This window comes from Manihot esculenta, chromosome 12, assembly GCF_001659605.2.
Source record: "Manihot esculenta cultivar AM560-2 chromosome 12, M.esculenta_v8, whole genome shotgun sequence".
Classification (NCBI taxonomy): domain Eukaryota; kingdom Viridiplantae; phylum Streptophyta; class Magnoliopsida; order Malpighiales; family Euphorbiaceae; genus Manihot; species Manihot esculenta.
The window spans coordinates 13,494,299-13,566,387 of record NC_035172.2 but is presented as its reverse complement, the minus strand read 5'-3'; the positions used below and the strand labels follow the sequence as shown (position 1 = coordinate 13,566,387).

Below are 72,089 nucleotides of genomic sequence, written 5' to 3'. Positions count from 1 at the left end.
GAAAAGGCTGGACAGGGCACTTTCGGCGGCACTTTCGGCGGCCGAAAGTCCCAGACAGAGACGAAAGTCAGGCAGGTTCGGCGGCACCTTCGGCGGCCGAAATCTCTCTCCAGAGACGAAAGTCAGGCACTTTCGGCGGCCGAACATTTACCTTCGGCGGCCGAAAGTCTGCTTTCAAGCCAAAACTCAACTTTCGGGGGCAAGGTTAGGCGGCCAATCCCTGCATCCTCAGGCAGGTTCGGCGGCCGAAACCACCTTCGGCGGCCGAACCTGAGTTCATCCAGAACTCAGCCCTTGTGCATTTCAAGCCTTCCAAACCTTCCATACACCCCAAAACAAGCACCCAACTTCTCAAACACATGCATACATCCTCAACTATGCACAAAGGAGCTTAATAGCTTGATTAAACTCCAAAAACAACATCAAAACATACCTAGATAGTTTATGACCCACATAGGCCAAAACCATCAAAGCAAACCAAACCTCACATACTCTCTCCCAATCATGCATACTCTCTCCCACATGTCCAAGGGGCTTGGAAACTAACTTAACCCCAACACAAACATCACAAGAACAAACATTATCATACATTGGGCATAAAACCCACATAAACCCTAACATGCATATCTACCCATAAAACTCCCATAAACTCACTTAAAACTTCATTAAAACAGTAGAGAAACAAGGATCCACACTTACCTCTTGAAGATCGAGGGTTGGTGTGACCCAAAGCTTGAGATATGGAGGACCCAAGCTCTACAAGTCTCCAAGCTCTCAAAACCTTGATCAAAACTTCAAAACTTCAAAACAAATGGTAGATCTCATGAAAACTTGAAGGATGGGTAGAGAAAAACATGAAAACGACCAAAGGAGGACTAAAACTCACCTGAGCTCGAGAATGGGGAGAAAACTCACCCATTTTCGGTCTGAGGGGCTTTTATAGGTGGCCAGCCAAACCTCCTTCGGCGGCCTAACGTGCATGCAAAACACCCCCATGTTCGGCGGCCGAACTTGAGGTTCGGCGGCCGAACCTGGTTTGTTCTAACATAGCTTTCGGAGGCCAAAAGCACTCCCGAAACCAACTCATGTTCGGCGGCCGAACTTCACTTTCGGCGGCCGAACCTGGTAAAAACCTCCTTGGTCTTTTCTTTTCAAAACTCACTTCTTTTTTTTTTTTTTCCATTTAAAACCATGAAATCAGTAAAAATCATTTTAGAAATCACATTTTACCCCTCTAGAAGACTCTGGCATCCTCAAAATTCCATATCCCAACGGAGATTCCGCCGGAAGGTTGGGATTCCGATGCCGGAATCTAGCCGGGTATTACATTCTTCCCCCCTTTAAGAACATTCGTCCCCGAATGTTCAAACAAACAGGCACAAGCATAGACATAACATAAGCACAATCATAACAACACATAAACTCTAGTCTATAAAGAAACACGGTATTACTGGAGTAGGAACCCTCGGTCTCCCTGGTGCACTTTTTCCATCTTAAGGTGATTCTAAGGGACTTTCACTATCGGGATTTACTTGTTTCCACACTTTCTAACTTGTGTGTCTGCGGTCCGTACTAGCTGCTCAACATAGGTGAGATCCTCTACGATCTCCATCTCTGGTTCTTTCCAGAACCTCACTCGGACCCGACACGAACTCATATACCGTGGAAACATGGAAAAACGGATGGAACTCTTCCTTTGAAGTAGGTAAATCTAACTCGTGGGATACATTCCCAATCCTTTGCAGGATTTCAAAGGGTCCAATGTATATGAGAGCTAATTTACCTTTTTGCCCATAACGAATCACCCTCTCTCTAGGAGACACCTCCAGCAAACCTCTACTTCCTCGAGAACCTCAACATGCTTCCGCTGCACACTCTGACAAAACTCTTCTCTCTTCTGATACTCTACATGGCTCTTGCGGACAACTTCATAACTCTCCTGCTGACTCACAGCAGTTCTGATTCTTCTCATTCTTAGCCACTGACCTTCTTCTTACTGCACTAAGGGATGGGGTAAGCTGCTAAGTGGATTTCCGGTTGAGGGCATCTATCGAAATATCTGCCTCAGCTGAATATACCGAACCTTGAAGTCGCGAATACCACGCAGTTTTTACCCATCTCCTATACCTCATGTCCTTCTCCCTTGACTCAAGATGTATTGCGAGCTCTTTCGATCTGTAAGGATCTGTCCACATACCTTATATAGGTATCGCCTCCACATCTTGAGTGCAAGTATTACCATTGTCATCTCTGGATCGTGTGTAAGATGATTCAACTCATGCTTCTTCAGCTACCTAGAAGCATAAGCAATCATCCTGCCACTTTGCCTTAACACACAATCTAGTCCCACCCGGGATGCATCACAGGACACTGTGACACCTTCATTACTGGCGGACAGAGCCACCACCGGTACTGACATCAACCTTTCCTCCGGCTCTTCAAAGCCTTCTTCACACTGAGTAGACTACACAACTCTCTGGTTTTTCTCGATCCGTCTGGCCACAGGAGCAGCAACTCTAGAGAAGTTCTAGATGAACCTCCATTAGGTAACCTGCCCAACCCAAAAGTCCTTAATCTTTGTCATTACCATGGGCCTGGCTAGTTAGCTACAACTTCAACTTTCTCAGGTCTACTTCACTTTTCTTTTCTCCGACACACCTGACCCAAGAAGGATATGCTCCTCGACCAGAACTCACAGTGGAGAACTAGGCATCCAAGCCATGTTCTCTCGGGATCTGTAATCCTGATTTCAGATGATGGGCATACTCTTCTGCATTTCTGGAATTCGCCGAGATACCGTCAATGAAGACAATAACGGAGTGATCCAGAAACCGACTAAAACTCTGCTTATGAGGTCCATGAATGATGTAGGGGCGTTCATTAGCTCGAACGACATTCCTAGAAACTCATAGTGCCCATATCTGGTCCTAAACACTGCTCTCTGAACATCTTCCTCCTTGATCTTAACTGGTGGTACCTGGACTTCAGATCTATCTTGGAAAAGCAACTAGCTCCTGCTAGCTGATTTCAAATAGATCGTCGATCCAAGGTAACAAACACTCATTCTGGGTAGTGACTTTGTTCAACGACTTGTAGCCGATACAAAGTCCTAGGGATCCATCCTTCATCCTCATAACAACACTGGAACACCCCAAGGCGGAGTGCTCAGTCAGATGGGAACCCTTAACTACCAACTCTTACAACTGATCCTAATAACTCTTTTAACTCTGTTGATACCATCCTGTGGGGAGGGATAGAGATTGGTCCAATTCCATGCATTACTTATATTTTGAACTCTATCTCCCTGACAGGTGATAGTCCTAGGAACTCATCTGGGAAAACATCTAAAAACTTTTCTAACAACTGGCACTGAGGCTGGCTCCCTGACCCGACCATCGAACTCTCTCTAAAAAGCTAGAACCCTTGATAACCTTTCCGGAACATCCTACGAGCCCATAGGGCTGATAACAAACCTCTAGGTATCCCTACTCTGTCCTCTCTAAGGACTACCTCTGATCCATCCTGACCTTTGAACCTGACTACCTTGTCTCTGCAGACTCAGGTAGCACCACTAGTAGAAAAAGCCAATCCAACCCTAGAATGACGTCAAACAGTCAAATCTAGAACCACTAGGCCAGCTGGAAGGCATCTACTCATCACATATTCTGAACTGTATCGGCAGACTGACTCTGCCACTGATGGATCACACTCGGGTCCACCGACCCAAAGGGAATACTCTAACCTATACGCTATCAAGCCCAATCCCTCAAAGGCTCACAAAGCCAACAAAGAAAGAGAAACATCAGGGTTCATAAAACATACACATCAGAACATACTAGAGTGAGATTACCTGATCCCACCGGGTTCGATGTGTTAGCCTCCTGCTGGGTCATAGTGAAGATCCGTGCTGGAGCTGATGGACCTTCACTTGGGAAACCTGCTGAAGAAGGAGCTATCCCTCTTCCTCTGCCTCTGCCCTGCACCATGGATGGAGCTGCTGGGTGAGCTACACTGTCTAAAACTGTCTGCTGGGACTGTGCCAACAAGGTCGCAGTGGGACACTCGCGTGCCATGTGCCCCTCCTGTCCGCACCTGAAGCATGCTGTTGTCCCCACCAAACAGACTCCCTTGTGCGGCCTACCGCACCTCGTACATCTAGAGTTGCCCGAACCAGAGCTCGAACCATCACCAAAACCCAGACCAGACTTTATCTGATCCCAGAACTTGCTCTTCTTCGATCTTCTGAGGCCTCTGCCTCCCTTCTTACTCTTTGTGACAGCCTCGCTTAGAGGGGAGAGATTAACATCACTTGTCCCCGGGGCTTTGGAACCCGAAGACTGTGCCACGTACTGCTTGACTGTAACAGCCCGGAAACCGGTACCCTCTTTGTAACGGCCCGAACCGCTCGGCACTAGGATCCAGATTGGCTTAAGGCCGCCTAGACCCGTAGTAAGCCTAACCTGAACTCCAAATATCCCATACATGATCCAACCACTGGAAAACTTTTCTGACAGACTACCAGACTTAACTTAAAAACCACTCAGATATACTACTCTGAAATAGCCCTTAGGGCTATCTGTAATACACCAGTGACACGTTACCAAGTAACCTCCATGCACTATGCGCTGTGCCATAGAACCCACCCTGAAGGGTCAGCATATCATAAGTTAACTTGGCTACCATAGAGTCACAGGAATCAAACCTGGTCTTCTCTATTGGCCTCTCTATAGATCACAGGAATCAAACCTGGTCTTTCCTCTGAACTGGTCTTGGGTCAAAGGAATTAATCTCTGTCTTCCCTCACAGTTATAATTCACTGGGTTTTCAAAACACAACATTTATTAAGCCTGGTTGGACTCATTTCTCATCAAGAAACTGAAAACAGGATACATAACACATAATCATGCATAAACCATTAAAGCATCACAACTAAACCTATAAACATAACGCTACCCTTAACCTCTTAAACAGCTATTAGAAATCATTAAAACAAGACTTCCCTTACCTCCTGAAATCAGAAGAGGAACAACCAAACTCAGCAACTCCTCCTCCAAAGCTTCAAACCCTCACAACTCTTCTTTTCTCTCAAAACGGTTCAAACCTTTTTGCAAATGATCAACCCTCTGCATAAGCTGATTAAAAGCTTGCAGATGAGTCAGGAGAAACATGGCCTAACCTCTGGTCATGATCTGGAGGTGAACACCTGGCCAAATCACGGACTGAGGAGTGTGCACAGCTTAACCGACCATCCCAGTTTCGGCTGCCGAAACTGCATGCAAAACCATGCAACTTTCGGGGGCCGAACTTAAACTTCGGGGGCCGAACATTGGGCACTTTCGGCGGCCGAACTTAACATTCGGGGGCCGAACATGACAGAAACTCCTTTGGCCATTTCTCCCTAAACTCAACTATTTCCTAATCAAACCGTTAAAATACTTTAAAACATTTTAGAAAACTTTCACTCTACCCTCAGGAAACCTCTGACATCCTTGAATCCCACCGGACGGTAAGAATTCCGATGCCGGGTTTAGCCGGGTATTACAATCTACCCCCCTTACAAAAACATTCATCCTCGAATGTTAAAAACAACAAAGAAACCATCAAGACCTCAACCTATTCCTGAAGTCCACAGCTTTCGCTGCGCTACTCTGATCCTTACTCCTCTTTCTCTTTATCTTTTTCTAACTTTCACTTTCTAACTCTCAATAGGTGATACTCAAATCTCTGATCACATCAAAATAATAATCAACTCTTTTATCAAATCAGCTAGTAGATCATCATTCTTACCTAAACTAATCTCTTGGTGAAACTCTCAGTCTTTAATTCTCTCAACAGATACCAATCTGTACTCTGATCATACCAATCTGTAAATCCACTCAACTTTAATTAGAACAGCTAGTAGATCATTCAATCCTATCTAGGAACACCTGTAACTGCTTAGTAGTGATCTTGTTAACTGTAAACAGTTATAACACAATCTCAAGAGTCTATCCTTCGTTTTCCACAACAACACTGGAATATTCCAGGGTGAGGTACTAAGTCAGATACACCCTTTATCTACTAAGCTCTCTATACTTTTCTGACTCTTCTGAACTCTCTCTTTCTCTGCAGGTGCCATCCTGTAGGGTAGAAGGAAAGAAATGATTCTGCGGCCAGATATCATTCTCATTCCAAACTCTAATTCCCTAACAGATGGTAAACCTGACAGCTATTCTGGGAAACATCTAGAACTCTCTTCTAGTAAAGGGCACTGAGGCTGATTCCCTGTCCTGACAAACTTGCTCACAACCCTCTGATAACCTTTCCTGAATAACCATGAGCCTGATGGACTGACATCAACTTCTAGGCACCACTAGACACTGTCCCACTAAAGGCCTGCCTAATCCATCCAATTCCCCTACCTTGTCTCTATGGACACAGGTAGTACCATGAGTAATGCATCAATCCGCCCTAGAATGACATCATACAGTCACTTCTAGAACCATAAGGTCAGCTGGATTGCATCTACTCACCATAACCTCTGAACTGAACTGACTGACTCTACCTCAGATGGATCACACTCCGGTCCACTGACCCAGAGAAAACACGCTAAGCCCAGAAGTCATCAAACCCATCCTATCAACAGCTCACAACAACAGGAAAAGCGAAACACTAGGGTCCAACACAAACAGCATACACATCCAAATACTCACAAGCAAACGTACCTAACGTCGCCGTATTCGATATGTTAGCCTCCTATTACGTCAGGGTAAAGATCCAGGCTAAAGCTAATGGAACTTCTCTCGGGAATCTGCTGAAGAAAAGGCTCACCCTTTTCCTTGCCTCACTACCACCCAATCCCAGACTAATTCTAATCTCTTTCTAAGATCACTGTTACTTTTTCTTTTCCTCTTTTTCTTTTTCTGATCTATCTCTCTCAATCCCACTAGGGTCCACAAAAGAACCATACACATCAAAACTCTCAAAATGAGCATACCTGGCACCACTGAATCTGATGGGACTATCCCCTGCTGAACAACTCTACCAGAAAATGTCCGCTGGGACTGAACTATCCAAGGCGCAACAGGACACTCACGTATCATATGCCCTTCCTGACCACACCTATAACATCCTGTTATCCCTACACGACAGACTCCCTTATGCAACCTTCCACACCTCAAACATTTTGGTCCACCTATACCAGCACTCGGACCAGCATCACTATATAAACGAGGGTTTATCCTATTCCAGAACTCCTTTTTCTTTGACCCTTTAAGGCCTCTAACTTTTTTCTTTCTCCCCCACTTCACTCCTTTCCAAGTAGCTGTACTCCAAGAGGAGGGTTCATTTTCTCCTATACCTGACATCTTAGAATCTTTGGTCTGGGCAGTTTCTGAAGACCTTTCATCCAACGTCACCTGTACACCTATCTCCCTTCTTTGCATATCCCCTTCCATCTCTTTCCTAACTCCAGGTACTCTCCCTCGATCCATTCCTTCCCTGCTTTCATCACAAGACCCTTCAGACGGATCTGAATCAATCTGTGGTCTCACATCACTCATCTTAGCTCTTCTGAAAACACAAAACACAAGGACAATCATTAGCACACATAGAGTTCATATGCAAACACATGAACCTACAAATTATACATGCATACATAGCACATGCCTATAGTCATGGCATTTCACATCAGCATGCAAAACAAACTTAACATCTTAGCCTAATGGACATGAGTTTACTTATTGTGCTTGCCTTCCTAGAACATCTAAACCAACCTCTTTCCGATGTGGGATATCTCTCATCCTTGAACAAAAATGCTCAACACACCGTACTTAGGAGGCCCTATGCTCTGATACCATCTGTAACAGCCCGGAAACCGGTATCCTCTTTGTAACGGCCCGAACCGCTCGGCACTAGGATCCAGATCGGCTTAAGGCCGCCTAGACCCGTAGTAAGCCTAACCTGAACTCCAAATATCCCATACATGATCCAACCACTGGAAAACTTTTCTGACAGACTACCAGACTTAACTTAAAAACCACTCAGATATACTACTCTGAAATAGCCCTTAGGGCTATCTGTAATACACCAGTGACACGTTACCAAGTAACCTCCATGCACTATGCGCTGTGCCATAGAACCCACCCTGAAGGGTCAGCATATCATAAGTTAACTTGGCTACCATAGAGTCACAGGAATCAAACCTGGTCTTCTCTATTGGCCTCTCTATAGATCACAGGAATCAAACCTGGTCTTTCCTCTGCACTGGTCTTGGGTCAAAGGAATTAATCCCTGTCTTCCCTCACAGTTATAATTCACTGGGTTTTCAAAACACAACATTTATTAAGCCTGGTTGGACTCATTTCTCATCAAGAAACTGAAAACAGGATACATGCATATACAAGGGATGAAATACTATAGGCAAAGCACATACTAAACCACAAGCACACTATCTGACTGTTTATTACATCTGTACGACATATCTCTTTAATTTACATCATGTCCACACTAACTATACACAAGCATACTGAAGCCAACACTCTGATGCTTCTGACTTTCCCAGCTAACCCTGTACCTGCAAAACTGGGATTAAGGGAAAGGGATGAGCTATAAAGCCCAGTGAGTAGAAACACTGAAAACAGTTCATTCATACGCATTTTATATGAAAATGCATCACAACTCAAACATTCCACATCTTGGATTAGACATGACCTCAAAACTCCCTCGACGGGCTATTGATGTCGCCTTGGTCCAATCCTCATAAACATTGAAAATGCAATGCACCATATTCGTGATTCTAATGCAATCACCCTAAGATATAGCATGGCATCCATGATGCATGAACTATGCTACCAAGCATTCTGTTACTTTAATATAAAATATTAAGTTTAGTTCTACTCACCTCTGCTCCTCTGGCAGAAACTGTACTGACTCTGCAACTGCTAATCCTGACGACCTCCCTGAACTGTCGGGTCCAATCCTACACAAATGGACTCGGATGAGGTGTCAAACATACTCTTATCAACTCTTAAACAATCCCCCATAATCCCTTCTGACCCTCTAAAAGCAATCACACAAAGCATGCAAAAGAAGACTGGACAGAACACATTCGGCGGCAGGTTCGGCGGCCGAATGTCCTGAACAGAGCCGAAACTCAAGTACCTTCGGCGGCCGAATATCCTCTTTCGGCGGCCGAACCCTTTCGGGGGCTACTTTCGGAGGCCGAAACCCCTAAACAGAGCCGAACCTCAAGGCACTCAGGGGCAAGCTGTGGCAGTCTAAGCCACCATGCAAGGGGTTCGGCGGCCGAATCCTTCTTCGGCTGCCGAACCTGAGTTCTTCAAGAACTCAGCTTCTCCCGCAACCTAGCTCCTCCATCTTTTCCTCCTCTCTAAACATGCATAACTCCAAACCTCAACTTACATATACTCACGTATATGCTCCAAAGGGGTCCAAAACTACCTATCAACCCCAACAAACAACACTCATAACACATAATCATGCATAAACCATTAAAGAATCCTTCTTCGGCTGCCGAACCTGAGTTCTTCAAGAACTCAGCTTCTCCCGCAACCTAGCTCCTCCATCTTTTCCTCCTCTCTAAACATGCATAACTCCAAACCTCAACTTACATATACTCACGTATATGCTCCAAAGGGGTCCAAAACTACCTATCAACCCCAACAAACAACACTCATAACACATAATCATGCATAAACCATTAAAGCATCACAACTAAACCTATAAACATAACGCTACCCTTAACCTCTTAAACAGCTATTAGAAATCATTAAAACAAGACTTCCCTTACCTCCTGAAATCAGAAGAGGAACAACCAAACTCAGCAACTCCTCCTCCAAAGCTTCAAACCCTCACAACTCTTCTTTTCTCTCAAAACGGTTCAAAACCTTTTTGCAAATGATCAACCCTCTGCATAAGCTGATTAAAAGCTTGCAGATGAGTCAGGAGAAACGTGGCCTAACCTCTGGTCATGATCTGGAGGTGAACACCTGGCCAAATCACGGACTGAGGAGTGTGCACAGCTTAACCGACCATCCCAGTTTCGGCTGCCGAAACTGCATGCAAAACCATGCAACTTTCGGGGGCCGAACTTAAACTTCGGGGGCCGAACATTGGGCACTTTCGGCGGCCGAACTTAACATTCGGGGGCCGAACATGACAGAAACTCCTTTGGCCATTTCTCCCTAAACTCAACTATTTCCTAATCAAACCGTTAAAATACTTTAAAACATTTTAGAAAACTTTCACTCTACCCTCAGGAAACCTCTGACATCCTTGAATCCCACCGGACGGTAAGAATTTCGATGCCGGGTTTAGCCGGGTATTACATTGACTGTCCCTTGAATGATGGCACCAGCCTCCATTTTCCGTGCCATATCCACTATAGCATGGAAACTCTCCCTTTCTGCTGATTGAACCAACGAGGAATACCTGGAGTGAAGCTTCATAACATATCTCCTAGACTTCTTCAGGTCTGTGTCAAGACCTTGTCCTGCAAACGGCAACAGCTCCAGGAACCTGTCTGTAAATTCCTCTACACTCATCTCTTCCGTCTGCCTTAACTGTTCAAATTCGATCATCTTCAGTTCTCTGGAACTATCCGGAAAAGCCCATCCTGCAAACTCATTGGCAAACTGCTCCCAGGATAAGCTCTCCAATCTTGGGTCCACATAGTTTTTGAACCACTCCCTTGCTTTCTTGCATTTCAATGTGAACCCTGCCATCTGAATGGCTCTACTGTCACTTGCTCCTAACTCATCTGTTATCATTTTTACCGTTCTGAGGTACTCAAAAGGGTCATCTCCTGATTCAAACTTGGGGGTATCCAACTTTAGGTAGTCTGTCATCTTTACTTTACCCCCAACCAATGAGCTAGGTTTGGGTATCTGGACATCAGGGACTATTGGTTCTGCTGGTGGTGGAGGAGGTGCAGCATCCCCTGGGTTAGGGTTTGCTGGACCTGGGAAAAAGGGTGAGGATGGAAACATGGGGTACTGTGGGTAAAAGGGAGGATAGGGCATAAAGGTGGGATATGGGTTAAAGCTAAAGAAATCCGACGTACCTCCCATCGGATACCCTGGTCCTTGCGGGTAGGGTGGATACTGTGGTGGAACAAAGCCCGAGGCCTGAGTGCCTCCTTGGGACTCTCCCATATCCTCTACTGACATATTCACGCCCAAACTACTATCTCTTCTCTGGTTATCCTCCTCTGTTTCCATCACATCCGCTAACATACCTTCATGAACTGATCTCCTCCGACCTGCATCAAAAGACCTTCTAGGGTCCCTTGCTGTACTTTCCCTGATCGTCCTACAAGATCTTGTCCTCTGCAGAGCAGGGGAATGGGCATCCATGCCCTCATTCTCTGGCGGAGCTCCAGTCAATCTAGCAGATCGACGAGTTCCTCTCATCTAGACTTCTGAAAGCATAACATAGCACATAAACATTAGCATCAAATGGTTCATGTGAAAACACATGAACCCGCATCACATACATAGCATCTCATTAATGCACATGCATAAAATCATGGCATTTCACATCATCATACAAGACAGGACTCCACATCCTATCCTAGTGGACATGATCTCTCCTATTGTGCTTGCCCTTCTATAACCTCTATGAGCCCGACACACTATAGGTCCGACCATGTGAACCTAGGGCTCTGATACCATTCTGTAACGACCCGGAAATCCGGACCGCTACCGGCGCTAGGATCCAGATCGGCATATGGCCGCCGGGACCCGTAGCAAGCCTACTATGCATCCTGTACAGTCAGTATAATCCCCAAACATGATCCAACATTTTCATCAAACATTTAAAACTTTACCTTTAACCAGTTCGACCTGTGTATGCACTATGATGGAACTCATAGAACCCCTAGGGTCAGCATACCCCTATGTCAAACTGGTTCATCACATGAAACAACATAACATAAAACTCATGTACAAAGGGATCATCCAACTCGGGCCAAGCGCAATACTATAACTATGAACATATAACATAAAGTCATATTACAACATACTCTATTACATCCCTACATATCTTTACATTACATCATGTCCACTACTATTCTATTACATAAACATGACCATGGACGTAACCTGCTGATCTTCTGACTATCTCTGACCCTGCATACCTGGGGTTAGGGGAGAGGGGTGAGCTATAAAGCCCAGTGAGCGGAAAACATACAAGAAAACAGTTCATTTTAAAGTATGCTATCATGGAGTGCATCACAACACAAACATATCACATCAAGGATGAATTTGTCACCCCTAGCCCTCTACGTATCGTAATACGTCCAACTATACCAGGGGCGATGAGGCCACACCTAGTATTCACTTACTTAAATCATATCATAACATGTCCAACTACACCAGGGGCGATTAGGCCTCACCTAGTGTTCGCTTTCATAACATAGTACCAGGGGCTGTAACAGCCCGCTTACCGGACCATCACCGGCACTAGGATCCAGATCGGCTTAAGGCCGCCGGGACCCGTAGTAAGCCTACTGTCGGGCAAGCTCCGACATCCTCGAATCCCGACTTCCAACGGAAAATCCACCGGAACGTAGGAATTCCGATACCGGGGTCTAGCTGGGTATTACAGGGGCGACCTGGTCTTTCTATCTCATATCATACCATGGCATATCATATCATATTATCTCATCTCATACTGAGGGCTAAAGGATCATTCAAGATTCATCCACATCAACAACATATATTATGCAATGCATCATATTCGTGAATACTAGTGCAATACAACCTATTACATATCATGGCATTTTATGATGCATGAACATGCTTAACATTTGATTTATTTTAAAACGTAAGGTTTAGTTCCACTCACCTTTGACTAGCTCTAGGCCGACTCTGAAACGGCTGACACTGCTAAACACCTCGGATCCTCGGGTCCGATCCTACACAGGTGGACTCCAGTGAGGTGCCAAACATACTCTAAACAACTCATAAACAACTCCCCAAAAACCCCCTAAAACATCATAGAAACATGCACATAAAACACCCAAGAAAAGGCTGGACAGGGCACTTTCGGCGGCACTTTCGGCGGCACTTTCGGCGGCCGAAAGTCCCAGACAGAGACGAAAGTCAGGCAGGTTCGGCGGCACCTTCGGCGGCCGAAATCTCTCTCCAGAGACGAAAGTCAGGCACTTTCGGCGGTCGAACATTTACCTTCGGCGGCCGAAAGTCTGCTTTCAAGCCAAAACTCAACTTTCGGGGGCAAGGTTAGGCGGCCAATCCCTGCATCCTCAGGCAGGTTCGGCGGCCGAAACCACCTTCGGCGGCCGAACCTGAGTTCATCCAGAACTCAGCCCTTGTGCATTTCAAGCCTTCCAAACCTTCCATACACCCCAAAACAAGCACCCAACTTCTCAAACACATGCATACATCCTCAACTATGCACAAAGGAGCTTAATAGCTTGATTAAACTCCAAAAATAACATCAAAACATACCTAGATAGTTTATGACCCACATAGGCCAAAACCATCAAAGCAAACCAAACCTCACATACTCTCTCCCAATCATGCATACTCTCTACCACATGTCCAAGGGGCTTGGAAACTAACTTAACCCCAACACAAACATCACAAGAACAAACATTATCATACATTGGGCATAAAACCCACATAAACCCTAACATGCATATCTACCCATAAAACTCCCATAAACTCACTTAAAACTTCATTAAAACAGTAGAGAAACAAGGATCCACACTTACCTCTTGAAGATCGAGGGTTGGTGTGACCCAAAGCTTGAGATATGGAGGACCCAAGCTCTACAAGTCTCCAAGCTCTCAAAACCTTGATCAAAACTTCAAAACTTCAAAACAAATGGTAGATCTCATGAAAACTTGAAGGATGGGTAGAGAAAAACATGAAAACGACCAAAGGAGGACTAAAACTCACCTGAGCTCGAGAATGGGGAGAAAACTCGCCCATTTTCGGTCTGTGGGGCTTTTATAGGTGGCCAGCCAAACCTCCTTCGGCGGCCTAACGTGCATGCAAAACACCCCCATGTTCGGCGGCCGAACTTGAGGTTCGGCGGCCGAACCTGGTTTGTTCTAACATAGCTTTCGGAGGCCAAAAGCACTCCCGAAACCAACTCATGTTCGGCGGCCGAACTTCACTTTCGGCGGCCGAACCTGGTAAAAACCTCCTTGGTCTTTTCTTTTCAAAACTCACTTCTTTTTTTTTTTTTTTCGATTTAAAACCATGAAATCAGTAAAAATCATTTTAGAAATCACATTTTACCCCTCTAGAAGACTCTGGCATCCTCAAAATTCCATATCCCAACGGAGATTCCGCCGGAAGGTAGGGATTCCGATGCCGGAATCTAGCCGGGTATTACAGCCAAGGTGAGCTCTCCGCCGTCCCTCACCGATCTTGAGTTCTTTCCTTCCAATCCTACTCGATTTTCATGAGTTTTTACTTTGTTTTGAAGATTTTCAAGCTTTGAGCAAAGTTTTGGAGCTTTGAGGTTCAAGAGAACTCAACCCCTCCCATCTCCGATTTAGGTCGTCTCTCTCTCGATCTCCACGAGGTAAGAGCCGATCTTAAGCTCATTGCATGTTTTAAGTAAGTTTTAAGTGGATCTATGGGGTAGAATGCATGTTTAGCTCATAGTTAGGTTTATGGGTTTTATATGTGTTTATGAACAATGTGTGTTGCTTGAGGTGTTGTAGTTGGGGTTTTTGATGGTTTGATGCCCCTAGGAACTTGTATGCTTGTTTGTGTATGTTTGGGAATGTTGTAGAATAGGTTTATGCTTGATTGGGTAGTTTTGGAGGCAATGTGCATAGAAGAGCTGAGTTTCTGCCACTAAGGGAGAAACCAGGTTCGGTAGCCGAAGGAACTTTCGGCCGCCGAACATGCTTGTGGAGGCAGCCTTCGGCTGCCGAAGCTTTCCCCCGAAAGAGGACTTTCGTCTCTGTCTGGGAGTTTCGGCCGCCGAAAGTGCCGCCGAACATGCATGAGTTTCGCCTCTGTCTGGGAGTTTCGGCCGCCGAAGGTGCCGCCGAACCTGCCTGACTTTCGGCTCTGGAGGGACTTTCGGCCGCCGAACCTGCCGCCGAAAGTGCCCTGTTCAGCCCTCTCTTGAATGTTTTTCTATGATTGTTTCATGATGTTTTAGGGGGTTTTTGGGGAGTAGTTTAGAGTTATGTTCATGTTTGTTTGGTCCCTCATTTGAGTCCACCTGTGTAGGTTCGGACCCGAGGAACCGAGGACCCCAGCATTGAGTCAGCTGCTCCAGTGTCTGGTCAGAGCTACCCAGAGGTGAGTGGAATAACTCATTATGTTTTAAAGCAAATAATGGACTTTTTAGCATGATTCACGCATCATGAATGCCATGAGATGTATTAGGTTGTTTGCATTAGAATTCACGAATATGTTGCATTGCATACTTTATTGTTGATTGATGTGGATGAACGTTGGATGATCCAAAGCCCTCGATCTATGATATGACGATGTGATATGTACGGTACGGAATGTAAGACCAGTGGGACCCATTCTACGTTCACTAGCACCATGTAAGGGAAAGACCAGGACCCATTCTACGTTCTGGCACAGTTGGACTATGTAGAGGACTATTGGTGACAAGTTCATCCTTGATGTGATTAGCTGTGATGTGATGCATTCCATGATGCCATATGATTTAAATGTTTTTATTATTCTGCTCACTGGGCTCTAGTAGCTCACCCCTCTCCCATTTTCCCCAGGATTTGCAGGTACAGGGTAGACCAGGAGATCCGTAAGAGTAATGAAGTCAAGTGTTTGTAATAGATAGTGTGGACATGATAAATGTATTAATGTTATGAAAAAGTACATTTTTAGTCATGTAATGACTTTGAGGATTAGAGGTTGTGCTTGACTATATGTATAAGCTATCCCTTTTAATACATGATCTTAGATATTTTATGATGACTATGCAAACCAACTCAACTTATGATGTATCGCCCCATTGGGGCATTGATGAGATCCCACAGAGGGGTCATGCTTATGATTATGTTTATGTACAGTGCATGCACAAGTTGAGTTTGATGTTTGAATGAAAGGAAAGTTTTAATTTTTATGTGTGTTGTTGATCATGTATGGGATTAAACAGGTTCTCAGGAGGTATGTTAGGCTTGCAACGGGTCCCAGCGGCCTTAAGTCGACCTGGATCCTAGCGCCAGTAGCGGTCCGATTTTCGGGTCGTTACAGAGGGACACATGGCTCGGGAGTGTCCTAGGGCAGCTTTTGGAACGCAGTCCCAGCAGACAGCTTCGGGTAGTGTGGCGCAGCCAGCAGCTCCAGCCACGACTCAGGCCAGTGGCAGAGGTAGAGGGAGAGGAGCAGCCTCTTCTTCAGCTGGTTTCAGAGGTGAAGGTCCATCAGCTCCAGTACGGATCTTCACCATGACTCAACAGGAGGCAGATGCATCTAACACCGTGGTGGCAGGTAACTTAGTCATTGGTTGTTCAGATGTGTATGCCTTGATGGACCCTGGTGCATCTCATTCTTTTATTGGTCCGAGAGCCGTCGAGAGGTTGGGTTTGATGATCTCTGGGTTAGAGTGTCCTCTCTGGGTCAGTGGACCCAAGTGTGATCCATCAGTGGCAGAGTCAGTCTGCCAGTGCAGTCCAGTCTTTGTTGAGGGAAGATGCCTTTCTGCCGACCTTGTGGTTCTAGACTTGACAGATTTTGACGTCATTCTAGGGATGGACTGGTTATCTACCCATGGTTCTACCTTGGACTACAGGGACAAGGTAGTCAGGTTCAGAGGTCAGGATGGGTCAGAGGTGGTCTTCAGGGGAGACAGGAGGGGTACACCTAGAGGTCTAATATTAGCTCTTCAGGCTCGTAGGTTGCTTAGGAAGGGATGTCAGGGGTATTTGGCTCATGTGAGAGAGCTTAGCAGTCAGGTTAGAGAGCCCGCCTCGGTGCCAGTGGTTAGAGAGTTTCTAGACGTCTTCTCAGACGAGCTGCCAGGTTTACCACCTGCTAGGGAGATAGAGTTCGAGATAGAACTGATGCCTGGAAGCCGACCGATCTCTATCCCTCCCTACAGGATGGCTCCAGCTGAGTTGAAGGAATTGAAGGAACAGTTGCAAGAGCTGGTAGAAAAGGGCTTCATCCGACCGAGCACCTCACCTTGGGGTGCACCAGTCTTGTTTGTCAGAAAGAAGGATGGATCCCTTAGACTTTGTATCGACTACAGGCAGTTGAACAAAGTCACTACCAAGAATAGGTACCCATTACCAAGGATCGACGATCTATTCGATCAGCTAGCAGGAGCGGGCTGTTTCTCCAAAATAGATCTGAGATCTGGGTATCATCAGCTGAGGATTAGAGAAGAAGATGTGCCAAAGACAGCTTTCAGGACCAGATATGGGCATTTTGAGTTCCTTGTAATGCCGTTCGGGTTAACCAATGCCCCTGCAGCATTCATGGATCTCATGAATAGAGTGTTTAGCCAATACCTGGATCACTTTGTTATTGTCTTCTGTAATACCCGGCTAGTTCAGGCATCGGAAACTCTTACCGTCCGGTGGAGTTTCGAATGTCGGAGTGTTCTAGAAGGGTATAACATGGGTAAAACAATGTTTAACAAAGGTTTTCTAAGTGTATTTTAATGTATGTTATGGTTTTAATGCAAAAGAAACTGAGTTTTGGAAGAAAAGACCAAGGAGGCAATTGCCAGGTTCGGCCGCCGAAAGTGAAGTTCGGCCGCCGAACATGGGAAGGCTTCGGGAGCGCCTTTGGCCTCCGAAAGTCTTATTTGAACGAGCCAAGGTTCGGCCGCCGAAAGTCAAGTTCGGCCGCCGAACTTGCATGAGTTTAGGGGGCACGTTAGGCCGCCGAAGGTCTTCGACCAGGCCACCTATAAAAGGCCCTCAGATCGGAGATGGGAGAGTTTTCTCCCCATTCTCGAGCTCAGGTGAGTTTTGTCCTCCCTTGGCCGTTTTCATGTTCTTTCTTCATCTCCTTCATGTTTTCATGAGTTCCATGGTTATTTTGAAGAGTTTTAAAGCTTAAACGGAGTTTTGGGAGCTTGGAGCTTTTGGAGCTTGGATTCTCCACATCTCCAAGGTTCGGATCACACCAACCCTCGATCTCCAAGAGGTTAGTGTAGATCTCTGCTTTTCTTTATGTTTTAATGAGTTTTAAGTAAGTTTTAAGGAGATTTGATGTATGTGTTTGGGTAGATATGCATGATAGGGTTTATGTGAGTTTTGTGCCCAATGTATGATTACATGATGTTTTGTTGGGGTTTTAAGTTAGTTTATGCCCCTTTTTGCATGTGGGAGTGAGTATGCATGTTTAGGAGAGTGTATGTAAGGATTTGGGCATGTTGAGTTTGGTTTTTGGCTTGGCAGAATCGGACCTGTCGTCCAGAGGGGACCAGGTTCGGCCGCCGAAAGGAGTTTCGGCCGCCGAACCTGCATGGGAGGCAGTCTTTAGGCTGCCGAACGTGCCCCCGAAGGAGGGACTTTCGTTTCTGTCCCAGGGTTTCGGCCGCCGAACCTGCCGCCGAACCTACCCGAGTTTCGTCTCTGGAAGGGACTTTCGGCCGCCGAAGGTGCCGCCGAAAGTGCCCTGTCCAGCCGTTTCTTGGGTGTTTTCCATGCATGTTTAAGTGATGTTTAGAGGGGTTTTTGGGGAGTTGTTTATGAGTTGTTAGAATGTGTTTGGCACCTCATTCGAGTCCACCTGTGTAGGATCGGACCCGAGGGATCGAGGAGGCCAGTAGTGCTAGCAGTTGCAGAGTCAGTCAGCGTCTGCCAGGAGGTGAGTAGAACTAAACCTAATCTTTTATGTACGAAATCGAATGCCTAAAGCATACTCATGCATCATGATTATATGTAATAGGATGATTGCACTAGTTTCACGAATGTGACGCATTGCATTATTTGATGTTGATTCAGGAGGTTCGGACCAAGGCGACTTCAATAGCCCATATCTGTCATTGAGTCTTGGGTGAGTCTTTTGAGAGCCGGACAAGTACATATAGGAAAGTCCTTGTGAGCTCTCTGTGGACTAGGCACCTTGTCATGTATGTGAAAGTCCTGTGTGAGCTCCTTTGGGGGAGCCGGGCACCGACAGAGGGATTTTTGAGGTCATGTCTGATCCTTGAGAGTAAAGGATGCTAGCAAAGAAAGGAACTCTCAGAAACACTCCGTGGGGAATATTTAGTTGCATGAGCCCCGAGACGGACCAGAGACAGTTATGTGATTTCTTTGTGATATGACGCATTTCATGAGAGCATGTAATTAATGAACTGTTTTCTATGTTTCTACTCACTGGGCTTTTTAGCTCACCCCTCTCCCCTAACCCCAGTGTTGCAGGTTTAAGTCAGAGCTCAGAAGTCAGCAGGGTAAAGATTAAGAGACGTGTGTTTTATGTAATAGTTTATGTTTATGTATCAGTTTAGTAGTTTTAGAAGTGGACATGTAATATAAGTTGATGTAATGTAAATTGAGATAATGTATGTAACTGATAGTAGAGTTTATGTTTATGGATTAGAGTGTGCTTGGCCCTATAGACTGGTTAATCCCTGTTGATGCATGGTTATGTAATGTTTTTATGTTGAGTTGAGAACCAGGCTTGTTGTATGTAATGTTGACCCAGCTAGAGCATTTGATGAGGGCTCTAGCATGGGGAAGTGTATGTTCACAGTTATGTTGTAGCATACGGATCAAGCTTGGTGTATGTTCAGTTTTACAGGTTTTATGTTAAAGTTTTTGATCATGTGTGGGATTTGACCAGGTGATAGTATGTATGTTTGGCTTGCTACGGGTCCCGGCGGCCTTAAGCCGATCTGGATCCTAGCGCCGGTGGCGGTTCGGGCCGTTACAGAGGGGTATCGGTTTCCGGGTCGTTACAGAGTGGTATCAGAGCTTTGGGCCTCGAGAGTACGGTGTGTTGCACATCGGAAAGAGGTTAGCTTAGAGGTCATAGAAGGGCAAGCACAATAAGAAAGATTCAGAGTAAGAGCATGTCCACTAGGATAGGATGAGGAGTCCTGTCTTGCATGTTGATGTGTAATGCCATGATTTTATGCATGTGCATTAATGTTATGTATGATATGCTATGTATGCATGTATGACATGTATGTAGGTTCATGTGTTTTCATATGAACCGTATGATACTAACGATTGATTGATTGCTTGTGTGTTGTTCTTCAGAGGAGCCAGAATGCGAGGTGCTCGTCGATCTGTGGAATCGACTGGAGTTCCATCTGAGAGGGAAGGTATGGACACCTTTCCCCCTGCTCTGCCAAGAGCGCAGTCTTGGGGAGTTAGCAGATGGGAAACATCAAGGGACCCTGGAAGGTCTTTTGATGCAAGCAGAGAAGCGATGGCTCCAAGAAGGATGTCAGCTAGTATGAGGGAAGTAGAGTCAGATGTTCAGAGAAGGGATGTCAGTATGGGAGTCAGAGTACCTGAAGAAGGTATGGGAGATTCTCAGGAGGATGCTCAGACTCAGGATTCCAGGATCTCAGGTTCAGGAGGGATTGATCCCTCCACTCTGAGTACAGCCGCCACTAGAAGAGCGAAGTGGGGCAGAACCCTTAGGGGTAAGAAGAAGAAGTTTTGGCAAAATTTGAAGGCTAGTTTGGGTTTTGGTGGCTCAAGCTCTGGCTCAGGCAGTTCAAGGTGCTTGAGGTGCGGAAGGCCGCACAAAGGAGCCTGTCGAGTTGGAACGACAGCTTGTTTTCGGTGTGGACAGGAAGGACACCTAGCACGTGAGTGTCCTACTGTGCCCAGGTTAGTACAGTCTCAGCCAGTAGCTCCAGCCGTGTTTCAGGTTAGTGGCCGAGGCAGAGGAAGAGGGTCAGTCCCTCATTCTTCAGGTTCCCGTGGAGAAGGTCCGTCAGCTTCAGCTCGGATCTTCACCCAAGCTCAGCAGGAGGCAGACACATCGAACACAGTGGTGCCAGGTACGCTCACTTTGAATGATCTGATGTGCATGTTTTTGTGAACCCTAGTGTTTTTCTCTTTCTTTAGTTACTCTAGGAGCCGTCGAGAGGTTGAGTTGATAGCTTCTGGGCTAGAGTGTTCTCTTTGGGTCAGCGGACTCACGTGTGATCCATCTGTGGCAGAGTCAGTCTGCTAGTTCAGTTCTGTGTCAGTTGAGGGTAGATGCCTTCCACCCGACTTTGAGGTCCTAGACTTGACTGTCTGGACGTCAGTTTAAGGTTGGACTGGGTTTTTCTGCTCGCGGTGCTATCTTGGTCTGCAGAGACAAGGTAGTCAAGTTCGGAGGACAGGATGGGTCAGCGGTAGTCTTCTGAGGACAGAGTAGGGATGCCTAGAGGTTTGATGTCAGCCTGTCAGGTTCGTAGGGTGCATAGGAGGGATTGTCAGAGGGTTCTAACCCTTGTTTGGCAGTTTAGTAGTCAGGTCAGGGAACCCGCCTCCATGCTTGTTGAAGAGAGAGAGAGAGAGAGAGAGTTCTTAGATGTCTTCCCAGATGAGTTGTCAGGTTTACCATCTGTCAGGGAGACAGAGTTTGGAATAGGAATGGTGTCTGGACGCAGAACCATTTCTTTCCATCCCTACAGGATGGCACCTGCAGAGTAGAAAGCAGTTGTGGGACTTGGTAGACAAGGGTCTTATCCGACCTAGTACCTCACCCTGGAACACTCCAGTGTTGTGCGGGAAAAGTAGGATGGATCCTTGAGTCTTTGTAGACACTGTAGACAACAGTTGGACAAGGACACTACCAGGAGTAGGTAACCTCTACTTTGGATTGATGGTCTATTGGGTCAGCTGGCAAAAGTCGGTTGTTTCCTAAGATAAATCTGAGATTCGGGTTTTGGGTTGCTGAAGGCTAGAGCAGAGGAGAGGTTAGGAACAGAAGAAAGAGAAGAACCGAGAATAGTGATAGTAGAGAGAGAAAAGGTATAGCAGAAAGAAAAGTAAGAGCAGAGAAGGAGGAAGAAGGAAAGTATCAGAGTAGCGCAGCAGGAGCCTGTAGAGTTCAGGAGCTTGGAAGTTCTTACTCCAGCGTATCGGTATCTCTCTTGGAGAGAAGTTAGGCATCGCTTGCTTGTTGTATGTTATGTGTTGTTTTAACATTCGAGGACGAATGTTTTTGTAAGGGGGGTAGAATGTAATACCCGGCTAGTTCAGGCATCGGAAACTCTTACCGTCCGGTGGAGTTTCGAATGTCGGAGTGTTCTAGAAGGGTATAACATGGGTAAAACAATGTTTAACAAAGGTTTTCTAAGTGTATTTTAATGTATGTTATGGTTTTAATGCAAAAGAAACTGAGTTTTGGAAGAAAAGACCAAGGAGGCAATTGCCAGGTTCGGCCGCCGAAAGTGAAGTTCGGCCGCCGAACATGGGAAGGCTTCGGGAGCGCCTTTGGCCTCCGAAAGTCTTGTTTGAACGAGCCAAGGTTCGGCCGCCGAAAGTCAAGTTCGGCCGCCGAACTTGCATGAGTTTAGGGGGCACGTTAGGCCGCCGAAGGTCTTCGACCAGGCCACCTATAAAAGGCCCTCAGATCGGAGATGGGAGAGTTTTCTCCCCATTCTAGAGCTCAGGTGAGTTTTGTCCTCCCTTGGCCGTTTTCATGTTCTTTCTTCATCTCCTTCATGTTTTCATGAGTTCCATGGTTATTTTGAAGAGTTTTAAAGCTTAAACGGAGTTTTGGGAGCTTGGAGCTTTTGGAGCTTGGATTCTCCACATCTCCAAGGTTCGGATCACACCAACCCTCGATCTCCAAGAGGTTAGTGTAGATCTCTGCTTTTCTTTATGTTTTAATGAGTTTTAAGTAAGTTTTAAGGAGATTTGATGTATGTGTTTGGGTAGATATGCATGATAGGGTTTATGTGAGTTTTGTGCCCAATGTATGATTACATGATGTTTTGTTGGGGTTTTAAGTTAGTTTATGCCCCTTTTTGCATGTGGGAGTGAGTATGCATGTTTAGGAGAGTGTATGTAAGGATTTGGGCATGTTGAGTTTGGTTTTTGGCTTGGCAGAATCGGACCTGTCGTCCAGAGGGGACCAGGTTCGGCCGCCGAAAGGAGTTTCGGCCGCCGAACCTGCATGGGAGGCAGTCTTTAGGCTGCCGAACGTGCCCCCGAAGGAGGGACTTTCGTTTCTGTCCCAGGGTTTCGGCCGCCGAACCTGCCGCCGAACCTACCCGAGTTTCGTCTCTGGAAGGGACTTTCGGCCGCCGAAGGTGCCGCCGAAAGTGCCCTGTCCAGCCGTTTCTTGGGTGTTTTCCATGCATGTTTAAGTGATGTTTAGAGGGGTTTTTGGGGAGTTGTTTATGAGTTGTTAGAATGTGTTTGGCACCTCATTCGAGTCCACCTGTGTAGGATCGGACCCGAGGGATCGAGGAGGCCAGTAGTGCTAGCAGTTGCAGAGTCAGTCAGCGTCTGCCAGGAGGTGAGTAGAACTAAACCTAATCTTTTATGTACGAAATCGAATGCCTAAAGCATACTCATGCATCATGATTATATGTAATAGGATGATTGCACTAGTTTCACGAATGTGACGCATTGCATTATTTGATGTTGATTCAGGAGGTTCGGACCAAGGCGACTTCAATAGCCCATATCTGTCATTGAGTCTTGGGTGAGTCTTTTGAGAGCCGGACAAGTACATATAGGAAAGTCCTTGTGAGCTCTCTGTGGACTAGGCACCTTGTCATGTATGTGAAAGTCCTGTGTGAGCTCCTTTGGGGGAGCCGGGCACCGACAGAGGGATTTTTGAGGTCATGTCTGATCCTTGAGAGTAAAGGATGCTAGCAAAGAAAGGAACTCTCAGAAACACTCCGTGGGGAATATTTAGTTGCATGAGCCCCGAGACGGACCAGAGACAGTTATGTGATTTCTTTGTGATATGACGCATTTCATGAGAGCATGTAATTAATGAACTGTTTTCTATGTTTCTACTCACTGGGCTTTTTAGCTCACCCCTCTCCCCTAACCCCAGTGTTGCAGGTTTAAGTCAGAGCTCAGAAGTCAGCAGGGTAAAGATTAAGAGACGTGTGTTTTATGTAATAGTTTATGTTTATGTATCAGTTTAGTAGTTTTAGAAGTGGACATGTAATATAAGTTGATGTAATGTAAATTGAGATAATGTATGTAACTGATAGTAGAGTTTATGTTTATGGATTAGAGTGTGCTTGGCCCTATAGACTGGTTAATCCCTGTTGATGCATGGTTATGTAATGTTTTTATGTTGAGTTGAGAACCAGGCTTGTTGTATGTAATGTTGACCCAGCTAGAGCATTTGATGAGGGCTCTAGCATGGGGAAGTGTATGTTCACAGTTATGTTGTAGCATACGGATCAAGCTTGGTGTATGTTCAGTTTTACAGGTTTTATGTTAAAGTTTTTGATCATGTGTGGGATTTGACCAGGTGATAGTATGTATGTTTGGCTTGCTACGGGTCCCGGCGGCCTTAAGCCGATCTGGATCCTAGCGCCGGTGGCGGTTCGGGCCGTTACAGAGGGGTATCGGTTTCCGGGTCGTTACATCTTCATAGATGATATCTTAGTGTATTCCAGGAATGCAGAGGAGCATGCCCATCATCTGAGGTTGGTTCTGCAGACCCTAAGGGAACATGGCTTGTATGCCAAGTTCTCTAAGTGTGAGTTCTGGCTGAGGAGCATTTCATTCTTGGGGCATGTGGTGTCAGAAAATGGAATAGAGGTGGACCCCAAGAAGGTAGAAGCTGTGGCTAACTGGCCTAGACCCACTTCAGTGACAGAGTTCAGGAGTTTCTTGGGTTTGGCAGGTTACTACAGGAGGTTCGTCCAGGACTTCTAAAAAATAGCAGCTCCTCTGACCAGGTTAACCAGGAAGAATCAGAAGTTTGTGTGGACCGACCAATGCGAAGAGAGTTTTGAAGAGCTTAAGAAGAGGTTGACTTCAGCACCAGTGTTAGCTCTGCCATCTAGTGATGAGGATTTTACAGTCTTTTGTGATGCGTCCCGTGTGGGACTGGGTTGTGTACTAATGCAGAATGAGAGGGTGATTGCTTATGCTTCTAGACAGCTGAAGAAGCACGAGTTAAATTACCCCACGCATGACCTAGAGATGGCAGCAGTAATCTTTGCACTCAAGATGTGGAGGCACTACCTCTATGGGGTAAAATGTGAGATCTTTACAGATCATAAGAGCCTGCAGTACATCCTGAGTCAAAGAGATTTGAACTTGAGACAGAGAAGGTGGGTAGAGCTGCTGAGTGACTATGATTGCAAGATTCAGTATCATCCGGGTAAGGCGAATGTCGTGGCAGACGCCCTAAGCCGGAAGTCACTAGGCAGTCTATCCCACATTACGGCAGAAAGGAGACCAGTGGTGAAGGAGTTTTACAAGCTCATTGATGAAGGTCTACAGTTAGAGTTGTCTGGTACAGGTGCTTTAGTGGCCCAGATGAGAGTGACACCTGTGTTTCTGGAGTAAGTGGCTCAGAAACAGCATGAGGATCCAGAGTTAGTGAAGATTGCCAGGACTGTTCAGTCAGGCAAGGACAGTGAGTTCAGATTTGACAGTAAGGGGATCCTCCGCTATGGGAGTCGACTTTGTGTACCAGATGACATAGGGCTAAAAGGATACATTATGAGGGAGGCTCATAATGCAAGATACAGCATTCACCCCGGAGCCACCAAGATGTATCAAGATTTGAAGAAAGTTTATTGGTGGCCAGCTATGAAGAAAGAAGTGGCACAGTTTGTGTCAGCCTGCGAGGTGTGTCAGAGGGTGAAGCTGGAACATCAGAAGCCTGCTGGAATGCTTAACCCGCTACCTATTCCAGAGTGGAAATGGGAGAATATAGCTATGGACTTCGTAGTGGGGTTACCGGCGACGTCCAACAGATTGGACTCCATATAGGTGATTGTGGACAGACTCACCAAATCTGCTCATTTCATCCCTGTCAGGAGTGGCTATTCTGTGGACAAGTTGGCGCAGGTGTATGTTGATGAGATCGTCAGGCTGCATGGGGTTCCTGTTTCAATAGTGTCTGATAGAGGGCCCCAGTTCACCTCCAGGTTTTGGCGGAGTCTGCAGAATGCCATGGGTACCAGGTTGGATTTCAGTACTGCCTTCCACCCCCAGACGGACGGACAGTCCGAAAGGACCATCCAGACTATCGAGGATATGCTCAGAATGTGTGTGCTGGACTTTGGCGGTTCTTGGAGGCAGCATCTACCTTTGGTGGAGTTTGCCTACAATAACAGCCATCATGCTAGCATCGGGATGGCTCCATATGAAGCTTTGTATGGAAGGAAGTGCAGGTCACCTGTTTGCTGGGAGGAAGTTGGAGAGAAGGCCTTGGCAGGGCCTGAGCTAGTAGAGATTACCAGCAGGGTGGTACCCGTAATCAGAGAAAGGATCAAGACTGCTACAAGCAGACAGAAGAGTTATGCAGACATCCGCAGACGACAAGTAGAGTTTCAGGAGGGGGACCTGGTATTGCTCAAGGTGTCTCCTATGAAAGGAGTGGTTCGTTTTGGGAAGAAAGGTAAACTAGCCCCACGATACATCGGACCCTTTGAAATCTTGCAGAAGATTGGGAATGTGTCGTACAAGCTAGATTTGCCTGCTTCAATGGAAAGAATCCATCCGGTTTTCCATGTTTCCATGTTAAGGAAGTTCGTGTCAGATCCGAGTAAGGTTCTTAGTGAGCCTGATGTAGAGATCCAAGAAGATCTCACCTATGTTGAACAGCCAGTACGGATCATAGACACCCAGATCAGAAAGCTAAGGAACAAGGAAATCCCGATGGTGAAAGTCCTGTGGAACCACCACAATATGGAAGAATGCACTTGGGAGACACGGGAGTCCATGCTCCAGCAATACCCTTATCTTTTCTAAGGTTTGTTCCTTGTGAGTTTTATGTGCTTTGTATGTATGATATATGTATGCCATGCTATGTGCTAGTTGAGGAACATTCGGGGACGAATGTTCTTAAGGGGGAGAGAATGTAATACCCGGCTAGACTCCGGTGTCGGGATTCCTAACGTCCGGTGGAATGTCGGATGTCGGAGACCTCTAGAAGGGTAAAACCATATTTTTATAAAATATTTTGATGTATTTTATGGTTTTTAATGAAAATAAATCCAAGTTTTGAGTGGAGAGGGCTTTGGAGACTTTGCCAGGTTCGACCGCCGAAAGTCATGTTCGGCTGCCGAACGTGAGGAGGTTTTGGGAGCGCTTTAGGCCTCTGAAAGCCTTGTTTGAATCAGCCAAGGTTCGGCCGCCGAACTTGCATGCGCTGTGGGGGCACGTTAGGCCGCCGAAAGGTGGTAAGGACAGCCCTATAAAAGGACCCCATGGCCGAAACGGGCAAGCTTTTCTTCCCGTTTTCGGCCAAGGTGAGTTCTCCATCGCCCCTCCTCTGTTTTGAGCTTCTCCCTTCGAGATTTCATGTTTTTCTTATGAGTTTTCATCTTGTTTTGAAGATTTTCGAGTTTAAAGCAAGTTTTGGAGCTTTGAGGTTCAAGAACTCAAATCTCTCCCATCTCCGAGCTAGGGTCATTTTCCTCTCGATCTACAAGAGGTAAGGGCCGATCTTGAGCTCACTACATGTTTTTAACAAGTTTTAAGTTGATTCTTGAAGTAGAAATGCATGTGTAGGGTTTTATGAGTTTTTGGGTTTATGTTGGTTTATGGACAATGTATGTTTTGATGTGTTGTAGATGGGGTTTAAGATAGTTTGAAGCCCCTAGGAGCTTGTATGCTTGAGTATGTGTGTTGTAGAGTAGGATTATGCATGTTTAGAAGGTTTGGGAGGCATTGGAGGCAAGAGGAGCCAAGTTTCTGCCCTTTGGTAGAAACCAGGTTCGGTAGCCGAAGGACTTTCGGCCGCCGAACATGGCTGGGGAGGCAAGCCTTTCGGCTGCCGAAGCTTGCCCCCGAAAGGAGACTTTCGTCTCTGTCTGGGAGTTTCGGCCGCCGAACATACATGAGTTTCGCTTCTGTCTGGGAGTTTCGGCCGCTAAAGGTGCCGCCGAACCTGCCTGACTTTCGGCTCTTGAGGGACTTTCGGCCGCCGAACCTGCCGCCGAAAGTGCCCTGTCCAGCCCTCTTTTGCATGTTTTTCTATGATTGTTTCATGATGTTCTAGGGGGTTTTTGGGGGATGTTTTTAGAGTTATGTTCTAGTTGTTTGGTCCCTCATTTGAGTCCACCTGTGTAGGTTCGGACCCGAGGAACCGAGGACCCCAGCAGTGAGTTCAGCTGCTTCTGAGTCAGTAGAGCTTCAGCCAGAGGTGAGTAGAATAAACCTTTACGATTTAAAGCAAATAAATTATAAAGTTTTGAGCATGTTCATGCATCATGAATGCCATGTGATGAATTAGGTTGTTTGCATTAGAATTCACGAATATGTTGCATTGCATTTATGATGTTGATGTGGATTGGCTATTGGATGATCCTTTAGTCCTCATATGGTATTATTATGTTACGGCATGATATGGTATGGAAGTCCAGGTTGTACCCATTCTACGTCCCTGGCACTATGTAAGAGAAAATCCAGGTTGTACCCATTCTACGTCCCTGGCACAGTTGGACTGTATGATATGTTATGATTAAGAGGAAGACCGGTTGTACCCATTCTACGTCCCGGCACAGTTGGATTATGTAGAGGACTATTGGTGACAATACCATTCGAGATGTGATTTGTTGTGATGTGTTGCATTACATGATGGCATGAGAATTTAAATGTTGTTTTTCATTATTCTGCTCACTGGGCTCTAGTAGCTCACCCCTCTCCCTTAACCCCCAGGCTTGCAGGTACGGGCTAGACAGAGAAGTCAAGGAGAGTAAAGTCATGTATTTGTAATAGATAGGAAGTGGACATGATAAATTGTAAGATGATGTAAAGTTGAATAGTCATGTTATGTATAATGATATTGAGGATTAGAAGTTGTGCTTGACCCTATGGGTATTGTTATCCCCTTTTATTACATGATCTCAGATGTTTTATGATGTATATGTGAACTAACTCAACGCATGTTATGTCGCCCATTGGGGCTTTGATGAGATCCCACAGAGGGGTCAATGTTATGGTTATGTTTATGTTTAGTCCATGCACAGGTTGAGATTGGTACATGAGATAATGAATGAAAGAAAAGTTTTAATTTTTATGTATATTGTTGATCATGTATGGGATTAAGCAGGTTTTCAGGATGTATGTTAGGCTTGTTACGGGTCCCGGCGGCCTTAAGCCGACCTGGATCCTAGCGCCGGTAGCAATCCGATTTTCGAGTCGTTACACTCCTACTCGACACTTGGCCTGGAAAATCTTCCTCCTTTGCGTCTCATCCTCCTGTTTAGTTGAGCATAAGATTTTCTTCACTACATAGGTGACTGCCTTTCCCTTATTGTCGACCACATGATTGGCGGCCACAGGAATGGCGGCCACAGGATTGGCGGCCACATGGGGATGTGTGGTGGTGGCGGGTTGGTGGATTCCCTGCTGCAGGGTCAGCTGTCCAATCATCTCCCTCAATTCTGCCAAGGATGCCTCAATCGCAGCAAGTCGCGCCTCTTGATTATCTGCCATGGTCGAACTTCGCTCTGATACCAATCTGATACAGGACTATTTAGACTCTGTCAGGAGTTTCAACCAATATCGTTTGGTTAAGACGAAATAAGAGAAAAGATAGGCTAAAAGACGAAAAGTCTTATTGAAATTTCTCAAAGATTGAAAAGTGAGTTCCTAATAGCCAAGGGAGGCTATTTATAATAGAAATAAAATCCTAATATGCAAAAATAATCCTAATCCTAATAGGAGTCTAAAATCCTAATAGCCAAGGGAGGCTATTTACAATAAAATCCTAATATGCAAAAATAATCCTAATCCTAATAGGAGTCTAAAATCCTAATAGGCAAGGGAGGCTATTTACAATAGAAATAAAATCCTAATATGCAAAAATAATTCTAATCCTAATAGGAGTCTAACTGTTCCATATCAGATGGATTTGATAAAATAATCTTAATATTTCTGATGGATTTGCAATAATTTTTGTTAAAAAGGTTTTAATATTTTTAACGGATTTCCGAATACTATTTTCCGTTGCAAATTATTTCCGACAAATTAGCAAGGGATTGGTTTTCGGATGGATTCTACTTTTCTAATGGATTTAACGACGAACAATTAGATTTATTATGTATATTATTTTTATAGTGATTACAATTAGATTCAAGTTGTAATAGCAACATTTTATATTATTTTTGCAATAATTAGGTAACAATCCTATAAAATATTTCTATCTTGGGATTATTCTGGGCTATTTGGTGATCTTTAGGAGTGTATAAAGCTTATGTATTAAATTCTAAACTTGATTATATGTGTATTGTTTGATGGGGAATTATTTAAGACCCCATGTAAAATGTTCATACTTAAGTTTAAAAATATGTGTTTAACACTTGAGATCACAAATAAAATATTAAGTATATTAGATGTATGCTAGACTCGTTACATGCTTTGAAAGTCTTAACCTAACGTAAACCTAGCAATAATAAAGGTCCTAATTTGAGTTTGTTACATCTACTTGCTAATACAATTTATTCTGTTGTAGTTCCTGGAAGGTTTAGAAATTATTCATAGTTTTCAGCTCAGTTTAGGAATTGTAAGAGAGTATGAGTAGAGTCATATGTTAACAATATCATTGCATGTAGTAGAGGACAGGTTGGACTTTGGTTCTTTAATTGCGGTTGGACTTTAGTTCTTCAATTGCATAGGATTGTTATGCTTACATGCTCCCTCAATCTAAGCACGATAATGGTTAGATTGTAAGCTTTTACTAAGGTTATCATGTCTGGTTCGGCTGAGAGCTTTTGTTAAAACATCAATAATTTGTTCTTGAGATGAAATCTAATGTACTTAAATTTGGTTCTTGGAAACTACATCTCGAATAAAATGAAAGTCCACTTCAATATGCTTTGTTTTAGAATTAAAAATTGGATTTGTCGATAGGTAAGTGGTGCCTATGTTGTTGCACCACAAGATTGGTGTTATTCCATTTTCATTCTAAGTTCTTGTAGCAAGGATTTTATCTAGAGGATTTCGATAGTTGCTGCTTCGACCGATGAATATTCTGCTTAGTGGAGAACTTTAGCACTATTTGTTGTTTGTGAATCCTCCAAGAAACCAAAATATAGCCAAGGTAAATGGCGAAGCCGATGGTGGACTTTCATCCATCGAGATTGCTTGCCTAGTAAGCGTCGGTGTAGGCATGGATGTCGCTTCCCTTGTTTCGTGAAATAAAAATGCCATGATGTTGTGTTTCTTGCAAGTACCTAAGTATATATTTTACTGCTACCCAGTTGTAGGTCTTTGGGATTATGAAGACATTGAGAGACCTTGTTTACAGCATAGGAGACATCTGGATGCGTGAGGGATAAGTGTTGGAAAACAAAAGGAAGCTCTAATACCATGTTCAATTTAGAACATAAAATAGATGTCTAAAATTGAAATTAGATATCCAAAAACATAAAATAAATATCTAAAAGTAGATAGAAATAAACTCATAAAATAGAGCATCACGATTCTGTATAAAAATATCAAATGTCCAACAACAAAAACAAAGATCAAATACTGGAACTTCAACTTTAATAAACACATAATAAAAAATCCAAAATACCATAACAAAAGAGAGGAAAAGAAGAAGAAGAAGAAATGAAATCAAACTTCAATAAAGAAAAACATAGTATAAAGAAAATTTTTCTTCTTTTTCTTCTTCATCTTTCCAGAATACTTTTACAGAAAATCACACTTCTGTCTCTCACATTTTTACAACACAATATCTTCCTATTTATAGATAAAGGAGAAGCCTTACAAACTTAACAAGCTCATACTTAGGTATGGTTACATGCCAGTCTCTTCCATAATGATTTCTACTGTTTATTGACATGTTGATCCCTTTCACAAATTTTTTCTATAATTTATGGACATGCTGATCTCTTTAATAAAGATTTTCTGTAGTTTATGGACATGTCGTCCTTTCAACAAAGATTTTACAGTTTAGAGACATGTCAGTTTGAAATACAGTTTAGAGACGTGGAGGTTTGAAACACAGTTTAAAGACATGGAGGTCTGTCACAATTTTAAATCAGTTTATAGAGATGCGGGTCTCTTCAATAATTTTATATCAGTTTATAGACATGTAGGTCTCTCACAAATTTAAATGACATAAGGATCTCTTAAATAAATGCTTTTATAGTTTTTGGACATGCAGGCCCTCTCACAAATTTAAAAAACCTCTCAAAAAAAAAAATAAAAACTCAAGCTCTCATAGCTTGTTTAAATATGAAAATGGAGGATAAAAATAATAAATTTTCATAAGAACAAACTTCATTTCAATAAAAACAACCACAAAAGGTTTGAAAAAAGGACCTTAAAGATCATTTGGGTTGTGATACCACTATTGGAAAACAAAAGAAAGCTCTGAATACTTTTACAGAAAACCACACTTCTCTCTCTCACATTTTTACAGCATAATATCTTCCTTTTTATAGGTAAAGGAGAAGCCTTATGAAACTTAACAAGCCTATACTTAGATATGGTTATATTTCTTATCTTACACACAAAATTTCTTTAACTTCACTCAACAATTATATCAAATCAAAGAAACTTGTGCAACAAAATACCTCAGCTGCCAACAACAAGTATTGGAAATTGCCAACAATACATCTATAAAGAGTTGTATCAGCCACGGTTCTCCTTCATAAATACTAAGCTTGGTTTTGGTTCAAATAGGAGTACTGATGCCATTGCATGTTTCCTTTTTTGCTTTTGCTAAGATATCATCGATGTATTTGGCCTTTGAGAGATAAATTCCTTATGGTGTAGGATAAACTTTGATTCCCAAGAAGTAGTCTAGTGAGGCGAGATCTTTAATCATAAATCTTTGTTGGATGACTAGATTGTTGAATCATAGAGGTAATGTTGCACATAATAATAATATCATCAACATACACAAGGCAGACAACAAAGGTGGAATGGCTTTTATAGAAGAACAAAGTAGTATCAGCAGCAAAATGAATAAAATTCAAGGCAAGAAAAGCATATTTGAGTGTAAGGAACCATTGTCTTAGAGCTTGCCATAGGCTGTACAAAGACCGTTGGAGCTTGCCATAGGCTGTACAAAGACCTTTGGAGCTGGCAAACATGGTCGTGTTTGTCTTTGTCAATGAACCCTTAGGGTTATTCCACATAAACGATTTCATTGAGATCACCGTAGAGGAAAGCATTGGAAATATCTAATTGCTTCATAGTCTGAATATTAGTGACAACAAGAGAAAGAAGTATCCTTAGTGAAGTTAGTTTGAGCATAGGTGAAAAACTGTCATTAAAGTCAATGCCTAGTCATTAAAGTCAATGCCTAGTCATTAATGAAACCCTTTTGCCATGTGAAAGGTCTTATAGCAATTAATAGATCCATTTGATTTTTGCTTGATGCAATAAACCCACTTAAAACCTACTGTTTTCTTCCTCTATTCTGGGTACTAATGTCCATGTACCCATTCGGACAAGAGCAATGTTTTTTAATTCCTTCAGTTTTCTACATTGGATGTCTTTAACTATTGTGAGTAGCATGAAGGGGTAGGAGGAATGGAGGACGTGGCAGAGAAAGCTTTAGATTTCAGGATGCCTCACTTCTCGTTTGCATAGGACGTGTATTAGTGGACTGTGATGTGGTGGACATGGTCATGCTGGCTATGTGATCGGGTTATTTAGCTAAAAAAGTTTTAAAATGACTTATTTAATTCTAAATAAAGAATATAGAGGTGAATTTAGACATATATTTAAAGATTTATTCAAGCTATAAACAACTAATTTTACTTTTAAGTTGAATGCAAAGGGAAAATAATACTTTTGGCTTTAATTTTTTTCACGGATTGTGACAATGGACTTGTGGTTGTTTCTTTTTTTTTTTTTTTTTTTTTTAATAAGTGGTTGTTAATTGTATAAATGCGTTCATTTCCCCTATATATATATATTTTTTATTTATTTATTATATCAAATCATTCATTTGAAATTGAGATATGCTATTAAAATATACTATTATACATACATTGAATTGCAGATTGAAAAACAAAGCACATATATTAATAAGAATAAATATATAAAAAATAAAACTTAAAATATATATATATAAAAAGTTAACAACTTTTTTTTTATTGAACATTTTAAAAATAAAGGGTTGGATAGTAAAATACCTAAAAGGAGAGTAAGAGAATAGTGAGAGATTCAGAAAGAGAGAATCAAAGAATCAGAAAAGAGCATCGCGAAAAGGAATTAGGATTTGAAGAAGGGTGTCGCATCGTTTTCTTGTTTTTTGTTGGTTTGATCGATTTGTGGCGTTTCGTGTTCGTTGTCCTCATGTGAGGGAGGGGATTCCTTTTTGATGCTATCATCTATCCCAGTTCTCTCTTTGTCGTGGTGGTCGTACTGACCTTTTTTTTTCTTTCTTGTTTATTGTCTGTCGATTTGTGTTTTTCAGATTTTCCGTGCTGAAGTCAGCGAGAGAGCTGTTGCTAAATCTGCGATAGAGGACTTCGATTTCAGCTACCGAAAGGAGGATCTACACATACAAGATGTCGATAACTCGGAACCACACCGCTACATTCGATGGCAACAGCTCCCATTGACCTTCTTCGGCTGGATATGCGACATCTCCTCCCTTAGTTTGTTGTTGTTAGTGTTCGTCTGTCAATTGGCTAAATTTCCTTTTTGTGTGTGCTTCTTCTTCGGTGTTTTGTTGATTTTGCCTTTTATCAACTCAATGATAACTGTGGTGAAAGGCCTGTTGTAGTGACTTTACTTGTTTAGGGCCGTCTTCGACTGTTTAATTATTTGTTTTCGATTCGAGTTTGTTTGATTTAATTTATTATATTTTATTGTGTTGGTTTGTTTTCTTTGAACCTTTAATATCATCCCATAACGCTCTTTTGTTCTTTGAACTTTATTAATGCAATTCCTCTTGAATGATAAAAAAATAAAATAAAATACCTAATAAATATATTAAAATATTTCAAATTTAATAGAAGCTTCTATATTTTTTATGTTTAATTTTACTTTATATTCAATACTATAACAATATACATAATTTAAATATAAAATTATTTTCTCAGTGAAATATTAATTATCCGCGCGTGGCTTGAGGAATCGACTGGTTCCAATACGTCTTTGACCTGTAGGACCAACCTGAAACACCCGCCACAGCCGCCTCTCTCCATCCGCCTGCTAAGGGGCCTATAAGGAGAGAGTACTCAAGCTGCACCTTTGTATCTCCAAAATAGGCCAGAATTAGAACAATCTCAAACAAATTCCGAAAAAGCACCAAAAAAAGGAAAAATGAATTGTCATCAATCTCAAAACCGAAGCCACCACCCTTTTAGACCTAGCATGAATAGGGCTGTGCAATCGGTCGGTTCGATTCCGAACCGAACCGAACCGATAAAACCGAAAATCAATTTGTTAAAATTTGTAAAACCGAAAAAATTGATTATGAAGGTATAATCGAACCAAATCGAACCGATAAAAATCGGTTCGGTTCGGTTCGGTTCAAACTGAACTGAAGTGAAGTGTCGGACAGAATTGAACCAAACTGAACTTGTTTACTTCTTTTCTGTTTTCCCTACTACAAACCCATTTAACTTCATCTTCTCCACCTCCACATGTTCAACCCAAGCTTATCTTGATTGAGAACCATAAACTTCTTGAACTTAACTGGAATCCCAATTCTTAACCGCTTAGTTGTCCCTTCCAGAACCCAAATTTTCAATTAGTGAGAACCATCAATTCATGAACTTTATATTACTCAGTTATTTTAACCGCTTAGTTGTCCCTTCCAGAACCCAAATTTCCAATTAGTGAGAACCATCAGTTCATGAACTTTATATTACCCAATAACTGACAGAGATCATTATAATGTGATCAGGAATTGCAATTTCACGATTAAGGGAAAAAAAAAACAGAAACTTTGCTGGTAGATTTGAGCTGCTCCCTAAAACCCTTGAACTTTAGATTATCCATACAAACAAATCAAATTGGTAATGGCAATTTGTGAAAAAATTAGTATTATCCATACAAACAAATCAAATTGGTAATGGCAAAGATTAAAAGTAAACCCATACCAGAAACCCATACCCAACCCAAGACAAACAAATATTAAAAGTAACACAAATTGCTAAAAGCGGTAGTACCTCTGCTCTCAAGAGATCAGTACACTCCTCCACGGTCGTCGGCGAAACTCAGCAAATCGACGGGAAAGAGGTTGATGGTCGACGGTCAGCGGTCGACGAGAAAAAGATTGACGATCGACGTGAAAGATAAAGAGATTAATGGGATTTGATGATTGATTTGTTAGGGATTCGGATTCGACTATGAGAGTGTGGAGAGGCCAGGGGGACGAATCGAGATTCGGGAGAATAGGGGTTCGGGGGGGAGGGAATCGGGAGATTGGAGAATGTGGAGAATGGGATGGAGGGGTTCGGCGAAAGGGATGGAGGGGGGGTTGGGTTGGGTTGGGTACGATAGGCCAGGCCCAGGGGGACGGCTCGGGTTCGGGCATGGGCTCAGGCCTAGCCACTAAATCGGTTTTTCGGTTTGATCGGTTATTTAACATGTTTAAACCGAACCGAACCGAAAACCGAATAATTTTAAATATACTAACCGAACCAAACCGAACCGATCTTTCCAATTAACCGAACCGATAAACCGAATTTAATCGGTTCGGTTCGGTTCGATTTTTTGGTTTAGACCGAAAATTGCTCAGCCCTAAGCATGAAAAGGCTCGCAAGAGAGTAACTTCAGATTCTGGAAGCAAGCTTCAATGCCAACAAGAAGCTAAAAGCTGAACACAAGCTCCAGCTTGCCTGCCAACTAGGACTTCCACCAAGACAAGTAGCAATCTGGTATCAGAACAGAAGGGCCAGGCAGAAACTTGAAGTCAAAGAGCATCAGTACAACAACATCCAGCAAGAGCTAAATAATGTATTAGCAGAAAACATTAGGCTTGAGAAAGAAGTTGGCACTCTAAATATGAGCTGAACAAGGCTCAGGAGATTCTAGTACTCTCATCGACCCCACCTAGAATGACGACTCTCTGATCAGGCTCAACATCTGATGATGATTATGCCAACTCACGCTCACCAGGAAACATTACCTGTAACTGGCTAGATACCAGCAAGTTTCCAGGAAAGGAGCTACGAACTTACCTGAATGGTCCTGTCCACGTGCTAGAGAAGAATACCAAGAATCAGGGCCTCTTAGCAGAACCAATGAAACCTAATCATGGTACAAACTGTGGACTGTAGCATGTAGAATTGCAGCAGTATCATGTCAATGTTTATCCGCTAGTTCCACTAGCAGTTCATGGTTCATGTGCAAGGAGCTATTGCAAGGATAATGTTTTATAAGGCATGCAGTTATGATCTTATGTAGGCTATAAGCAGGAATTTTGTAATTTCAGAACAGTATATTACAACCTAGAAATTAGGACATGAATGCAGATTAGACACACTAGATGTTAGCTTCAAGTTCCTGACTCTACTGCACCCATAAGACCTTTTTTTCACTACTAGTTTGAACTCAGTATTCATTTCTGATCTCCATCATTGGTTCTGGGGAATAATACATTTAGGTTGGATTTGGGAACATGCATGTACTTCACAACTTCTCATTTTCATGGCCCTCTTCTGTCTTAAACAACTAGCCTGGCTGGATTTGTCCATAATGCTGGGTTATTCCTTAGTCAAAATGGGCCCCACTTAATAAGTTTCTTCTTCAAACATGTGTAAAGAGACATTACAAGTTTCAGTCAGTTTGATAAGCGACACCAGACACCAGACAATTACACCTTGCACCAAAATTATGACAACTTTGTGTGCAACTTTTATAAGTAAAATATATATATATAATAAAATCAAAATTATCCAAAGGAAAAAATTGGTATTGTCACAAATTGAAAAAACTTTTTTCCTTAGATGCTTACAGCTAGATGACTGAATTATTGCATTAACTGTCTTATTCTTAATAAATGTTCATAAACGCCATCTAGCAGAGCAAATTTTATTCTAAGAAACACAGGGCCTTAACATATGAGATTTAAATTAAATGCAAGTGTTAAGGATATTTGAAGTTAGCTTGATTGCAGGTAGAGCTCAACCATAAGCTTTGCGGAACTCAAGCAACCACAGATCCCCAGAAGACTTTATTAGAGTAAGATCATACAGAAGATGAAATATGAAGCCTGATTCAAAGGCAGAAAATGGGATTACATTGGTTGATTCATACCTCTAGTTCTTAGTTCATCCAAGCATACAGCAAAAGATAATAGTTGGATCTAGGCAATAATCCTGAAGTAAAAACAAAACAAGAAAGGAATTTGACCAGACCAGTTGACATTGTTGAATTGAACTTCACATTGCCTTAAATATGAAATAAATGTATCCAAAGAATCATGGCAATGCCCACCAATGAGGGACAACAATATAATGATATGGTTTGACTTTGGCCCACAACGGTTAGCATTATATGCACAATACACTTCTCTTGTTACATTAGGAGATGAACAATTCCCAGGACTGACACATCCTTTTCAGAATCAGGCACCATTCCGATGATATTAGGTAATAAAATAAAAGTCGATGATTAACACATTGCTTCTAAGTTTTCCTGCAGAGAAATAATATGCTAATATCTAACGCTGCTAACTACATGACTAAAGTGTAATGCAGCTCATCCATGTGGATCGCACCCTCTTATTCATATGTTATTCTTTACTGCACAAAGTTTGACTAAAGAATTGAAGATACTTCAGCAGATTATTGAGCCTCCTGTGAAGTTAATATTTTTCTGGAGCGCCTAAGTTTTTATTAAGTCCCAAACTTCTTATTTGAAACTAAAGTTTCAACATTTATGTTCTTTTTGACCTCCAACAAATATACAATCCAAACAGTACTCTCCAGAACTAAGACTTGACATATAATTCTCCTCACTCAGATCATACTTAAGCCCAGTCACATTACAAAGCAACAACCATTGTAAATCACTTATCCACTCTACCTTAGCTCTGAAAGCACAAGTTCTTCTACTACTGCTATAAACAACTACAGCATCAATATATTAATAAACTCAATTCCAGAACAAAACTTTACAATGTGTCTGTATACTTGATTGAAGGGTCATCAACTATATAAGACCTTAAAAAAACTATAGCAAACAACAATAAATTCAAACGCTCACTTCTGCAATTACCACAGATCAACGAGGAGATACAATTCAAAACAAGCACAAAAATTACCAAAAAGTGTGTATCTATATCTTCTTCTTGCGAAATATATAAACGTCGCTCTCTTCGTACGCGTATTCAGGATGCAAATCCTCGTGCGGAACCTTCTCGATGTCAAAAACCTCTGCAGACATTTCCCAGAACTTCTTATCCGCCTCCGGCGACCTCAATTGATATCCTAAGAGAACGACTCCGTCGTCGGCCACCAGGGCTTCCATCGCACCGATTAGATGTCCCACAGACTCCTCAATGTAAACTACATCAGCCGCAATCACGACATCGAACGGCGGATTTAACGCCTTGATCTGATTCTGATTGTTCCAGTAGAGGATGGAGCTCTTCAGCATCTTTCCTAGTGTTTGCTTGTTGCGCTTCAGATTATGCTTCAGAGCGGGCATGACCGGCGCAATGTCCGTAAGGACGAGGTCAGCAAGACCGAGGAGGTAGAAAGACATACCAGCAGCACCACAGCCGACGCCGAGCTCGATTGCGCGGCGGGGCTTGGAGCGGAAGTCGAAGAGGGAAGAGTAGGGGTTTGGCACGGAAGCAGTGGTAGGTGGGGCCCAGCGGTCGGCGAATTTAGCTAGGACGAGAGAGCAGGGCCAGACAGAGGTGCCGACGTGCATAGAGGCATTGTCCTGCTGGATGGAGAGGAGCTTGTCTCGTATCTGAAGTTCGATCACCGGCGACTCGCTGAATTTCATTTTTTTTTTTTAATGTGTTTCTCTTCGGTTGGTTTTCTGTTGACTGTTGTGTTGTGTACCTGGTAGATATTGCGTCAGGGTTTTGGACGGACAAGAGATTTTTCACTTTTAAGAACATTAGGCCCATATCTTTTTCGACATGCAGCATTGCATTAAAGCCTAAATATAGGCCGAGATGTACAAACCCTAAAAGCCTAACATCTAAAAAGCCAGCCCAAAGATGCAAATTAAATCCTTCTCAAAATACAACCCAGAAATCAAATCAAAAATCTAAAAAATCAAACCAAAACACATCTAGTCAAACCTACCATCAACCTAAAAAACCCTAAACATCCTCATAGAGTCCAACAAGGCCTTCCTTAAGAAGGGCAACCAGTGCAAAACTAACAAAAATTCAGGCCATAAAAACAGCATGCACAATACTAAGTGGTGTGACGATAGAACTTACTAAAGAAATTAAGATAAATCATGTTTTTGTATATATGGGTTAACAGAGATTACAGTGTATTTATAATACATGTACAGATAAGATAATAGTCAATCTAAAATATAAACTTAAATTGTGATAAGTGTGACTATTAACTACTCCTAATATCACATTAAGGTAATTTCACTAATACGCCCCGCAAGTTAGGTGGCAATTCAATGACATCTACCTTAATTCGATGCAACAAGAACAACTATTTAGATTGTGCTTTAGTAAGAAAGTCTGCTAATTGATCCGCTGAATAAATGTGTTGAACATGAAGTTTCTTTCCATTAACTTGTTCCCTCACAAAGTGAAAATCAATAGCAATATGTTTCATTCTACTATGTAGTACTGGATTTTGACAAACATATGTTGCTCTCACATTATCAACAATAAATTACAGGAGTAGAGACTGAATGGTTACCACCTATGAGTTTATGAAATAGATTTTTCAACCAATTAATCTTAGCCACGGCACCTGCAATAGTCTGATACCCTGCTTTAGTTGAAGAATGCGCTACTGTCCTCTGTTTCTTTGAAGACCAACTGATCAGAGAAGAGCCTAAAAAGGTTATCTAACCTTATGTGGGTGTTCGATCACTTGGATCCCCAACCCAATATGCATTTGAGTACACATAAAATTGAGATTATTTATGTCGGTTAAGCAGCAACCCATAATGCATTGTGTGTTTCAAATACCAAAGTAATCTTTTCACCACTTGCCAATGTGATATAATAGGCGAATGCATAAATTGGGATAACTTATTGACTGCAAAACTGATATCTGGCCTGGTGAATGATAAATATTGAAGTTTGTCAACTACTTCACGATATTGGGTCACATCTGTGGAACTTGTACCATCCTGCAGTGTAAGCAGAGTAGAAGCCATAGGAGTAGAAATACCATGACAGTCATGCATATTATACTTCTTAAGAATATCAAATATATACTTCGATTGTGATAACATGATTCCTTCAAGCATTGTGGACACTTCAACTCCAAGAAAATAGTGAAGTAACCCAAGATCTTTGAGAGAAAAATATTTGGACAAGGTAGTAACCGCATTAGTAAGAGCAATCTAATCATTACCTGTGATGATTATATCATCAACATAAACCAAAATATAAAGCATAATATCAGCCTTGCGAAGCACAAAGAGTGAACTATCAGATTTAGATTCATGGAAGCCATATTGTATTAGAAAATTCTTTAGTGCCATGTACCAAGCCCTCGGAGCTTGCCGCAACCTATAGATAGCTTTGTTAAATTTGCAGACATCCTATGGAAATTCAGAATTGATATAACCCTTAGGTTGTCTCATATAAACCTCATCATCCAATTTTCCTCGTAAGAAGGCATTGTTTACATGTAATTCATGTAGCTGCCAATGATTCTATGATGCAATTGTAAGTACAAGCTGAACTGTCGCTAGTTTAACTACCGGACTAAAGGTGGAATGATAATCAATTCCTGGTCTCTGTGTGAAACCTTTTGCAATAAGGCAAGCTTTGTACCTATCAATGTCTCTATTTGCTTTGTATTTGATCCTAAAAAACCATTTACAATCAATAACATTATGTAAATCATTAGGAGGAACCAAATTTCATGTCCGATTTTGAATCAAAGCTTTATATTCATCGTCCATGGCTGCACGCCACTTCTTAACGTTTCTAGCCTGTTTAACAGTTGCAGATAAGCTAGGTTTGTTTACTATTGGTAGGTAATCAAAGATCTTCTTTGGTTTGAAAATATTATTCTGAGATCTAGTGATTACCCGACGAATAGGTTGTACATCTGATTGAGGTGAAATTTCAGCAGAGTTATTAACATGCTGTACATCTAATTGAGGTGAAACAACAATACATAAAAGAGGAAGTTCTATTTGATTTAAGGTGGAAGGAGAAGAAGAAGACGTACCTGATAATTGTGACATTGCTGAACCAGAAGAAGCCTCCCCTAACACATTCCTTGAAGGTTGACTCACATGTCTTGGAATGGAGACAATAATAAAGGATGAGATTGAATCATCTAAGTGGGACGAACTAGACTAATCATGCTGCTGTAATTGTATATCAAGATTATGCCAAATTAGAAGAGAAGAATTGAAATTTGCATGTTTGAATATGGTCTGAAAAGGAAATTCATGCTCAACAAATGTGAAATCCCTAGAAAAATAAATCTTTGAAGAAATTGGATCAAAAAATTGATAACTATGATACTGAAAAGAAAAACCTAAGTACATACAAGGGCGAGATCGTGGTTCAGGATTGTGTTTGGTATAGGATTTCAGCCATGGAAAATAGAGACAACCGAAAGTTCTAAGGTTAGAAAGAGCAGTGTCTGACTGAAACAAAGTATGATAAGGAAATGAATAAGGCAGTGTACCTGTGGGTAATCTATTGATTAAATAGACAACACTGACACAAGCGAAAGACTAAAGATTGTATAGTAGAGAGACTTGATATAAAAGAGTTCAAGCAGTTTCAATGATATGACGATGTTTCCTTTCAACTTGTGCTATTCATTGTGGGGTATAAGGAGGGGAGAGAAAGTATTGAATTCTATGGTGGTTAAGAAATTGTTTAACAGCAAGAGATTCGCCTCCACCATCCTAAAAAATACTCTTAATGGTGGTTTGAAAAAAATTTTCCACTGTGGATTTAAAGGTAGAAAATACTTGAAGAACATCACTTTTATTTTTTATGGGATAAAACCATGTATATTTTGAAAATTGATCAACAAATATGACATAATATCTATTTTTATCAATGAATTCTATAAGCGATGGTCTCCAAACATCTGTGTAAATTAATTCCAATGGTGTATGACTTTTGAGAGACATGGTGATGAAAGGAAAACGAATACTTTTATTACATGAACAAGAATTACTGTAATACCCGACTAGACTCCGGTATCGGAATTCCCACCGTCCGATGGAATTTGGGTGTCGGAAACCTCTAGAAGGGTAAAAGCATGTTTTTATAAAATGTTTTCATGTTTTTAATGTTTTTAAGTATGATTTTAAATAAGTTTTAGCATGAAAATTCTTTAAGGAAAAACCCAGGTTCGGCCGCCGAAACTCACTTTTGGCCGCCGAACATGCATGGACTTTGGGAGGCACGTTAGGCCCCCGAAAGTCTAAGTGAGGGAAGTGCAGGTTCGGCCGCCGAACCTTATGTTCGGCCGCCGAACATTGCATGGATGCGGAGGCACATTCGGCCCCCGAACGTGGCCTGGCCAGCCACTATAAAAGGGTCCCCTTGGTCCGCACGGGCGAGCTTTTTCTCTCCCATTGTCGGCCAAGGTGAGTCTCCGCCGCTCCTCCCTCGATCTTGAGTGTTTCCTTTAGATCTTTCATGGTTTTAACAAGTCTTCATCTTGCTTTGAAATTTTTAAGCTTTTGAAACGAGTTTTGAGCAAGTTTTGAACTTGGAGACCCAAGGAGCTCAATCTCTCCCAACTCCAAGTTAGATCGCCTCCACTCTCGATCTTCAAGAGGTAAGAGTCGATCTCTAGCTTACATTATGTTTTAAACAAGTTTTATGCAAGATCTATGGGGTAGAGATGCATGTTTAGGTTTGTTGATGAGTTTATGGTTTTGATGCTTTGATGAACAATGTAGCTTGATTGTGTATGAATGAAGTGTTGTAGATGGGGTATATGCATGTTTGAGGCCCCTAGGAACTTATATGCATGCTTTGGTTGAAAAATATGCATGATTTATAGATTTGGAGGCGAAATGTGCAAAGGGAGCCAAGTTTCTGCCCTTTGGCAGAAACCAGGTTCAGCGGCCGAAAGTCCGAAGGTACTTTCGGCCGCCGAACATGGCTGGGGAGGCAGGCCTTTCGGCTGCCGAAGTTGCCCCCGAAAAGAGACTTTCGTCTCTGTCTGGCACTTTCGGCCGCCGAAGGTGCCGCCGAACCTAGCTGAGTTTCGTCTCTGTCTGGGACTTTCGGCCGCCGAAGGTGCCGCCGAAGGTGCCCTGTTCAGCCATTTCATGCATATTTTCTGTGAGGTTTTCATGATGTTTTAGGGGGTTTTTGGGGGATATATTAGAGTTATGTTTATATATGTTGGTCCCTCATTGGAGTCCACCTGTGTAGGTTCGGACCCGAGGAACCAAGGACCCCAGCAGTGAGCCAGCTGCTGAGAGTTTGACAGAGTCAGCCAGAGGTGAGTGGAACTATACTTAATCTTTTAAATTAAGAAAGTGAATATTTTATCATGTTTCATGCATCATGACTATAATATAGGATGTTTGCATTAGAATCACGAATATGCTACATTGCATTATTATATTGTGGTTGATGAGGAGGGACATTGCACGACTCACTAGTCCTGTATACGAAGTCCTGTGGTGCCCATAATAGGGCCGGGCAATAGCTCCGATTTACGAAGTCCTGTGGTGCCCATAATAGGGCCGGGCAATACGAAGTCCTGTGGTGCCCATAATAGGGCCGGGCATGGAGCTGAGGGATTTTTGGGTCGGTCCGTCCATGATGTGAAATGTTTGTGCAATGATGCATTCCATTATAGCATGTTTTTTTAAATTTTTTTTTTTAGTTCTACTCACTGGGCATCTAGCTCACCCCTCTCCCCTAACCCCCAGGTTTGCAGGTACGGGATTGATAGAGAAGAAAAGAAGAGAAAAGTCATATGTATGTAATAGTTAGTTTGTGGACATGACAATGACAATTGTATTATGACGAAATGTATAAATATTCATGATGTTATGTAATGAAGTCATTGAGGATAGAGTTGTGCTTGACCATAATGTATTGTTAATCCCTTTTGTATATACATGATCTTATGTTATGATGTTTATGTAAACTAACTCAACACAGGTTATTATGCCTTTAAGGTTTGATGAGATCCCACAGAGGGATTATGTTATGTATATGTTCAGAGTATGCACGGGTTGAGTTAGTTGATGACAGTATGTATGAAGAAAAGTTTTAAATTTTTATGTATGATGTTGATCATGTATGGGATTAAGCAGGTTTACAGGTATATGTTAGGCTTGCTACGGGTCCCGGCGGCCTTATGCCGATCTGGATCCTAGCGCCAGTAGCGGTCCGGATTTCCGGGGCGTTACAGAGTGGTATCAGAGCCCTAGGTTCACATGGTCGGACCTAGCGTGTCGGGCTCATAGAAGTATTAGAGGGTCAAGCACAATAGGAAAGGTCATGTCCACTAGGATAGGATGTAGAGTCCTGTCTTGCTATGATGATGTGATATGCCATGACTATATGCATGCGCATAAATGATATGCTATGTTTGCCATGTATGTGATGTAGGTTCATGTGACTCCACATGAACCATATGATGCTAATGCTTGTGAGTTATGTGCTGTTTTTCAGAAACAGAATGAGAGGAACTCGTCGATCTGCACGATTGACAGGAGTCCCACCAGAGGATGAGGGCACAAGCGCCCGTCCTCCCACATTGCCTAGGGCAATGTCATGCAGAACAAACAGAGAAAGAGTATCAAGGGACCCTAGAAGGTCTTTTGATACTAGCAGAAGGGGGACAGAAAGAGGAGGAAGTTCTTCAGATGTGAGGGAGGTTATGGAAGAAGATCAGAGAAGGGATGGGAATCTGGATGTTGGCATGTCAGAAGAAGGGACAGGGGAGTCACAAGGAGGCACTCAGGCCTCGGGGTATGGTTTTCCACCCTATTACCCACCCTATGCACAGAGTCCCGGGTATCCGATGGGAAGTACGTCGGATTACTCCAGCTTTAATCCCTACCCTACCCACATGCCTTATCCACCTTTCTATCCACCGTACCCACAGTACCCAGCCTATCCACCCTCATCCTTCCATCCTCACCCAGCAAACCCCACCTCGGGGAATGCTGCATCCCCACCTCCACCTCCTACAGAACCAGTAGCCCTAGTTACTCAACCTCCTAGACCTAGCTCAGCCAGTGGGAGTAAGGTGAAAATGACAGCTTACCTTAAGCTGGATGCTCCTAAATATAAGTCAGGGGATGATCCCTTTGAATACCTGAGAGCAGTGAAGACGATCACTGATGAGCTAGGGGCAGATGATAGAAGAGCCATTGAGATGGCAGGGTTCACCCTGAAGTGCAAAAAGGCAAAGGAATGGTTCAAGTGCTATGTGGACCCGAGACTAGACAGTATGACATGGGAGGAATTTGCCAATGAGTTTGCTGGATGGGCATTTCCAGATAGTTCCAGAGAGTTGAAGATGATTGAGTTTGAACAACTGAGACAGACAGAAGACATGAGCATAGAGGAGTACACAGACAGATTTCTGGAGCTATTACCCTTCTCAGGGCAAGCTCTAGATACAGATGTGAAGAAGGCCAGGAGATATGTCATGAAATTACAGTCCAGGTACTCCTCATTGATTCAATCAGCTGAGAGGGAGAGTTTTCACACAGTGGTAGATATGGCTCGAAGAATGGAGGCCAGTGCCATAGTTGAGGGGTCAGTGAAGCAGTCAGTGACCCAGTCTTCAGGGGTTAAGACCCCAGGCAGAGGAGGGCCAGGACCCTCTACTCAGAGTTCAGGTAGTAAGAGATGGAGTAGCACTAAGAAGCCCAAGAAGAACAAGTTCTGGAACAAGCTGAAATCCGGTCTAGGATTTGGCGGTGGCTCGAGTTCAGGCTCAGATGGTGCAGAATGCCAAAGGTGTGGGAGGCCACACAAGGGAGCGTGTCGATGGGGGACCAATGCATGTTTCAGATGTGGCCAGGAGGGACACAGGGATTGTCCTAGAGCACCTTTCATGGGCCAGCCCCAACAGACAGCTTCGGGTAGTGTGGCACAACCAGCAGCTCCAGCCACAACACAGGGCAGTGGCAGAGGTAGAGGGAGAGGGGCAGCCTCTTCTTCTGGTTCCCGAGGTGAAGGTCCATCAGCTCCAGCCAGGATCTTCACAATGACTCAGCAGGAGGCGAACACATCCAACACCGTGGTGTCAGGTAATCTCATCATTGGGTGTTCTGATGTGTATGCATTAATGGACCCGGGTGCATCTCATTCCTTTATTTCTCCGAGGGCAGTTGAGAGGTTAGGGTTGATGGTCTCTGGGTTAGAGTGTCCCCTATGGGTCAGTGGACCCAAGTGTGATCCGACGGTGGCAGAGTCAGTCTGCCGGTACTGTCCAGTGTTTGTTGAGGGAAGATGCCTCTCCGCCGACCTTGTGGTTCTAGACTTGACAGACTTTGACGTCATTCTAGGGATGGATTGGCTATCTACCCATGGTGCTACCTTGGACTGCAGGGACAAGGTAGTCAGGTTCAGAGATCAGAACGGGTCAGAGGTTGTCTTCAGAGGAGACAAGAGGGGTACGCCTAGAGGTCTGATATCGGCCCTACAAGCTCGTAGGCTGCTTAGGAAGGGATGTCAGGGGTATGTAGCTCACGTGAGAGAGCTAGATAGTCAGGTCAGGGAGCCAGCCTCAGTGCCAGTTGTCAGAGAATTTCTGGATGTCTTTCCAGAAGAGCTTCCAGGACTACCACCTGCTAGGGAGATAGAGTTCGAGATTGAACTGATGCCTGGAACTAGACCGATCTCTATCCCTCCCTACAGGATGGCACCAGCAGAATTGAAGGAACTGAAAGAACAGTTGCAAGATCTGGTAGATAAGGGCTTCATCCGACCGAGTACCTCACCTTGGGGTGCTCCAGTGCTTTTTGTGAGAAAGAAGGATGGATCCCTCAGACTTTGTATCGACTACAGGCAGTTGAACAAGGTCACTACCAAGAACAAGTACCCATTGCCAAGGATCGATGATCTATTCGACCAGCTAGCAGGAGCGGGTTGTTTCTCCAAGATAGATCTGAGATCAGGGTACCATCAGCTGAGGATAAGGGAAGAAGACATACCAAAGACAGCTTTCAGGACCAGATATGGGCACTATGAGTTCCTTGTAATGCCGTTTGGGTTAACTAACGCCCCTGCAGCATTCATGGACCTCATGAACAGAGTATTCAGACCGTACCTGGATCACTTCGTTATTGTCTTTATAGATGATATCCTAGTGTATTCCAGGAATGCAGAGGAGCATGCCCAACATCTGAGGATTGTATTACAGACCTTGAGGGAACATGGCTTGTATGCCAAGTTCTCCAAGTGTGAGTTCTGGTTAAGGAGCATATCATTCTTGGGGCATATAGTGTCAGAGAATGGGATAGAAGTGGACCCCAAGAAGGTTGAAGCTGTGACTAACTGGCCAAGACCCACCTCAGTGACAGAGATCAGAAGCTTCTTGGGTTTGGCTGGCTACTACAGGAGGTTCGTTCAGGACTTCTCTAAGATTGCAGCTCCTTTAACCAGATTAACCAGAAAGAATCAGAGATTCGAGTGGACCGATCAGTGTGAAGAAAGCTTTGAGGAGCTCAAGAAGAGGTTGACTTCAGCACCAGTGTTAGCTCTGCCAAACAGCAATGAGGATTTCACAGTGTTCTGTGATGCATCCAGAGTAGGCCTGGGTTGTGTGTTGATGCAGAATGGTAAGGTGATCGCTTATGCTTCTAGACAGCTGAAGAGGCATGAGTTGAATTACCCCACACACGACCTGGAAATGGCAGCAATTATCTTTGCCCTCAAGATGTGGAGGCATTACCTCTATGGGGTAAAATGTGAGATCTTCACAGATCATAAGAGCCTGCAGCACATCTTGAACCAGAGAGAGCTGAACTTGAGGCAGAGGAGATGGGTAGAACTGTTGAGTGACTATGATTGCAAGATCCAGTACCATCCGGGTAAGGCTAATGTAGTAGCTGATGCCTTAAGCCGGAAATCACTTGGCAGTCTATCCCACATCACGGCAGAGAGGAGACCGGTGGTGAAGGAATTTTATAAACTCATCAATGAGGGTCTACTGATGGAGTTGTCTGGTACAGGTGCTTTGATTGCGCAGATGAAAGTAACACCCGTGTTTCTGGAGCAGGTGGCTCAGAAACAGCATGAGGACCCAGAGTTAGTAAAGATTGCCAGGACTGTTCAGTCAGGCAAAAACAGTGAGTTCAGGTTCGACAGTAAGGGGATCCTCCGCTATGGGAATAGACTATGTGTACCAGATGACATCGGGCTAAAAGGAGACATTATGAGAGAGGCTCATAATGCAAGGTACAGTGTTCACCCTGGAGCCACCAAGATGTACCAGGATCTGAAGGGAGTGTATTGGTGGCCAGCTATGAAGAGGGAAGTGGCACAGTTCGTGTCAGCCTGCGAAATATGTCAGAGGGTGAAGCTGGAACATCAGAAGCCGGCTGGAATGCTTAACCCACTGCCGATTCCAGAGTGGAAATGGGAGAATATCGCCATGGATTTTGTAGTGGGGTTACCGGCAACATCCAACAGACTAGACTCCATATGGGTGATTGTGGACAGACTCACCAAATCTGCTCACTTCATCCCTGTTAGGAGCAACTACTCTGTGGATAAGTTAGCGCAGGTTTATGTGGATGAAGTTGTCAGGCTGCATGGGGTCCCAGTTTCTATAGTGTCAGATAGAGGGCCCCAGTTCACCTCCAGGTTTTGGCGGAGTCTGCAGAATGCTATGGGTACCAGGTTGGATTTCAGTACTGCCTTCCATCCCCAGACTGATGGACAATCAGAGAGGACCATCCAGACAATAGAGGATATGCTCAGGATGTGTGTGCTAGATTTTGGCGATTCTTGGAGGCAACATCTACCCTTGGTAGAGTTCGCCTACAATAACAGCTATCATGCTAGCATTGGGATGGCTCCATATGAAGCTTTGTATGGGAGGAAGTGCAGGTCACCTGTTTGCTGGGAAGAGGTTGGAGAGAGGTCCTTAGCAGGGCCTGAGCTTGTAGAGATCACCAGCAGAGTGGTACCCATGATCAGAGAAAGAATCAAGACTGCTACAAGCAGGCAGAAGAGTTATGCAGACATCCGCAGGAGACAGGTAGAGTTTCAGGAGGGGGATCTAGTATTGCTCAAGGTGTCCCCAATGAAAGGGGTGGTTCGGTTCGGAAAGAAGGGTAAGCTAGCTCCGCGGTACATCGGACCCTTTGAGGTCTTGCAAAAAGTTGGGAACGTATCGTACAAGCTGGACTTGCCTGCTTCTATGGAGAGAATCCATCCGGTTTTCCATGTTTCCATGTTGAGGAAGTTCGTGTCAGATCCGGGCAAGGTTCTTAGTGAGCCTGATGTGGAGATCCAAGAGGATCTCACTTATGTTGAACAACCAGTGCGGATTCTTGACACTCAGATCAAAAAGCTAAGGAACAAGGAAATCCCGATGGTGAAAGTCCTTTGGAACCACCACAACATGGAAGAATGTACCTGGGAGACACGGGAGTCCATGCTCCAGCAATATCCCTATCTCTTTTAAGGTTAGTCTCTATGTGTTTTATATGTATGTTATGTTGTTTTGCTATGCATGTACTAGTTGAGGAACATTCGGGGACGAATGTTCTTAAGGGGGGGAGAATGTAATACCCGACTAGACTCCGGTATCGGAATTCCCACCGTCCGATGGAATTTGGGTGTCGGAAACCTCTAGAAGGGTAAAAGCATGTTTTTATAAAATGTTTTCATGTTTTTAATGTTTTTAAGTATGATTTTAAATAAGTTTTAGCATGAAAATTCTTTAAGGAAAAACCCAGGTTCGGCCGCCGAAACTCACTTTTGGCCGCCGAACATGCATGGACTTTGGGAGGCACGTTAGGCCCCCGAAAGTCTAAGTGAGGGAAGTGCAGGTTCGGCCGCCGAACCTTATGTTCGGCCGCCGAACATTGCATGGATGCGGAGGCACATTCGGCCCCCGAACGTGGCCTGGCCAGCCACTATAAAAGGGTCCCCTTGGTCCGCACGGGCGAGCTTTTTCTCTCCCATTGTCGGCCAAGGTGAGTCTCCGCCGCTCCTCCCTCGATCTTGAGTGTTTCCTTTAGATCTTTCATGGTTTTAACAAGTCTTCATCTTGCTTTGAAATTTTTAAGCTTTTGAAACGAGTTTTGAGCAAGTTTTGAACTTGGAGACCCAAGGAGCTCAATCTCTCCCAACTCCAAGTTAGATCGCCTCCACTCTCGATCTTCAAGAGGTAAGAGTCGATCTCTAGCTTACATTATGTTTTAAACAAGTTTTATGCAAGATCTATGGGGTAGAGATGCATGTTTAGGTTTGTTGATGAGTTTATGGTTTTGATGCTTTGATGAACAATGTAGCTTGATTGTGTATGAATGAAGTGTTGTAGATGGGGTATATGCATGTTTGAGGCCCCTAGGAACTTGTATGCATGCTTTGGTTGAAAAATATGCATGATTTATAGATTTGGAGGCGAAATGTGCAAAGGGAGCCAAGTTTCTGCCCTTTGGCAGAAACCAGGTTCGGCAGCCGAAGGTACTTTCGGCCGCCGAACATGGCTGGGGAGGCAGGCCTTTCGGCTGCCGAAGTTGCCCCCGAAAAGAGACTTTCGTCTCTGTCTGGCACTTTCGGCCGCCGAAGGTGCCGCCGAACCTAGCTGAGTTTCGTCTCTGTCTGGGACTTTCGGCCGCCGAAGGTGCCGCCGAAGGTGCCCTGTTCAGCCATTTCATGCATATTTTCTGTGAGGTTTTCATGATGTTTTAGGGGGTTTTTGGGGGATATATTAGAGTTATGTTTATATATGTTGGTCCCTCATTGGAGTCCACCTGTGTAGGTTCGGACCAGAGGAACCAAGGACCCCAGCAGTGAGCCAGCTGCTGAGAGTTTGACAGAGTCAGCCAGAGGTGAGTGGAACTATACTTAATCTTTTAAATTAAGAAAGTGAATATTTTATCATGTTTCATGCATCATGACTATAATATAGGATGTTTGCATTAGAATCACGAATATGCTACATTGCATTATTATATTGTGGTTGATGAGGAGGGACATTGCACGACTCACTAGTCCTGTGTACGAAGTCCTGTGGTGCCCATAATAGGGCCGGGCAATAGCTCCGATTTACGAAGTCCTGTGGTGCCCATAATAGGGCCGGGCAATACGAAGTCCTGTGGTGCCCATAATAGGGCCGGGCATGGAGCTGAGGGATTTTTGGGTCGGTCCGTCCATGATGTGAAATGTTTGTGCAATGATGCATTCCATTATAGCATGTTTTTTTAAATTTTTTTTTTTAGTTCTACTCACTGGGCATCTAGCTCACCCCTCTCCCCTAACCCCCAGGTTTGCAGGTACGGGATTGATAGAGAAGAAAAGAAGAGAAAAGTCATATGTATGTAATAGTTAGTTTGTGGACATGACAATGACAATTGTATTATGACGAAATGTATAAATATTCATGATGTTATGTAATGAAGTCATTGAGGATAGAGTTGTGCTTGACCATAATGTATTGTTAATCCCTTTTGTATATACATGATCTTATGTTATGATGTTTATGTAAACTAACTCAACACAGGTTATTATGCCTTTAAGGTTTGATGAGATCCCACAGAGGGATTATGTTATGTATATGTTCAGAGTATGCACGGGTTGAGTTAGTTGATGACAGTATGTATGAAGAAAAGTTTTAAATTTTTATGTATGATGTTGATCATGTATGGGATTAAGCAGGTTTACAGGTATATGTTAGGCTTGCTACGGGTCCCGGCGGCCTTATGCCGATCTGGATCCTAGCGCCAGTAGCGGTCCGGATTTCCGGGGCGTTACAATTACAATAATGAAACTTAGTGCAATAAGAATAAGGCAATGAAAAGGAATTCAAAATACTTTTTAAAGTTCTTAAATTGGGGTGACCTAATCGACAATGCCATAGACTTAAACTTGGAGCAAACACAACAATATTTGCGGAAGGAAAAAAGCAAGTTGTGTTGGATTGTGAAATAGGCCAGACATACAAATCATCCTTATTCATCCGCATAGAAGAGGAGCCCACGTGCTCAGTGCCTTCATATAAAAATCAAAAGGAAAGAATTCAATGGAGGTGTTATTCTGTTTACAGAATTGAGACACAGATATAAAGTTTTTTTTTTTTAATTTGGGGTGCACACAAAACATTCTGTAAATGAAAACCTTTAGATGAAGAGGGTAGAGAAATAGAACCTATATACGTAATCGATATACTAGTACCATTGCCCATTGTAATACCTTCAGGACTAGAATAAGCATGTGGTGGCATTAGATTCATTGAATTATCAGTAACATGATGAGTGGAACCATTGTCAACAAGCCATGGATTTGGTTCATTATGAGTAGCATACATGGTTTGGCATCAATATGATTATGAGACTTGAATTGACAAACACTGGCAACATGACCGATCTTGCCACAGAGTTGGCATTGAATAATAGAGTATGAAGATTATTGCCATGTAAGAGACTGTGAGGAATGCCATTGTGGGAAAAATGGTCATTGATGATTATAGTGTGAGTAGCAATGCTAAAATGATCTCTCGTGATTCTAATTGTTCCATCACTGTTGCGGTCGTTGATTAGTTTGTGATGTAGCAGTTGATTGAGCAACTTGCACTGTAATTGTAGGCTGAGGCTTCTTGGCATTTTTCATGTTTGAGAAATAGTTCATAATCTGTCAGTTTATTATGAAGCTCTTCAAAACTGATTGGAGTGTCCTTGCACGAATTGCCACACTAATCTCCTTATAATCTGAACCATGCCTATTAAGAATTTGCACAATCAACTCAGTGTTGTCAATTGGAGAGCCTGCAGTTGCTAATTCATTTGCCAAGTTACGAATATCTCTCAGATATTCCTCAACAGTCACTACAAAAAAACAGACTATCAGCGACGGATTTTTCCGTCGCTGATAGTCAAAAATCTGTCGCTAAAACTTTCAGCGACGGATTTCTGACGGACTCAAATCCGTCTCTTAAAGTCACGTCGCTAATTTTTTCCGACGGATCGAGCGTCCGTCGAAAATATTAGCGACGGATTTCCGACAGATCCTAACCTTGTCGGAAAAATTTCCGACGGATAGTTCCGTCGGAAAATTTTAGCAACGAGTTTTTCATCGCTAAATCCGTCGGAATATCTAAATTCATCCTATAACAATCCGTCGCTAATCTGTCAGAAATAATTAGCGACAGAAATTTTCCGTCGGAAATCCATCGGAAATATTAAGACATTTTAATAAATATTCTCGTGAATCTGTCACTAATCTATTAAAATTCGATCACAAAAAAAAATTCTTACTTTTATTTAGATATTCCCTGTATAATCAAATAATTTATAATTAAGAATCATATTGAATATAAATCAAATATTTCATAATACTTAACAATATTCATAAAATTTAAAATAAATCCATAATATTTAACAATATTCATAAAATTTAAAATAAATTCATAATACTTTACAATGTTCATAAAATTTAAAATAAATCCATAATACTTAACAATATTTATAAAATTTAAAACTAATCTATGAATTTGTTGAACCATCTGAATCTGCAGTTGTGTTATGCGGTGAAGATCTATTTTTGTTCTTCAATGATTTCATCTGATCTTTTATTTGTTTTTCTATCTGCACTCGCATTTGCTCTTGCATTTGCTCTTGCATTTGCTCCATGTCTTGTTTCATTTTAATCCGGTTTTGCTCTAATATTTGTTCAACCTCCTCTAAAGAAAACATAGTTTGAGAAGGTCCTCCAGGATGAGCTGATGTGCATGAGAAAGATGTAGTTGGAGTTTCTGATTTTGCAATATCAGAGGATCCAAAACTATAAACTCTTCCTTTGCTACTTCCAGAAATTTCAATCCACTTATTCAAATCAAAAGCAAAATGACTCTCACAATTATCATTCACATTTTCAGCAATTGCACTCAAATAAGCTCCCTAAGTAAAAAAAGAAAACATAATAAACATTTCATGAATCATACACAACTAATGATAACATAACAATTAGAAAAATAATGTGATAACATTAAATAAGCAAAAAGTAACTTACATCAACTCGTCGTGATTTTCCATCAATATAAACACCTTGACTCCCCTTTTTTGTGTGAGTTGCACGAAATAGTTCAAGTTGAGTTGGTTGTCTACCCAACTTCTTTGCCTACAAAAAAGAAATAATCACACAACACAAGATGCACGAATAATTTCTAACCATCTATATAAAAATAAAATTGTATAAATAAAAGTAAGAAATAAAAGAGTTATACCAATCTATTCTCATGAACCTCCAGTTTTATTGAACCACCAGAGTGTTTCGTAATAGTCACATCTTTTTCTACGTTTCTATTTGCTTTACCAGCTTCTGATTTCTTTCTCCACTCTGGTGTACTCCAATATGCAACAAGTTCATTTCATATCTCTGCCTCCATTCAATCTGGTCCCAAATTGTATAGATAAGCAACATCTGTCTTCTTGTGCTTGCGCAACAATTCGCTCCTAACTCTATTAAGAATGTCTCGCAGTCTTTCTTTACCTACCTTTTTCCAAGCAATTCGAACCATACCTTCTTCACTCTCATCCCATGCATATCGACTCTACAAATAACAATCAGTGTTATGTAAATTTAAAAAACTTAAAATGCATATTATAAATTTTAGAATATAAGTTGTATTTACCCGAAAAAGTCCGAAGAGCTCGTCTTTTATCTTTAAAGGTATTTCTGACCAAGTTTTCCATGGAGCAGTATAGCGCATCTTAATGTCATTAGTAATTGATCTAGTAACTGTGGAATCTAAAAAACTGCAATATTTTTATATATAATGAGTAGTTGTAAGTAATAATACATATTAAATCAATAGCAAAAAGTTGTATATGACTTACATAGTTCCTTTCAATCTAATCAATTGTCGATCAGACGGGTTTGATGGGATAGGATGTCCCAAATTCGGACCTCTAGTTCGAACTGATGATGATGAGGATGCGTTTGCTTGGCCCCCTAATGCTTGTGGAGTGTGCTCCAGTATTTCCTCATGCACCTGTACTGCCTCATCTATTTCATTCATAGACAGATGCTGGCTATGTCCTCTACCTCTGGATGATACTGCTCTTCGAGGCATCTGAAAAAATAATTGTCCATAAGTAACATATCAAAGTAGAGTTGAAAGGAAGGCATGTAAAGCAAACCCACAAATACTATTTTAATTCATGTCTTTAATTAACTAACTACTTTTAAATATTATTATTTTTTTAAAAAAGTTAAATTAATAGATTAGTTTGTTAATCCATTCATTAATATACTAATCAATTCAAATTAATTTCTGAAATTTATTTTTTTATTCTTTTTTCTCTAATTCCTTAATCACAAGAGTCTTTACTAAATCCAATATTGGTGCGGGTGAGAAGCCTATGCTTTATGATTATGTCATCTTCAAGTGGACCAAAAGCATAATTTGCTCCAACAGTTTCACCTCTTCCAGAAACTTTCCTCCCTTTCAACATTTAATAACACACGCTAATATTCCTTCTGTATAATCATACATGCAAAAAAAAAATCAATAAATAACATTAACATGTTTTACACATAACTTTAAAGAAAATTTCACTGAAAAATCAAAATCAGTATCAAAGAGAAATAGTTTTATTTCAACACAATTCAATTCAGATAACTACATAAGCAATGAAATTTTACACAATGCTACATTCAAAAGAGTTGAATGTTGACATATCAAGATGCACTAAATACCAAATTTAAAAATATAATAAATAAATATCAACACAAACAATACTATACAGCACATAAAATCACAAATTCACAGCACATCAGATACAAAAATCACAAATTTTATCGTGTTATTGGAATAGCATATTCATTGCAACTAAAACCCAACCACAGTTCAAAATTTCAGCAGTTTCAGAGCAATAAAAACCCATTCAAACATCACTAACAGTAACATATGCATATTCATGGGACATATTCAAAAAAGCAACCCAAAAATCTCGATATTCAAAGAGAAACCAACAAATTACCCACAAACCCACATAAAACAAAACTAACATTTCATGTTTTAGCAAAAACTTCCCATTAGTCACCATAAACACAAACCCACAGAAAACCATAAATATAAATCTCAATACTTCAAATCTCAGCAATTCATATCTCATCCACACAAATCAAACAAACCAGAAAATGAAAACCCGTCCACACAGAAAATTAAACCAGAAATGAAACAAATCCACTCACACAAACCCAAACGCAACCAAATGTAAACCCATCCATACAAATCTCATCCACAGAAACTTCCAACAAAAACTCATCCACACAAGCCCAAATGAAATCGTGAAAAAAACCTGCGAGGAACCGATGAAGAAGTCACAGCAGCAGCAAGACAGGAGCAGCGACAATGGAGAAGGAGCAGCAGCTGCGAAACAGGAGCAGCAGCTGCGAAACAGGAGCAGCGGCAAGGGACAAACGGTAAAGAGACCGGGGGCGGGATGGGGGGAGGGTGGGGCGTCGGCGTGTGGGTTGGAGCCTTTTTGTTGAGAGTATTTTGCAGGGCAGTTTAGTTTAGGTTTAGCTCTTTAAAATTCTTTTTAGGAAAAATCAATATTAAGTTGTGACTAGAAATTTCAATAGTTATCTTATTAATTTTGAAAAATATATTAAATTTTTTTAAAATTTTAAAAAATTTATTATTTAATTATTCTTAATTAATTTATATATTTATAAAATTAAATAACTAATTAATAAATTGTTTTCATACAATAAAAATTAAATAATAAAATATTTACTATTTAAAATTTTTAAAATAATATAAAAAAATATTTAATAAATTATTTAATATTTTAAAAACGTTTTTAATATATTTTTTTAAATTTAAAAATTAATTAATAAATTTTTTGTAATGTAAGAATTAAATAATCTTTTTCTATTAATTTATTATGATAATATATTAATAATATATATTATTTTTTTGACATTATTCTATATTTTTTCGGAAAAAGACATTATATTATCATTTTGTAGAGTTCTTTATGTTTCTTTTAGGTTACTATTTTCTATAATAATAATAATAATAAAAGAAGAAGAGAGGGATCAACGGCGGCGGCAATTGCGGCAAGGAGAAAGATGTGGCATTCAGGAGAGGAGAAGAGAGGAGAGGAAGTGAACGGCTAAAATCAGAAGTGAGGATGAATGATTAGGGTTTGTTTTATATATATTATTTGCATTTTCTGACGGATTAGCGACGGAATTTATTCCGTCGCTAATATTTTTATAATTCGTCGCTAATCCGTCGGAAATCTGTCGGAAATCTGCCGAAAATGCCAAAATACATTATTCGTCGTTGATCCGTCGCTAAATTTTTTTTTCCGACGGAAGTAATTTCCGTCGCTAAATCCGTCGCTGATAATCTATTTTTTTGTAGTGAGTTTTCGTGTCTTTATGCATTTTGGCAAGCAAATCGCGAAGAGCAAAAATACTTGTTTGTGATTTATTAGCATAAGTGATATGGAGGTGATCCCAAGCTTGTTTTGAAGTGTGAGCATTAGCAATGGAAGGAGCAATCGTGGGCTCAATAAACGCCATGAGAGCATTGCGGATCAGATTGTCTTGAAGAGACCATAATTTGTATTATGGGTTCAAGATGTCCAGATTAGCTTGCTTGATCATCTGAGTAGGAGGTTTAGCGAACCATCAATAAAATGAAGTAAATCATAACCACATAAAAGAGTAAAAATCTAAGCTTTCCATGTTGAAGAGTTTGTACTACTGGACAGCTTGATAGGAAGCTGGGATGAAGGGTTGAATGTGATGATTTGATTGTTTTGAAGAATGGTTGATGTATAATCATAACATAAATTACATTCTTATCTTCTCAGTGACAATATAAAGAAGTGTGTTTACTACTAAAAAATATGACTAGCAGTCCATGCATTAATATATATATATAATATGAATGTTTGAAAAAAAAAAAGCCAAATTCATTGAAAAAGGCTAAAGGTTTGCATCATTTTATATTTTAATCTAAATATTTAAATTTAAATAAAATAGCCAATATTTATATTTGAGTATAATTTTAATTAATTTTTAAAATTAAAATTAAAGATAAACAATTCAATTATTAAATATATCATCCATATCTTCAACAATGTTGGATTTTATTTTACAGCAACCATTATAAATAGTATAAATAATTTATTGCAGACATGTTATTCAATTCAAAATACCAGCATATACAAAAAATAAAAAATAATATGTTGGTCAATTGCATACTTGCACATCTGTACTTTAGCATGTTTCTCTATTAGATATCTTAATTTTAATTGTGTCCTAATAAATACCTAAATTTTAAAAAATATTACTTTTAGACAACTTTTTTTTTAAAAAAATTACTTTTAAACATAATTTTAAAATTATAAATTTGAAAATTTACTTTTAAGTACAACTTTAAAGCCATATATTTAACTGTAGATTTAAAAAAAAAATTACTTTTAAACACAACTTTAAAATCATAGATTTGGCAAAACTATATTTAAAAGTAATTTTTTTTTAAAATTTAGATGTTTATTAGGTCACGGTTAAAGTTGAGATGTCTTATAGATAAAAGAACTAAAGTATAGGTGTACACGTAAGCATTTAGCCATAATATGTTTGTTATAAAATTTTTATAATTATTGCTTCAAAACAAAATCCATATACTATTGAAGTTGTATACTGTATATTTAACTGTTAGATTATTATTGTCTTTAGAATTAAATAGATTAGTTAACTGTAATGATGTATGAGTTAATATTATTTTCATATGTAAAATTAATTTATATTTAAAAAAATAACTATTACATTTGGTATGTTATCTAAACTCTCATATTTTGATTTTTAAAAGTTAGTTGAAATTACATCTGAATACAGATGTAATACCCGGCTAGACTCTGGTATCGGAATTCCTACCGTCAGGTGGAATCTCAGATGTCGGAAGCCTCTAGTAGGGTAGAAACATGTTTTCTTAAAATGTTCTAATGTATTTCATGATTTTAAGTAAAGAGGAAATGAGTTTTTGCATGAAAACAACCTTGGAGGAAAACCCAGGTTCGGCCGCCGAACATGCAGGCATTTCGGGTGTGCCTTAGGCCCCCAAAGGCATAAGTGAGGGAAGTCCAGGTTCGGCCGCCGAACATGGCATGCATGCGGAGGCACGTTCGGCCCCCGAACGTGGCCTGGCCAGCCACTATAAAAGGGTCCCTTAGCCGAAAACGGGCGAGCTTTTTCCCCATTTTCGGCCAAGGTGAGCTCTCCGCCGCCCCTCACCGATCTTGAGTTCTTTTCCTTCAAATCTTTCACGATTTTCACAAGTTTTCATCTTGTTTTGAAGATTTTCAAGTTTTGAGCAAGTTTTGAGCTTGGAGACCTAAGGAAGTTGTAAATCTCCCACCTCCGAGTTTAGGTCGTCTTTCTCTCGATCTTCAAGAGGTAAGAGCCGATCTTAAGCTCATTGCATGTTTTAAGTAAGTTTTATGAAGATCTATGCGGTAGAATGCATGTTTAGCTTATAGTTAGGTTTTTGAGTTTATGTTGTGTTTTTGAACAATGTAGCTTGCCAATGCATGTTTGATGTGTTGTAGATGGGGTTTTAGATAGTTTGAAGCCCCTAGGAGCTTGTATGCTTGTGTATGTGTGTTGTAGAATAGGTTTATGCATGTTTGGATGGAATGGGAGGCGTATATGCATAGAAGAGCCGAGTTTCTGCCATTCTGGGAGAAACCAGGTTCGGCAGCTGAAGGAACTTTCGGCCGCCGAACATGCTTGTGCAGGTAGCCTTCGGCTGCCGAAGCTTGCCCCGAAAGAGGACTTTCACCTCTGTCTGGGAGTTTCGGCCACCGAAAGTGCCGCCGAACATGCATGAGTTTCGCCTCTGTCTGGGAGTTTCGACCGCCGAAGGTGCCGCCGAACCTGCCTGACTTTCGGCTCTGGAGGGACTTTCGGCCGTCGAACCTGCCGCCGAAAGTGCCTTGTTCAGCCTTCCTTTGCATGTTTTTGCATGATTGTTTTGAGATGTTTTAGGAGATTTTTGGGGGATATTTTTAGAGTTATGTTCTAGTTGTTTGGTCCCTCATTTGAGTCCACCTGTGTAGGTTCGGACCCGAGGAACCGAGGACCCCAGCAGTGAGTTCAGCTGCTTCTGAGTCAGTAGAGATTCAGCCAGAGGTGAGTAGAATAAACCTTTACGATTTAAAGCAAATAAATTATAAAGTTTTTAGCATGTTCATACATCATGAATGCTATGAGATGAATTAGGTTGTTTGCATTAGAATTCACGAATATGTTGCATTGCATTTATGATGTTGATGTGGATTGGTTATTGGATGATCCTTTAGTCCTCATATAGTATGATGATGTTACGGCATGATATGGTATGGAAGTCCAGGTTGTACCCATTCTACGTCCCTGGCACTATGTAAGAGAAAGTCCAAGTTGTACCCATTCTACGTCCCTGGCACATTGGAATGTTATGATATATTATGTTAAGAGAAAGACCGATTGTACCCATTCTACGTCCCGACACTTTGGAATGTAGAGGACTATTGGTGACAATACCATCCGAGATGTGATTTGTTGTGATGTGTAGCATTACATGATGGCATGAGAATTTAAATGTTGTTTTTCATTATTCTGCTCACTGGGCTCTTGTAGCTCACCCCTTTTCCTTAATCTCCCAGGATTGCAGGTACGGGCTAGACAGAGAAGTCAAGAAGAGTAAAGTCATGTGTTTGTAATAAATAGAAAGTGGACATGATAAATTGTAAGATGATGTAAAGTTTGAATAGTCATGTTATGTATAATGACATTGAGGATTAGAAGTTGTGCTTGACCCTATGGATGTTGTTATCCCTTTTAATACATGATCTTAGATGTTTTATGATGTTTATGTGAACCAACTCAACGCATGTTATGTCGCCCATTGGGGCTTTGATGAGATCCCACAGAGGGGTCAATATTATGGTTATGTTTATGTTTAGTGCATGCACAGGTTGAGATTGGTACATGAGAAAATGAATGAAAGAAAAGTTTTAATTTTTATGTATGGTTGTTGATCATGTATGGGATTAAACAGGTTTACAGGTTACATGTCAGGCTTGCTACGGGTCCCGGCGGCCTTAAGCCGATCTGGATCCTAACGCCGGTAGCGGTCCGATTTTTGGGTCGTTACAGAATGGTATCAGAGCCCTAGGTTCATATGGTCGGACCTAGAGTGTCGGGCTCATAGATGTTATAGCAGGTCAAGCACAATAGGAAGATCATGTCCACTAGGATAGGATGTAGAGTCCTGTCTTGATTGATGATGTGAAATGCCATGATTATATGCATGTGCATTAATGATATGTGATGTATGTGATGAGGGTTCATGTGTGCCCACATGAACCATATGATGCTAATGTTTGCTTGTTATGTGCTGCCTTTCAGAAAACAGGATGAAGGGAACTCGTCGATCAGCAAGATTGATTGGAGTACCACCTGAGGATGAGGGCACGAGTGCCCGTCCTCCTGCATTGCCTAGGGCAATGTCATGTAGATCAAGCAGAGAAAGAGCGTCAAGGGACCCTAAAAGGTCTTTTGATGCTAGCAGAAGGGGGACAGATAGAGGAGGAAGTTCTTCAGATGTGAGGGAGGTTATGGAAGAGGACCAGAGGAGGGATGGGAATCTGGATGTCAGCATGATGGAAGAAGGGACAGGGGAGTCTCAGGGAGGCACTCAGGCCTCGGGGTATGGTTTTTCACCCCATTATCCACCCTTCCCATAGGGTTCAGGGTATCCGATGGGAGGCACATCGGATTACTCCAGCTTTAACCCCTACCCTACCTACATGCCTTATCCACCTTTCTATCCACCTCACCCCCAGTACCCAGCTTATCCACCCTCACCCTTTTATCCTCACCCAGCAAACCCCACCTCGGGGAATGCTGCACCCCCACCTCCACCACCTACAGAACCAGCATCCCCAGCTACTCAACCTCCTAGACCTAGCTCAGCCAGTGGGAGCAAGGTCAAGATGACCGACTACATGAAACTGGGTGCTCCTTAGTATGAAAAAGGGGATGACCCATTTGTGTATATTGAAAGGGTTAAGGTGATCACATATGAGATTGGGGCTGATGACAGTAGAGCCATTCAGATGGCTGGGTTCACGCTTAAGTGCAAGAAGGCACGAGAGTGGTTCAAGAATTATGTGAACCCGAGAGTAGACAGCATGTCTTGGGAGGAGTTTGCAAATGAGTTTGCAGGATGGGTTTTCCCAGATAGTTCAAGGGAGCTGAAGATGATAGAGTTTGAGCAGTTGAGGCAGATTGATGAGATGGGTGTAGAGGAGTTCACAGACAGATTCTTGGAGCTGTTGCCATTTGCAGGGCAAAATCTTGACTCGGATCAGAAAAGGTCAAGGAGGTATATTATGAAACGCCACTCTAGATATTCCTCCTTGATCCAGTCAGCAGATAGGGAGAGCTTCCATGCCATAGTGGATATGGCCCGAAAAATGGAGGCCAGTGCCATCGTTCAGGGAACAGTCAGACAGTCAGTGGCACAGCCTTCTGGTTCCAAGACCCCAGGCTCTTCTTCTCTGAGTGCAGCAGCTTCAGGTAGCAAAAAGTGGAATAATACCACTAGGAAGCCCAAGAAGAACAAGTTTTGGAACAAGGTCAAGTCTAGTCTGGGACTAGGGAGTGGCTCAAGCTTTGGTGCGGATAATGCAGTTTGTGCAAAGTGTAGTAGGCCACACATGGGAGTTTGTCGAGCTGGGACAGCAGGCTGCTTCAGATGCGGGCAAGAGGGACACATGGCTCGGGAGTGTCCTAGGGCAGCTTTTGGAGCACAGTCTTAGCAGACAGCTTCTGGTAGTGTGGTTCAACCAGCAGCTCCAGCCACGACTCAGGCCAGTGGCAGAGGCAGAGGGAGAGGGGCAGCCTCTTCTTCAACAGGTTTCAGAGGTGAAGGTCCATCGGCTCCAGCACGGATCTTCACAATGACTCAACAGGAGGCAGATTCATCTAACACCGTGGTAGCAGGTAACTTAGTCATTGGTTGTTCAGATGTGTATGCCTTGTTGGACCCTGGTGCATCTCATTCTTTTATTGCTCCGAAAGCCGTCCAGAGGTTGGGGTTGATGATCTCTGAATTAGAGTGTCCTCTCTGGGTCAGTGGACCCAAGTGTGATCCATCAGTGGCAGAGTCAGTCTGCCAGTGCAGTCCAGTCTTTGTTGAGGGAAGATGCCTTTCCGCCTACCTTGTGGTTCTAGACTTGACAGATTTTGACGTCATTCTAGGGATGGACTGGTTATCTACCCATGGTGCTACCTTGGACTGCAGGGACAAGGTAGTCAGGTTCAGAGGTCAGGATGGGTCAGAGGTTGTCTTCAGGGGAGACAGGAGGGGTACACCTAGAGGTCTGATATCAGCTCTTCAGGCTCGTAGGTTGCTTAGGAAGGGATGTCAGGGGTATTTGGCTCATGTGAGAGAGCTTAGCAGTCAGGTTAGAGAGCCCGCCTCGGTGCCAGTGGTTAGAGAGTTTCTAGACGTCTTCCTAGACGAGCTGCCAGGTTTACCACCTGCTAGGGAGATAGAGTTCGAGATAGAACTGATGCCTGGAACCCGACCGATCTCTATCCCTCCCTACAGGATGGCTCCAGCCGAGTTGAAGGAATTGAAAGAACAGTTGCAAGATCTGGTAGAAAAGGGCTTCATCCGACCGAGTACCTCACCTTGGGGTGCTCCAGTCTTGTTTGTGAGAAAGAAAGATGGATCCCTTAGACTTTGTATCGACTACAGGCAGTTGAATAAAGTCACTACTAAGAATAAGTACCCGTTGCCTAGGATCGACGATCTATTTGACCAGCTAGCCGGAGCAGGTTGTTTCTCCAAAATAGATCTGAGATCGGGGTACCATCAGCTAAGGATAAGGGAAGAAGATGTGCCGAAGACAGCTTTCAGGATCAGATATGGGCATTTTAAGTTCCTTGTAATGCCGTTCGGGTTAACCAACGCCCCTGCAGCATTCATGGATCTCATGAACAGAGTGTTTAGCCAATGCCTGGATCACTTTGTTATTGTCTTCATAGATGATATCCTAGTGTATTCCAGGAATGCAGAGGAGCATGCCCATCATCTGAGGTTGGTTCTGCAGACCTTGAGGGAACATGGCTTGTATGCCAAGTTCTCCAAGTGCGAGTTCTGGCTGAGGAGCATCTCATTCTTGGGGCATATAGTGTCAGAGAATGGAATAGAGGTGGACCCCAAGAAGGTAGAAGCTGTGGCTAACTGGCCTAGACCCACTTCAGTGACGGAGATCAGGAGTTTCTTGGGTTTGGCAGGTTACTACAGGAGGTTCGTCCAGGACTTCTCAAAAGTTGCAGCTCCTCTGACCAGATTAACCAGGAAGAATCAAAAGTTTATGTGGACCGACCAGTGCGAAGAGAGTTTTGAAGAGCTTAAGAAGAGGTTGACTTCAGCACCAGTGTTAGCTCTGCCATCTAGTGATGAGGACTTTACAGTCTTTTATGATGCGTCCCGTGTGGGACTGGGTTGTGTACTAATGCAGAATGAGAGGGTGATTGCTTATGCTTCTAGGCAGCTGAAGAAGCATGAGTTGAATTACCCCACATATGACCTTGAGATGGTAGCAGTAATCTTTGCACTCAAGATGTGGAGGCCTACCTCTATGGGGTAAAATGTGAGATCTTTACAGATCATAAGAGCCTGCAGTACATCCTGAGTCAAAGAGATTTGAACTTGAGACAGAGGAGATGGGTAGAGCTGCTGAGTGACTATGATTGCAAGATTCAGTATCATCCGGGTAAGGCGAATGTTGTGGCAGACGCCCTAAGCCGGAAGTCACTAGGCAGTCTATCCCACATCACGGCTGAGAGGAGACCAGTGGTGAAGGAGTTTTACAAGCTTATTGATGAAGGTCTACAGTTGGAGTTGTCTGGTACAGGTGCTTTAGTGGCCCAGATGAGAGTGACACCTGTGTTTCTGGAGCAAGTGGCTCAGAAACAGCATGAGGACCCAGAGCTAGTGAAGATTGCCAGGACTGTTCAGTCAGGCAAGGACAGTGAATTCAGATTTGACAGTAAGGGGATCCTCCGCTATGGGAGTCGATTGTGTGTACCAGATGACATAGGGCTAAAAGGAGACATTATGAGGGAGGCTCATAATGCGAGATACAACGTTCATCCCGGAGCCACCAAGATGTATCAAGATCTGAAGAAAGTTTATTGGTGGCCAGCGATGAAGAAAGAAGTGGCACAGTTTGTGTCAGCCTGCGAAGTGTGTCAGAGGGTGAAGCTGGAACATCAGAAGCCGGCTGGAATGCTTAACCCCCTATTCCATAGTGGAAATGGGAGAATATAGCTATGGACTTCGTAGTGGGGTTACCGGCGACGTCCAACAGATTGGACTCCATATGGGTGATTGTGGACAGACTCACCAAATCTGCTCACTTCATCCCTGTCAGGAGTGGTTATTCTGTGGACAAGTTGGCACAGGTGTATGTAGAAGAGATCGTCAGGCTGCATGGGGTTCCTGTTTCAATAGTGTCCGATAGAGGACCCCAGTTCACCTCCAGGTTTTAGCGGAGTCTGCAGAATGCCATGGGTACCAGGTTGGATTTTAGCACTGCTTTCCATCCACAGACGGACGGACAATCAGAGAGGACCATCCAGACAATAGAGGATATGCTTAGAATGTGTGTGCTGGACTTTGGCGGTTCTTGGAGGCATCATCTACCTTTGGTGGAGTTTGCCTACAATAACAGCCATCATGCTAGCATCGGGATGGCTCCATATGAAGCTTTGTATGGGAGGAAGTGCAGATCACCTGTTTGCTGGGAAGAAGTTGGAGAAAAGGCCTTGGCAGGGCCTGAGCTAGTAGAGATTACCAGCAGGGTAGTACCCATAATCAGAGAAAGGATCAAGACTGCTGCAAGCAGACAGAAGAGTTATGCAGACATTTGCAGACGGCAAGTAGAGTTTCAGGAGGGGGATCTGGTATTGCTCAAGGTGTCTCCAATGAAAGGAGTGGTTCGGTTCGGAAAGAAGGGTAAACTGGCTCCACGATACATCGGACCCTTTGAAGTCTTGCAAAAGATTGGGAATGTGTCGTACAAGCTGGATTTACCTGCTTCAATGGAAAGAATCCATCCGGTTTTCCATGTTTCAATGTTGAGGAAGTTTGTGTCAGATCCGAGCAAGGTTCTTAGTGAGCCTGATGTGGAGATCCAAGAAGATCTCACCTATGTTGAGCAGCCAGTATGGATCCTAGACACCCAGATCAGAAAGCTAAGGAACAAGGAAATACCGATGGTGAAAGTCCTTTGGAACCACCACAATATGGAAGAATGCACTTGGGAGACACGGGAGTCCATGCTCCAGCAATACCCTTATCTTTTCTAAGGTTAGTTCTTATATGTTTCATGTGTTTTATGTGTATGATATGTTGTATGCCTTGCATGTGCTAGTTGAGGAACATTCGGGGATGAATGTTCTTAAGGGGGGAGAATGTAATACCCGGCTAGACTCTGGTATCGGAATTCCTACCGTCAGGTGGAATCTCAGATGTCGGAAGCCTCTAGTAGGGTAGAAACATGTTTTCTTAAAATGTTCTAATGTATTTCATGATTTTAAGTAAAGAGGAAATGAGTTTTTGCATGAAAACAACCTTGGAGGAAAACCCAGGTTCGGCCGCCGAACCTCAAGTTCGGCCGCCGAACATGCAGGCATTTCGGGTGTGCCTTAGGCCCCCGAAGGCATAAGTGAGGGAAGTCCAGGTTCGGCTGCCGAACCTCAAGTTCGGCCGCCGAACCTCAAGTTCGGCCGCCGAACATGGCATGCATGCGGAGGCACGTTCGGCCCCCGAACGTGGCCTAGCCAGCCACTATAAAAGGGTCCCTTAGCCGAAAACGGGCGAGCTTTTTCCCCATTTTCGGCCAAGGTGAGCTCTCCGCCGCCCCTCACCAATCTTGAGTTCTTTTCCTTCAAATCTTTCACGATTTTCACAAGTTTTCATCTTGTTTTGAAGATTTTCAAGTTTTGAGCAAGTTTTGAGCTTGGAGACCCAAGGAAGTTGTAAATCTCCCACCTCCGAGTTTAGGTCGTCTTTCTCTCGATCTTCAAGAGGTAAGAGCCGATCTTAAGCTCATTGCATATTTTAAGTAAGTTTTATGAAGATCTATGGGGTAGAATGCATGTTTAGCTTATAGTTAGGTTTTTGAGTTTATGTTGTGTTTTTGAACAATGTGGCTTGCCAATGCATGTTTGATGTGTTGTAGATAGGGTTTTAGATAGTTTGAAGCCCCTAGGAGCTTGTATGCTTGTGTATGTGTGTTGTAGAATAGGTTTATGCATGTTTGGATGGAATGGGAGGCGTATATGCATAGAAGAGCCGAGTTTCTGCCATTCTGGGAGAAACCAGGTTCGGCAGCCGAAGGAACTTTCGGCCGCCGAACATGCTTGTGGAGGCAGCCTTCGGCTGCCGAAGCTTGCCCCGAAAGAGGACTTTCGCCTCTGTCTGGGAGTTTCGGCCGTCGAAAGTGCCGCCGAACATGCATGAGTTTCGCCTCTGTCTGAGAGTTTCGACCGCCGAAGGTGCCGCCGAACCTGCCTGACTTTCGGCTCTGGAGGGACTTTCAGCCGCCGAACCTGCCGCCGAAAGTGCCCTGTTCAGCCTTCCTTTGTATGTTTTTGCATGATTGTTTTGAGATGTTTTAGGGGGGTTTTTGGGGGATATTTTTAGAGTTATGTTCTAGTTGTTTGGTCCCTCATTTGAGTCCACCTGTGTAGGTTCGGACCCGAGGAACCGAGGACTCCAGCAGTGAGTTCAGCTGCTTCTGAGTCAGTAGAGCTTCAGCTAGAGGTGAGTAGAATAAACCTTTACGATTTAAAGCAAATAAATTATAAAGTTTTTAGCATGTTCATACATCATGAATGCCATGAGATGAATTAGGTTGTTTGCATTAGAATTCACGAATATGTTGCATTGCATTTATGATGTTGATGTGGATTGGTTATTGGATGATCCTTTAGTCCTCATATGGTATGATGATGTTACGGCATGATATGGTATGGAAGTCCAGGTTGTACCCATTCTACGTCCCTGGCACTATGTAAGAGAAAGTCCAGGTTGTACCCATTCTACGTCCCTGGCACATTGGAATGTTATGATATGTTATGTTAAGAGAAAGACCGGTTGTACCCATTCTACGTCCCGGCACTTTGGAATGTAGAGGACTATTGGTGACAATACCATCTGAGATGTGATTTGTTGTGATGTGTAGCATTACATGATGGCATGAGAATTTAAATGTTGTTTTTCATTATTCTGCTCACTGGGCTCTTGTAGCTCACCCCTTTTCCCTAATCTCCCAGGATTGCAGGTACGGGCTAGACAGAGAAGTCAAGAAGAGTAAAGTCATGTGTTTGTAATAAATAGAAAGTGGACATGATAAATTGTAAGATGATGTAAAGTTTGAATAATCATGTTATGTATAATGACATTGAGGATTAGAAGTTGTGCTTGACCCTATGGATGTTGTTATCCCTTTTAATACATGATCTTAGATGTTTTATGATATTTATGTGAACCAACTCAACGCATGTTATGTCGCCCATTGGGGCTTTGATGAGATCCCACAGAGGGGTCAATGTTATGGTTATGTTTATGTTTAGTGCATGCACAGGTTGAGATTGGTACATGAGAAAATGAATGAAAGAAAAGTTTTAATTTTTATGTATCGTTGTTGATCATGTATGGGATTAAACAGGTTTACAGGTTACATGTCAGGCTTGCTACGGGTCCCGGCGGCCTTAAGCCGATCTGGATCTTAGCGCCGGTAGCGGTCCGATTTTCGGGTCGTTACAACAGACGTGAGGCTAATTCATCTAAAATTTAAATATTTAGATTAAATTGCAAAATGATGTAAACGTTAGGTCTTTTCCAGTCAATTAGCAAAAAAAAAAATTAATTGGTTCAATCTCCACTAGATTATGCGGTTTGTGAAGTGGATGAGAGGGTAATGCTACAAAATAAGACTGCTAGACCGGATCGCTCAAAAGAATATGGAATTTTAAGAATATAAAAGGTGAGTATAATATTTAATAAGTGGATAAATAAATAATAAAGGGACAATAAACAAGATTTTAGTACTTAATAGTACCAAATAATATACTAGAATAAGTCAACTGAATCATCATTTTAAGTAATATCATCAAGCTGAAGTAAAAATTTTATTGATATCATAATATTAAAGTTATTTATCCAAAAATCATAAAATTCAATAAATAATCTGTGTATACTTATACTATGCTTCCTATAGATAATATTGACATTTTATATGTAAATAAATAAAAATGTTAGCATCCCAAGAGCAATATAAATATAAATTAAATCGAGAATAGATTACTTGTCATCAAGGTGCTATTTAATCATTGCATATAAAAAATAAATTACTTGTCATCGAGATGTTATTTGATCATTGCATATACAGAGCGTAGTCTGCTATTTATTCAGTTGTAATATAAATTTTCTTTTATATATTTAAAGAGTATAAGCTTGTTATTATTTATTCCCATTTTTCTATAATAAAATATCATATAAATATATGTTTAATAAAAGTGTCAGTGTTATAAATCTATCCATTCACTTATATCAAAAGACAAAGTAGAGCAAAGTAGCTGAGCACCTCTAGTATTTAGAATTGGAGTTGGATCCTCTCTTATAATTATAAAAAAATAAAATGCATTAAGAAATGGTATCTAAGTCCTAGAATATAAATGTGGAATATGAAATGTATAATTAATTTTAAAAATTCTAAAAGAAATCCAGCAGCATTTCGGTGTAAATATGTACCTTTATCTAAATTTTTAAAAATTCAACCAACTCAATAAAATATAATATTCATCACAAATAATTTAAAATGCCCATTGGAGCTTTCAACTACATATTTATGTTAATTAATTCTCTATTTATTTCTACTCCATTCCAACCACATTACTCATTCCCTTTAATACATCCACTTAACTTTTCTTATAAAATGAAACTTGAATTTTTCTAATATCCATATAAAACCTAATAATAATACTAATAGCTCCAATATTATTCAAATCATATTTTTAGCTCTAATTAAGCATTAAAAATTTAAAAAGTTTAAATCCCAAATTTCAAAATATAAAGAAAATTTTCCTTTTAATTCTCTCCTCTTACAATAATTCTAGGAACCCATCTAAAAGTTAAATATTGAATTATAATTCCTAAAAATAGGCTTCTTTAACTAATCTAACCTAACTCATCCCTTTACATTCTCATACAATAAAATCACTATTTATATACTAAGAAAACATATAAGACTTAAGAAATCTGCAGAGAAATAAAAAAATAATAATAATAAATTTACCTATTAAAAGCTTGATGCTCTTGTGGGTGGAAAATGTGTTTTAGGTTAGCATTTTGATTGGAAGAAATTAACATGTAAAGTTGATTTGAGGCTCAGAGTTAGATTTAGATAGAGTGAAATGGAAGATGCAGGAGGAGATGGGAGATTAAGAAAAGGAATATATATATATATATAGCAAGGGGAGGGGGCTTAAGCTTTCTCTAGTTTTAGGAAATTTTTTTAAATGACATTGATTTTTTTTCTTTAGGTAAAAAGGGCTGGACTTCACAATTCTCTCCCTCTGATAGTAATTTCATCCTCAAAATTGATATAACTAGTGGAGTAAACAAGTAGGATATTAAAGCTGCATATCCTCCTCTCGCTCCTAAGTATCTTCTTTTCT

At 42.2% G+C, this 72,089-nt stretch overlaps 2 protein-coding genes, 1 long non-coding RNA gene and 1 pseudogene across 7 annotated transcripts; 2 read left to right on the top strand and 2 right to left on the bottom strand.

The window, feature by feature from the left end:
* Positions 1–34,067: 34,067 nt before the first annotated feature.
* Positions 34,068–34,893, top strand: LOC110628777. The gene is made up of 2 exons (XR_002490119.2): positions 34,068–34,353; positions 34,473–34,893. It is a non-coding gene; the product is annotated as an uncharacterized LOC110628777 (long non-coding RNA).
* A 1,864-nt stretch (positions 34,894–36,757) lies between these two features.
* On the top strand, positions 36,758–37,360 carry LOC110627545 (annotated as a pseudogene).
* LOC110627685 lies at positions 37,076–40,054 on the bottom strand. 4 transcript variants are annotated; one of them, XR_002489906.2, is made up of 3 exons: positions 39,279–40,054; positions 38,270–38,331; positions 37,861–38,225 (listed from the first exon to the last, which is right to left on the bottom strand). XR_002489906.2 is itself a non-coding variant. In XM_021774029.2 (2 exons), exon 1 carries the CDS (start codon positions 39,968–39,970, stop codon positions 39,293–39,295), a length of 678 nt encoding a protein of 225 aa, XP_021629721.1. In that variant the 5' UTR covers positions 39,971–40,054; the 3' UTR covers positions 37,076–37,212; positions 39,279–39,292. The 4 variants fall into 4 exon arrangements, 3 of the variants coding, with proteins under 3 accessions (XP_021629721.1, XP_043818162.1, XP_021629720.1); XM_021774029.2 differs by lacking the exons at positions 37,861–38,225; positions 38,270–38,331 and adding an exon at positions 37,076–37,212; XM_043962227.1 differs by having other exon boundaries at positions 37,861–38,331.
* A 14,763-nt stretch (positions 40,055–54,817) lies between these two features.
* Positions 54,818–57,708, bottom strand: LOC110628767. 2 transcript variants are annotated; one of them, XM_043949117.1, is made up of 6 exons: positions 57,516–57,708; positions 56,156–56,391; positions 55,951–56,074; positions 55,543–55,869; positions 55,329–55,436; positions 54,818–55,071 (listed from the first exon to the last, which is right to left on the bottom strand). In XM_043949117.1, the coding sequence occupies exons 1-4, from the start codon at positions 57,549–57,551 to the stop codon at positions 55,705–55,707; spliced, it is 561 nt and encodes a 186-aa protein (XP_043805052.1). In that variant the 5' UTR covers positions 57,552–57,708; the 3' UTR covers positions 54,818–55,071; positions 55,329–55,436; positions 55,543–55,704. The 2 variants fall into 2 exon arrangements, with proteins under 2 accessions (XP_043805052.1, XP_043805051.1); XM_043949116.1 differs by lacking the exon at positions 54,818–55,071 and adding an exon at positions 55,103–55,216.
* Positions 57,709–72,089: the final 14,381 nt, after the last annotated feature.

Coding starts and splice junctions, on each gene's coding strand:
- LOC110627685 (XM_021774029.2), bottom strand. CDS start 39,970: ATGAAATTCAGCGAGTCGCCGGTGATCGAACTTCAGATACGAGACAAG.
- LOC110628767 (XM_043949117.1), bottom strand. CDS start 57,551: ATGGATGGGTTTACATTTGGTTGCGTTTGGGTTTGT. Junction 56,392..57,515: donor TTGGTTGCGTTTGGGTTTGT/GTGAGTGGATTT, acceptor TTATTTTTTCAG/ATGCCTCGAAGAGCAGTATC. Junction 56,075..56,155: donor ATTAGATTGAAAGGAACTAT/GTAAGTCATATA, acceptor AAAATATTGCAG/TTTTTTAGATTCCACAGTTA.